General features: G+C 46.0%; 1 protein-coding gene and 1 pseudogene across 5 annotated transcripts; both read left to right on the top strand.

The window, feature by feature from the left end:
* The first annotated feature begins 13,713 nt into the window (after positions 1 to 13,713).
* Positions 13,714 to 63,935, top strand: Cnot10 (CCR4-NOT transcription complex subunit 10). Of its 5 annotated transcripts, none has more exons than XM_013117069.3 (19): positions 13,714 to 14,021; positions 22,423 to 22,517; positions 23,276 to 23,437; positions 25,511 to 25,661; positions 28,127 to 28,269; positions 29,150 to 29,236; positions 29,758 to 29,841; positions 34,185 to 34,302; positions 36,930 to 37,079; positions 38,623 to 38,825; positions 41,792 to 41,913; positions 42,921 to 43,097; positions 45,224 to 45,301; positions 54,373 to 54,486; positions 56,179 to 56,309; positions 57,080 to 57,115; positions 57,335 to 57,462; positions 61,765 to 61,840; positions 63,505 to 63,935. In XM_013117069.3, exons 1-19 carry the CDS (start codon positions 14,000 to 14,002, stop codon positions 63,657 to 63,659), a joined length of 2,232 nt encoding a protein of 743 aa, XP_012972523.1. In that variant the 5' UTR covers positions 13,714 to 13,999; the 3' UTR covers positions 63,660 to 63,935. The 5 variants fall into 5 exon arrangements, with proteins under 5 accessions (XP_012972523.1, XP_005075084.1, XP_040595568.1 ...); XM_005075027.4 differs by having other exon boundaries at positions 13,715 to 14,021; positions 45,221 to 45,301; XM_040739634.1 differs by lacking the exon at positions 13,714 to 14,021 and adding an exon at positions 19,470 to 19,683.
* On the top strand, positions 53,566 to 53,661 carry LOC121137734 (annotated as a pseudogene).
* Positions 63,936 to 70,955: the final 7,020 nt, after the last annotated feature.

The following is a 70,955-nucleotide window of genomic DNA, read 5'->3' as shown; positions in this document are numbered from 1 at the left end:
TCCCACAAACACTAGTAAATAAATGTAATTTAAAATGTTTCCTTATAGCCAGGCATTGGTGGTATAAGCCTTGAATCCCAGCACTCGGGAGGCAGAGGCAGGTGGATCTCTGTGAGTTTGAGTCCAGCCTGGTCTACAGGGCGAGTTCCAGGACAGCCTCCAAAACAATACAGAGAAACCTTCCCTCCATATGGTTTGCCTTTGTTGTTGTTTTGGTTTGTTGGTTGATTTATTTTTTCTTGAACCAGGACCTCACTATGTGACTCAGGAAGGCCTTAAATTCCTGGGCTCACGTGACCCCCTGCCTTAGCTTCCTGAATAACTGGGGCTACAGGCACAACCATCATGGCTGACCTGCTGCTTTTTTTTTTGTTTTTTTTTTTTTTTTTGGTTTTTATGAGACAGGGTTTCTCTGTATTGTTTTGGAGGCTGTCGGTCCAGCCCGGCCTCGAACTTACAGAGCTCTGCCTGCCTCTGCCTCCCGAGTGCTGGAATTAAAGGCGTGCGCCACCACCGCCCAGCTGACCTGCTGCTTTTTAAACGGGGATTTCCAGAGGCTGGAGAATTGACTGAAGGGTTAGGATCATGTACCACTTTCTCTTCCAGAGAGGACCAGGGTTCAATTCCCAGTACCCATATCAAATGATTCACAACCGTCCTGTAACTCCAGTTCTTTTTTCTTTTTTTTTTTTTTGGTTTTTCGAGACAGGGTTTCTCTGTATTGTTTTGGAGGCTGTCCTGGAACTCGCTCTGTAGACCAGGCTGGACTCAAACTCACAGAGATCCACCTGCCTCTGCCTCCCGAGTGCTGGGATTAAAGGCGTGCACCACCATCAGCAGGCTACTGGGCCTTTTTTGTCCTCTATAACTCTGTTAGCTTTGTGTCACAGTAAGAAAATGCCTGAAGAAATCATCTTAAAGGAGGAAAAGGTTTATTTTGGCTCCTGCCTTCAGAGGTCTCAGCCCGTGGTCACTTGCTGCCAGGCCTCCCACCAGGTATCACTATGTAGCCCTGGCTGTCCTGGAGCTTACTATAGACATGAGGCTGAACTCAAATGCACAGAGGTCTCCTTGCCTCTGCCTCTGGAGTGCTGGGATTAATGGCTTGGTTATAGAGGTTACCACACACTCCCATGAACCTGGTGACAAGGATCATAAATTCAAGGTCATTCTCATCTGCATAACAAATTCAAGGCCACCTGGGCTCCTTGACCTTGCAGACAGAGTGGGCTTAGGAGTGTGTGAATGGCTGAGATGAGACCCTGTGCCTGAGCCTGCTAACTCACAGAAATAGAGATCCGGCTCCCACTGACCGAGAGCAACTCTCCAGAGAAGGGTGTGATTGTGGGCCATTAGCAGGCAGCACTTATAATTCCCCGGGGTGGCCGGGCGTTGGTGGTGCACACCTTTAATCCCAGCACTCGGGAGGCAGAGGCAGGCAGATCTCTGTGAGTTCGAGGCCAGCCTGGTCTACAGAGCGAATTCCAGGACAGCCTCCAAAACAACACAGAGAAACCCTGTCTCGAAAACCCCCCCAAAAAAAAATTCCCCGGGGTGGGAGTACCATCCGGGGCCGGAGAACTGACAAGGAGGGTCAGGGTGGGATGCTGACAGTTTCTCCTCACTAAAATGATAAAGGAAAGGTACTCGGGTTTGATTTACTAAGTCCAGGAGACCATGAGTACTTAAGGACTACCACCAACCCTGGGACACGTTAATGAAAGAGAGATCATTTATTTCATGAGTATCTCATCAGGAAAAAAATCATGTCATTTGTCGCGCCCACCTCGACCAGCAAGGAAGATGCAACGCCCACTCTTCTTTAAGCAGTTTATTCAGGAACCTTTGAACAATCTTCTTTTCCTGGGGAGCACCAGGGAGCCCCAACCCACAGTTTAAAAGCCCTTGGGCGGCCAACCCCAATATGCCACGTGGAACATGCAGATAGGTCCACGTATGCAGAAGCAAGCCTGATACCCAGCCTTAACCAAATACAGGTGGTGTTTATCATAGAGAGCACCTGCTGTCGGGCTAGCAGAAGGCAGAAGCCAGCACCATCTTAAGGGTGCGGCACTTTGCAGCTGTCTACAGTCGTTAATAGAAAGACACTGAGAGAATGAAGTTTCTTTCTTTGTTTTCACTATGCTCGGAATCAAACCCAAGACTACTCGTATGCTAGGGAGGTACTCTGCCCCTGAGCTACATCTCCAGCCCTAAACTTTCCCTAAAGGAAAACTGCATGGGAAATTGTGCGTATTTTCAAATTGCAGAGGCTGAAGGGGAAAGCAGTCCAGGAAAGACGTCAGAGGAAAGAACAAACAACTACAGACTTTCTAATGCGTTTGAGGAAACTTGTCCTAAGAAATCACACTGAAGAAGTTCCACAGACCCGGTGGACAGTGCAGAAGTAATTAGTGATAGGTACACACACACAAAAAGAAGTAAACGAAGCTGTTTTGCTTTAATTTTGTGTATGTGCGTGTGTCCGTGTGGGGCATGTGCGTGTGTGAGGGCAAGTGTCCAAAGCATCCAGAAGGGGGCGGCAGATCCCCCTGGAGCTGCAGTTACAGGCAATTGTAACCTGCCCAGCCCGGGTTCTGGGAACTGAACTCAGGTCCTCTGCAAGAGCAGCAGGCAGCACTCAAGTGCTGAGCCACCTCTCCAGACCCCAAAGGAAGCCACTGTTAACTCCGTGCATATGCTCACAGTGGCCTGGCCTGAGGCAACGTCTGCTCAGGACGCTCTGAGAGTTTTCACTGTTTCCCCACGAATGAGGTTTTCGGGTTTTGTACTGACTGGTGCATCCGTTTCTCAGACCTATAGTGGTCTTTTGGATGCTGTGTCACTTGGACTCTGGAGTCCTGTTGGTTTCGCACATCTTTCTGCCTCACTGGTGAAGAAAAATGCTACTTCCGCCGGCAGACAGGAGCGTGCTTGTGGCAGCCTCCATCTTGGTCATGTGGCCTAGTTTGGGAACATGTTGATGGAAGGAGCCATCTTGACCACACGACCTAGCTGTAGGCCCGCCCACTCTGTGGGTTACTTCTTTCCCTCAGTCTGGTCAGCTTCTGCCGACAAACCAACTGACAGACACAACTTATTTATTTATTTGTTTGTTTGTTTATTTTGGTTTTTCCGAGCCAGGGTTTCTCTGTATTGTTCTGGAGACTGTCCTGGAACTTGTTCTGTAGACCAGGCTGACCTCGAACTCACAGAGATCCGCCTGCCTCTGCGTCCCGAGTGCTGGGATTAAAGGCGTGCGCCACCGACGCCCGGCCACAACTTACTTATTTTTGCCTCTTATTTTTGCCTCTAATTTCTTCTTTCACTGGCCCTGTTGCTCATGGCTTGTTTATGGAATGCTGTCCCTTTCCAGGGCCCCCTGTTCTGTCTGCAGTGGATCTGCTTTCTTGTCGCTGAGAGTTGTAAAGCTACTCTGTCTCTTTAAATCTTCTGGCTGTTTGCTACAACATGCAACACAGAGATTACACTCTGGTTCTCCCTTTATACCTAAACTTAACTGTGCTGTCTCAATTATTTCTAAATTGTTATGTATCTTTAAATGATGGTAAACATTTTAAGTTATAAAGGTCTATTTCAAAATAACAAAATATTTATACCACCCGGTCCTTCCTGTAAGCTGCTTACAAAGGTTAAGCTTCTATTACACAAGGGATTCTTCTTTACTTCTTTGTCCTTCACAGGTGAAAATCTAACCTACAAAGTTAAAGCCAGTCACACTCAGGCTAGAGGGCTCTAATTACAACATCCCTCCCCAGCCTCTCAGCTTCAATCCAGCTCTCCAGACAGATCCTACACTAACCTGCAGCCACCTATGCGCTTAAGGCAAGTAACTAAAGATAAATTTTGTCTACTGAGATATACTAAACAGACAGACAGCCCTCAAATGCTCATAGATCTAGAGAATATGGCATTTAAAATGCTTTATTAAAAAGCTTTTTATACAGAGAGATGCCCACCCCATTTCCTCCACGAAGACTGGTGGGCACTGAAGAAACTCCACCCACAAAAGTGGCAACACTAGCCACTGAGCAACCCTGCCTTTCACCTCAACTGCTGCAAAGGACTCTTCGGACCATGGACAAGAGGACAGTGGCATTGACTTTTTCCACATTGCTTGGGACAACGGTAGGCAAGTCTTCCTACTACTCCTAATTCACAGGTCCCATGCTATCAGCAGAAGGTGGGTGCCCTTAAAGCCACCGTCCTCAACAACTATGGAGGACTCTGGGGGTGGCTGTGCATGCAGCCAGCTGGTGAGTCTCTGTTATTCTTCAATCATTAACTCAGGTAAAAGTTTATCCTTCTCAAGAACTCTGATGCTTTTGATTCCTGGTAGCTTAAAGCAAAAGTCAAAGCTCCAACTGTCACAAAACAGATTTCAGGAACAGGGTTTATGAATTAAAGTTATGAAGGTCTGAGGATAAAAAAGGTTTAAGTGATGACATAGAGTTCTCTCTTCTCTTCTCTTTCTTTCTTTTTTTTTTTGTTTTTGTTTTTGTTGTTGTTGTTTTTCGAGACAGGGTTTCTCTGTATTGTTATGGAGGCTGTCCTGGAACTCACTCTGTAGACCAGGCTGGCCTCGAACTCACAGAGATCCACCTGCCTCTGCCTCCCGAGTGCTGGGACTAAAGGCGTGCGCCACCAACGCCTGGCTGCAGGCAATCTTTGTGTGTTCCAGTTCAGCCTGGTCTGCAAAGAGAGTTCCAGGACAGGCTCCAAATCTACACCCTCTCTCAAACAACAACAAAAGATCTCTAGACAAATCTAAACTTTATAGGTTAAAGGCTCACATAACCATGCATTAGTTACTTCTCCATCCCTCTGACAAAATGCTTGACAGAAACTACAAAAGAGAGGAAAAACTCACTTACCTCACAGCTTCTACAGACAGGGAAGCCCAAGGTTGGGGCACGAGGCAGCTGTCTACACCAGCTCAGCAGTCAGGAAGCAGGTGGGTGGAGCCAGGGCTAACAATACGGAGCATGCTTTCTTCCTTCCTTCCTTCTTTAAGATTTGCTTTTTACCGGGCGGTGGTGGCGCACACCTTTAATCCCAGCACTCGGGAGGCAGAGACAGGCGGATCTCTGTGAGTTCGAGGCTGGGCTGGACCGACAGCCTCCAAAACAATACAGAGAAACCCTGTCTCCTGAAAACCAAAAAAAAAAAAAAGATTTGCTTTTTATATGTCTCTGTGTGTATCTGTGTGTGCGTTCACGTGTCTGCAGGTGCCCAAGGTGACTACAAGAAGGCATCAGTACCTTAGAGCTGGAGTTACAGGAGCTGCCACGTGGGTGCTGGGGACTGAATTGGGCTCCTCTGGAAGAGCAGCGAGGGCTGGAGAATTTGCTGGTCCTCCACCCTAAAGCATGCCAGGAAACACAAAATCTTCTCTCTTCCTTCTGCCCTGCAGGATGCTCACATGGCAGGTACACTTCTCCTGTCCCGGGAGAGAAAGAACATCTCCAGATGCCAGCAAGAACCAGAACAGACAGTCTTGGTAAGCTCCCCCAGGTTCGCACAAAGAAATCAAAACCTTTTATCTTCCCAACACCTTCTGTGTATCTATCTGCCCACAAAGATACAGTTCCCTGGAGAGACCACTCAGTGGTTCAGGGGACTTGCTTTGCTACTAAGCCCATCTAGGAGGTTCCATTTAAAAATTCCTCCTCCTTGTCCCCTAGTGTTAGTAATTGCTTACTAAAACAAGTCTCTTTGCATAAAATTTCAATATTTCAGTGTTTGATTATTCCTGATAATTGGGACTCTCCATGGAAACTGCAGAGTGAGATGGTATACCTCCCAAAAGGCATAAAAATAATGCTCTCCATGGAAACTGCGGAGTGAGATGGTATACCTCCCAAAAGGCATAAAAACAATGCTCTCCATGGAAACTGCGGAGTGAGATGGTATACCTCCCAAAAGGCATAAAAATAATGCTCTTCTTTTATTTGTTGCCTGGCAACAATACTTTTTATTTTTATTTGCATGAAAATTTCCAAGATATTTACAGATCAGTGTAGCTTTGGCAAAGAAGGAAAAGGGGCGGGAGGGATAGTCCTTTTAAAAATTTAAAAGGACTAAAATTGAATATTAAAATTGAAAGGACTGTTTAATCTCTTTCGTCTTAAAAAGCAATGTTAAGTCTTTATAACCCTAAATCACATAGCGCATATATGATGTAATGGCAGTGAGAAACTCCACACAGCAGTGGTTCTCAGCCTTCCTAAAGATGCAGCCCTTTAATGCAGTTCCTCATGTTGTGGTGACCCTCAACCATAAGATTATTTTGTTGCTAATCCATAACTGATATATTATATGCAGAAGGTCTTAGGCAACTCCAGGGAAAGGATGGCTCAATCCTAGGCGTTACGACCCACAGTTTGAGAACCACTGCCATAAGAGGAAGCAATAGGGAGGGTCTTTATGGACACCACAGATGCCACTTAAAAAAAAAAAAGATGTATTTGGGGCCTGGAGAGGTGATTTGGTGATTAAGAAGATCAGAATTCACTTCCCTGTTATTCACTGAGGAGGTTCACAACTGCCTGTAACTCTAGTTCCTGAGGCTCTGCTGCCCTCATCTGACCATGGTAGGAACTGCACTCGTGTGGACAACCTCCACTACCCGCCACACCCCCCCCCCCACACACACACAATCACAGCATCAGCTCCTGCCTCCAGGTTCCTGTCCTGTGTGAGTGCCTATCCTGACTTCCCTGATGTGCAGTGGTGCAGACGGGAAAAGTCAAATAAACTCTTTTGTTCCCAACTTTGCTTTCTGGTCATGGTGTCTGATTGCAGCAATAGAAGCCGTAACAAGGACAGGACTGCATGGCCAAAAGCTGAGCTGCTGTGACCGCTGGGAAAGCGACTTGGGGAGGAAATTTATCGTTATAGGTTACAGTCCATCGGGAAGCAAAGTCAAGGCAGGAACCTGGAGGCAGGAGCTGAAGCAGAGGCCATGGAGGAGCTGATTGGCTTCCTTTCAATTGCTTCTTCAGCCTGCTTTTTTTCTGTGGCTTTTTTTTTTTTTTCCGAGGCAGGGTTTCTCTGCACTGTTTTGGAGCTTGTCCTGGAACTTGCTCTGTAGACCAGGCTGGCCTCTAACTCACAGAGATCCGCCTGCCTCTGCCTCCCGAGTGCTGGGATTAAAGGCGTGCGCCACCAACAGCTTCTGTTTTTTTTTTTTACTTGTTTTTTAATTTTCACTTTTTACTTTTTTCCTCTTTTTGTTTCTTCTTCTTCTTCTTCTTTTTTTTTTTTAGCCTGCTTTTTTATACACCCCAGTGTTGGGCTTTTATAAAAGCCTGGATGCAAGGCTTTGTGGAACTTCATAAGCCTGGCTAGCGTTTGGCGACCTGTCTTTGGCCTATCACTTCCGCATAGGAGTGACTCAGAAAAACTGCCTCTGCCCAGCAACTGCTAACGTGGTGAAATATTATTGGCCCTTACACCTCACCCATCCTGAGGTCCCCACCCACTTCCTCAACCCTATATAAGTGCTTGCTGATACACTAAAGAGAGATCCTGCTTCGACAACTCTCCCAATTCAGTGTGGGTCTCTCTGGGAACTAGGATGGGAGGTCTGGGTCACCAACACTGTCCATCCCGCTCAGCTCCAGGAAGAGACAGGCTGGACCGGTCTTTCCCCAGCCCTACCTGCCAGAGGACCCAGCAACCCAGGGATGGCAACACTCTCAATGGGCTGGGCCTCCAGCAACAATCATGAATCAAGAAATACCTCACAGGGGCTGCAGAGATGGCTCAGAGGTTAAGAGCACTGGCTGCTCTTCCAGAGGTCCTGAGTTCAATTCCCAGTACCAACATGGCAGCTCACAGCTGTCTATAATTCCTGTTCCAGGGGAGCCTATGCCTCAAACAGATATATGTGCTGGCAAAACACCAAGATACATAAAATAAAAAGAAAATATTAAAAAAAAAGAAAACCTCACGGACTTGCCTACAAGACAATCTGATGGAGGTGGTTCCCCAACTGGAGTCCCCCTTCCCAGATGACTCTAGCTTATGCCAACTTGACAACAAACCCCACCCAGCACACCCCGCCCCACTGGGTCTAGAGTAAAGGGAAATCAATGAATGTGCTTAAGGAAGGCATCCAAAACATTTATTTTACCTTTGCAAAGCTGTGTTTGCCCCAGTGCAAGCTATTTGTTCCAATCTGCATTTGAGTGGGAAGAAGAAAATATGGTTACCCTCTTCATTAGTTGGCCCTCCCCCTGCTGACTCAGCCCCATAAACAATAGAAATAATTACACTGAACAATTGTGTTTATTTCCCTGTCGAGACGCAGCCTGCATTTACAGACAGAGGGAAGCAGACAGGAAAAGGCACACTGCTGTTTTTGCAATTCTTCCTGGAAAACCTTTTCTTAGTCTGCATGATTCTCTTCTGAGTGTGTGTGTGTGTGTGTGTGTGTGTGTGCACATATATATGACTTAAGGGATTTTACCTTATTATTATTATTATCATCATCATCATTTAGACAAGGTCTCCCTCCTGGCTGTCCTGGAGCTCACAATTCAGGCTAGGCTGGCCCCAATCTCTCATGGTTCCACTTCCTTCTGCCTCTCCAGTGCTGGGATTGCAGGCCACATGACAGTTTCAGACAAGTTCTTTACATTCATGCTGGGACAGAGTCCACAAAGTTTAAACTCGACACTCTAGAGGAAGTTGCCAGACACTCTCAAAGCTGTCTCAAAATGCTTGCTCTAAATGTAGCATAGTCTGTGAGATGGTGCCATCTAGTGGCCAATGGTAAATTTGGTGTTTTCTGTTAGGAGTAAATAAGCAAAGTCACATAGGTTTAAAAGTGGCGCCATTCGGTGCACGTGCTGCAGCCACACATGAGATAGGTGCAGAGAGAACTTAGGACCAGGAAGGCCATTTCTGAGGTCAGAATGTGAGGTCCTGAAACAGATACGTTTCATCTGTGGACATAGGTAACAGATGGTGAGGTGTAGCCTGACCCCTAGGAGTTTGTGGCTAGGACCTTGAGATAGTCTAAAGACCTTTCTTTTCAAATTATTTTATGCATATGGGTGGTTTGCCTGTATATGTGTCTGTGTACATGTGCATGTCTGATGCCTGCTTGAAGCCAGAGAGTTTGTCTGATTCCCTGGAAATGGAGTTAGACAGTTGTGAACCACCATGTAGTTGTTGGGAACAAAACCCAGTTCCTCTGCAAGATCAACAAGTGCTCTTAACCACTGAGCTGCATCTCTCTAGCTCCCTAGTCTAATGAGTTTTTCACTGGTGCCCAGAGCCCTAGAGATTTGCCCAGGTTCGCTGGTGTGAGTACAGGAGCGTTTGGGGCCAGGCTGTATTTGTCTGGTCAGAAAAGGGAATGACAAAGCCTTTTCAGCTGAGGGTGGGGGAGTGGAGCCCTGAAACCCTATTGTATGTCCTGTAACTCAGAGTTATGATAAAGATCACCTGGCTTACCACGCGCCCAGGCTGCTACATACAGAGAAGACTGGCCGTGGAGTTTCCTGAAGGCCTAATGTAACCTCATTCTGTCCAGTTAGTTTTCACTACTAGCTTGATGATGATTTGGGAGTCACCTAGGAGATACATCTCTGGTTATGTCTGTGAGGGAGTTTCCAGAGATGAACTGAGGAGACAAGATCCAGGCTGAATGTGGGTGGTACCATCTGTCTTAGGGTGTCAATTGCGGCAACAAAACGCCATGACCGAAAAAGCAAGTTGGAGGTGAAAGGGTTTATTTAGCGTGCACTTCCATATTGCTGTTCATCTCCAAAGGAAAGCAGGACAGGAATCTGGAGGCAGGAACTGATGCAGAGGCCACAGAAAAGTGCTATCTACTGGCTCACTTCCCATGGCTTCGCTCATCCTGTTTTCTTATAGAACCCAGGACCACCAGCCTAGGGATGGCACTGCCCACAATGGGCTGGGTCCTCCCCCTTGACCACTAAATGGGAAAATATCTTACAGCTGAATCTCATGGAGGCATTTGCTCAACTGAGGCCCTCTGATGACTCTAGCTTGTGTCAAGTTGACATAAAACCAGCCAGAACACTCATCCCATGAACTGGCCTCTCGGGCTGAATAACTAGGGGGAAGGAAAGAGTTTACAGACATAGATCCTATGCGGTGGCACTTACATACCTTTAATCCCAGCACACAGGAGGCAGGTGGATTTCTGTGAGTTCAAGCTAGCCTGGTTTACAAATCAAATTCCAAGGGCACCCAGGGATATATGGTGAGACTCTACCTCAAAACACGGTTTTAAAGCGTATACTGCCACATTTGTATGAAAATAGCAGAGGTCAGTGAGATGACCCAGTGGGTATAGGCACTTGCCACCAAGTCCAACAACCTGGTTTCACCCCCTGGGACCCACGTGATAGCCGCAGAGAACTGACTCTCAAAAATAGTCTTCACACACACACACACACACACACACACACACACACACACACACGCACACTTTTTTATGTGTATGAACATTTTGCCTGCATGTCTGTGCACCATGTACATGTCTGTTGCCTGTGTCGGCCAAAAGAGGCATCAGATCCCCTGGAACTGGAGTTCCGGATTGTTGGGAGAGCTGCCACTCCAGTGAGGGAATAGAAAGAACCCAGTCCTCAGGAAGACCTCTGGGCTGTCTCTCCAGACACACATCTTGTCTTTAAAAGTAGAGAGGCAGCTGAGGGCTAGGATTTCCTTCTCTCTGCCTCCTGATCCACAGAGATGTGAGCGAGCAGATTCCCACTAAAGCCATGGAGCCACCTGGAGCCAAGATTTTTCCCACTGCCACAAACGATACTCCGTCAGACTGTAAGCCAGAATGAGCCCCTCCTCCATCAGTCATTTCTTATCATCTGCTTGACCCAGAAGGAGAAAAGTAGCTACTTCATTAGTCTATTGCAGTCACCCCAAACCCCGTTACAAAGCTCAGATGTCCACAATGAGGTTTGTATCCGTCCTGAAGCCCTTGCACCCCAGTGTAAAGAATACTGGCGATCCACTTTGTCTGTTTTGTTGTTGTTTCTGACTCTGTACATTTCTGTCTCCTTTTGGGTGGGAAAAAATTGTGTGATCAACCCAACAGTGCAATTTACCCAATGTGGCTTTCTTCACTTGGAGCCAACTGTTGGCATTTGTCAATAGTTGTCAATGAAAGGTCTCTTCTTGGCATAGAAAGTTCAGGAAAAGTTGCTGCTCACAGCAACAATTCAGGGACATTTAAAATGCTTGTGTAACCTCGCCCTTTAACTTGCAATCCCAAGAAGTCCTGGAGACATAAGATGACTTGGAGAAGGTCACAATGGATATTGGAAAGGTATTTAATAAATTGGGAGTTCCCAAAGGAAACTGGGGAAGAGTTGAACCTGTTTAATTCATCAAAGAGGCATCTGCACCTTTTTTTTTCCACCAGAACCCTCCACTGACATGTCTGTGCTTTGTGCAAAAAGAGACGAGTTACAAGTGTAAAGATATTGTTTGTATCTGGTAATACAGCTGTGTTGGTAGAATGCTTGCCTAGCACACATTAAGGCCTGGATTTGATCCCCAGCCCCACATAAACCTGTAATGCCAGAACTTAGAAAGTGGAGGCAGTGTGCTTGGTTGGATCCCCCCCCTTTCCTCTATGTGCGTATGATAATGAGAGTGTGTAGGTGCCTGGGGGGCCAGAAAAGGAAAATGGATCTGCTGGAGTTAAAGTTACAGGTAGTTTGTGTACCAACTGACATGGGTGATGGGAACTGAACTCATGTCCTCTGAAACAGTGGCAGGTACCCTTGACCACTGAGCTGTTGCAGAATATTTTAACTGGGCAAAGATGTGTTACATTTGTTTATGCTGCAGACTATTACTTTAACTGTGTAAAGGTGTGTTACTTTTGTTTGTGCTGCATTTGTTTAATGATATAAGGATGTGTGTTTATTTTCTTATTTACTTATTTATTATGTATGCAGTTTTCCATCTGTGTGTATGTTTGCAGGTCAGAAGAGGATATCGGATCTCACTGTAGATGGTTGTGAGTCCACATGTGGCTACTGGTAATTGACCTCTGGGAATTGACCTCAGGACCTCTGGGAGAGCAGTCAGTGTTCTAAACCCCTGAGCCATCTCCCCAGCGCCAAGAATGTGTGTTTAATTATGTAAAAATATGTTGCATCTGTTTCCCCGTGCCTGCCGAAGGCATCTGATTGATTTAATGACTAGATGAATGACCAATAGCTAGGCAGAGAAAGGCTAGGCGGGGTTAGCAGGCGGGGACTAAATAGGAGGAGAAAGCTAGGCTCCAATAGAAGAGGAAAAGAAGGAGGAGGAGGAGAGAACGAGGGACACACCCTGGACAAGAAGCCAAGCAGACTCCAGTCAGCCAGATATAGATGAAGCAGTGACAGTAAGATATACAGTAAGGAAGGTAGTAAATCCTGAGGCAAAATGTCGATAAAGAGAATTGGGCTAATCTAAGTTAAAAGAGCTAGCCAGACATGTGCCTAAGATAGGCCGAGGGTTCAAAACTAATAATGGATCTCTGTGTCTTGACTTGGGAGCTGGTTGGTGGCCCAAAAGAAAAAGCCTGATACACTGAGCCATCTCTCTGGTCCCTGTTTTGTTTTGGTTGGTTGGTTTTGGGTTTTGTTAGTGTTTGTTTTCCCTTGTTTAGTCTTTTGTTTTTATTGTTGTTGTTTGTGACAGGGTCCCATGCATCTTACCATGCTGACCTCCAGCTGGCACTGTGGCCATGGGTGACTTTATTTATTTTGGTTTTACGAGACAGGGTTTCTCTGTATTGTTTTGGAGGCTGTCGGTCCAGCCCGGCCTTGAACTCACAGAGATCCGCCTGCCTCTGCCTCCCGAGTGCTGGGATTAAAGGCACCCGCCACCAATGCCCGGCCATAATAAAATTTTAATGGTGACATACAGCTAAACCCCTCTTGTTTGTTAATCCCAGCACTCGGGAGACAGAGGCAGGCAGATCTCTGTGAGTTCAAGACCAGCCTGGTCTACAGAGTGAGTTCCAGGACAGCCTCCAAAGCCACAGAGAAACCATGCCTCAAAAAAACAAAAATAATAAATAAAACAGTTGTCACAAAGATTGTCAGCCAGGGATACATAGTGAGGCCCTGCCCTCAAAATTAAACAAAAACTGTCAAGTTATTAGTTGGAGATGGCCGGGTGGCTAAGAATGGGTATTGTTCTTCCAGAGGATCTGAACGTGAGATGTTATGCTTAGGAACAGCGATGCACCTAGCTGGTGTCTTGGATGTGACCGACATACCATAGTAAATTAATGATGCAGGGCTCACAATGAGGGAAACAGGATGCATAACGCAGGAACTCTTGCCATTTTTGCAACTTGGCTACAAATCACAAAGCGGCTCTAAAAACGTCTTTTATCTGGGGAGGGATTGCAGCAACGCCTCCCTCGTAGGGTTCTCGTGGGAAACCTGTGAGACAGTTTCAAGCCACGTGAGGCTAAGCGCTGGGGACATAAACGTCAGGTGTGGTGCCTGACATTTTTGTGAAAGGCGGAACAAAAGCCCTACCCTTCTCTGTGTTTCACTCGGGACCTGCACTAGCACACTTCCGGCTTCGCACGCACAGGCATGAGCTTCCGGGGAGGAGGGAAGGGGGGACCGGGAGGCCAGCTTCTGTTCCCACGCCCAGCTGTCCGCGCCGCCGGCCCCGCCCCGGAAGCAGTGTGTCCGTCGGCCGCTCCAGGGCGGAAGCTGTGGATGGCGGGGAAAACAGCCCTGCACTGGCGGATTTGTTGGGGCTGTTGCTAGACGACGGGCAGTCGCTTCGTCACTTCCTCAGCCCCGCGGTCCGTTCGGGCCCGAACCGGAGGCGGCCCGGAGCCGGAACGAGTTTAGCGCCGTCCTCGGCCTTGCAGAACCTGCGGCCAGCCGGGGCGGCGGCGGCGGCGGGAGTCGGGGCCACGCCGCCCGCAGGGAAGGACGCGAGCCGAGGCGGGAAGATGGCTGCAGACAAGCCCGCAGGTGAGGCGCCCGCGCCGCCCGCCCCCCACCCGGGGCTCACACATCGCGGCGCGCTCGGGGACGGCGGGGCCCGCGTGGGGGGCCGGGGGCCGCTCGGCTTGGCTGCCGCCCCCCGCTCTCCTCGGATGTCCCGGGCCCTATGCCCGGTGTCTCTCTGCCGGGGCTCCTCTCGCCTCCGCCGCGGACCCTCCTCCTCCTCGCCCGGTCCTCCAGACAGGGTCCCTCCGCGTCCCCGACGCCTCGAGGGGAGGTGTCCCCGAGCGTACACGGTGTCTGCAGCCCCCCCCCTCCCCGGCTCAGCCTCCGAGAGTTGCCTCCGGGTCAGCGTGCCCTGTGGACTCAGTCTGAAAGCTGTCTAAAGAGACGTGAGGGTCCCGGGTGCCCTCTGCCTGGCCCCAGTTACCCGGTTTCCCTGCTTGGTTTTCTCTAGCTCCTCAAGATTAACTTTTTCCTTTTTTAAACAAAAAAAAACTTAGTTGTGTGCGTGAGTGCAGGTGCCTGCGGAGGCCGGAAGAGGACGTCGGAACCGCCGGAGCTGGAGACCAGTTGTGAGCCGCCTTTTGTGGCTGCTGGAAACCCACCCAGCCTCGGTCCTCTCTCTGCAAGAGAAGCAAGTGCTGCTAACCGCTGAGCCGTCCTCCCAGCCCTGATAAGATCTTTAAAATCTACGGTTTTCTGTAGTGCCCTTCCAGGGTTCCCCCCCCCCCGATACGGAATATGAGAGTTTCCAGCACATTCTTTGGAAAGGCTGCTTTGTTTCTTTCAAGAAAGTATTAGTCTTTGTGGTGTTCCGGTTTAAGTGAAAGAAGCCTTAATGACAATAATCTGAAGTGGTCGGCACACTTTTTTTTTTACAGTGAAGTTTTAATTAGAAAAAAAATTCAGTGAGCTTAGATTTTTTTTTTTTTGATTTTACGAGACAGGGTTTCTCGAGCGTAGATTTTAGGTGGTCCTCATCTCAACCACTGACAAGTGATCGAGAAGTGAGCCTATCCCAGGTCAGGTACAGATAAACAATTGCTTATTGGAGAATCCCTCTGTGACCCCTTAAGACAATAAAGATTTAGGTGCTGTGGGATGAATTGATTGGTTGGCTGATTAGTGATTGATTAGTGGTTGAGGCAGAGTCATACTGTACAGCCCTGACTGGTCTCAGATACACAGAGCTTTCCTGAGGGCTGGATTAAAGATGCTATCGGATTTTAGGTAGGGTGATCAGAGAAGGCCTCTTGTAAGTTTTGTTTCGTTTTTTAAATTGTGGGTGTGTGCACTTGCAGAGGCTGTCAGAGGAGTCGGGTCCCCTGAAGCCGGAGTTACAGGTGGTTGTGGGTGCTGGGAATCAAACTCAGGTCCTCTGAAGAGCAGTATGCGCTCTTAGTCGCTGAGCCCCAAGATGATTGTGTGTACATGCATGCTTCGGCTCCTAAGGATCGAACGTAAATTACCGGGCTTGTATCATCTGAGCCACCTGCTGAACCAACCAAAGCTGGGGTAATATTTGAGCAGAGATCTGAATAAAATGAAGGAATGATCCCAACGATGTAGCATGGGTGAAGGCTATGCACTGTCTGTTCAAGTCTAGACGAGGAACCAACATGGCCCTTGTTAATCAAGACACTGCTTGTGGGCCCCAGTTAACATCTGCTTATAGAAGCCATGGCATTCATTCATTTCCCCGGAAGCGTCTTACTATACAGGACTACCCAGTTTGAATGCTGTCTCAGTCGTATAGCGTCGGCTCACTGGTTCATTCACTCAGAGATTCTCAGTAGGCACTGCTGCAGGTGTTGAAGTGACTATAACACCTGCCTTTGAGGGCTGGCGCTCCAGTTTGCCAAGAGCTGTGTAATGTGTCTAAAGGAAGAAGAGAGATCAAGAGCAGCCTTGATGGATGTTCCTGAGCTGGGACCTGATCCTGCTGGGGTGCTGAATTTGTGTAGAGTAGATGAGTTTGGCAGTTCTCGTGAATCTCTGCTGTTTTAAGTGGCATGGTTCTGGCCCTCATATTTTCTCTTTCATACTAGTCTTTTTGTTTGTTTTGTTTTTCAAGACAGGGTTTCTCTGTGTAGCCCTGGCTGTCCTGGAACTCACTCTGTAGACCAGGCTGGTCTCAAACTCACAGAGCTCTGCCTGCTTCTACCTCCCAAGTTATGGGATTAAAGGTGTATGCAACCACTGCCCGGCCTAAAGACTTATTTTTTAAATTATGTATATTTATGTATGTCTTTGTTTGAGTATATACATATGTGGAGAGATGTTGGAGAATGCTGGAAGGTGTTTTGATCCCCTGGAATTTGAGTTAACTTGCAGTTAGGAGCTGCCTCATGTGGGTGTTAGGATCTGAACTGGTTTCCTGATGAATTGTACACACTCTGTAAATTGTTATCTATTCACATTAGTTTTCAGAAAGTGTTGTTAGTCTCTTTCTGTCCAGTCTGTTTGCTTCACCCATCTGTTCTATTTTTCATTTTGTGATTTTGTGTATGGTGTGTGTGTGTGGGGGGGCACACATGCCATGGTGTGTGTGGAGGTCATGGAAAAGCCTTCCTCTTCCACTTTTTTGTTTTTTAAGAGTTACTTGATTCTGAAGTGCATAACATTTGTGTGTCTGTGAGCCTCCTGACGTGGGTGCTGGGAACCAAACTCTGGAAGGACAATGTACGGCTCTGAGCCCTCTCCCACCTGCCCACTTTGTGTCTCTCTGGTTGTTTGCTACTGTGCTGCACTCTGCAAGCCAGTTGCCCTCCACATTTCCAGGAGGTTCGATTGTCTTCCCTGTGGAAGTGCTGGGATTCCAGAAACATGCTATCCTGTCTGACTTTAAGTGGGTCTGAGGCTCTAAATTCAGGTTGTCGCACGCCTTTAATCCCAGCTCTCGGGAGGCAGAGGCAGGCAGATTTCTGTGAGTTCGAGGCCAGGCTGGACCGACAGCCTCAAACAATACAGAGAAACCCTGTCTCGTAAAACCAATAAATAAGTAAATAAATTCAGGTTGTAAGGCTTATGTGCCAAGATTGTCTCATTGTTTAGCCACCAAGTCGTTACTCTTTAATATGATTTGTGAGCATTTCACAGTTGACTTTCAAACTCAGGACCTCTGCAGGAGCAGTAACTGCTCTTAACCCTGAGACACCTCTCTCTAGTTGCTGCATTTTAATTTTTTTATTCCACATCTACCTACCTATCATGTGTGTCAGAAGGCATGCTCAGTACATGTTTAGGGGGCAGAGGACTCACTTCTCTCCTTGGAAGAATTGAACTGGGTCATCAGGCTTGGTTGTTGAGCCATCTTGGTGGCCTGAGAAGCCTTTTTAAGCCTCAGTGTTCCTGTGTGTACAGTAAAAATGGTGACAGTGTCTTTGTCCTAGAGCTAGGAAAGGCTTAAATGACATCAGTTCTGGCCTATGGCAGTCACTTCCTGTGGGATTGAGGGGCAGGAGGGTTCAAGTCAGGATTGCTCTGGGTAGCCCTGGCTGTCCTGGATCTCAATTTGTAGACAAAGCTGACCTTGAACTCACAGAGATCTGTGTGCCTCCTGAGTGCTGAGATCAAAGGCGTGTGACACCATCACCAGGTCCCTAGGGGATGTTTTTTAAGGGAGCCTCACCTGGAACGGCCTCTGGAAGCAGTTTTTGAAAGAAACACATTGGAGAGACAGAAGGGAAGAGTTGTGAAGTTTCCTCCTGCTTTCTCTTCCCATGTGGTTAAAGATTGTTCAACAGGGAAGAGTAGATTTTCTCTTGCATATGGGTTGTATGGCTGCTTGGCATTTGATGAGCCGGTAAATTGTACACTGCCTCAGGTAAATCTTCCTGCCTCAGCCTCCTGAGGTGCTGGGATTACAGATGTGTGTCATCGTGCCCAGTTTACCTCATTGTTGGATACTAAATGTTCCAAGTCAGATGGCAGTATTTCAACCTCTGGTGAGACCCCTGTGGCTGTGGGATGGATGGCAGGGTGCCTATGTGTGTGAGGTCTTGTGATGACATAGTCAACCAGGTGTGGTGACGTGGGCCTGTAATCCTAGCACTTGGAATTTGAGGCAGAAGAATTGCCCACAAGTTTGAGGTCAGCCTGGGAAATGTAGTAAATTCTAGGCCTTTCTGGGTTTCAGATTAGGACCCCATCTCAACGAAACAAAACACAAGGCAAAGAGCAGATGGAAGTCATGCTTGCCATCCTCCAGATTTGCTTAGTATTCTAAGCTGGCCGTGAACTCAGGGTGTCACTGTCTCTCTGCACCACCACACTCAGCCACCCCGAGAACAAACCTGATCAGGACGTTTGAAACCATAGTACTGCAACTTACAAGTGTCTTACTCTGCTCTCTGGGATTGTGTCCTCCCATTTTCTTCTAACTTTGCTTGTCTTAAAGTAGATGGGGCTAAAACTGTAGAATGTAACTGTGTGTGTGTGTGTGTCTGTGTCTGTGTCTGTGTGTCTGTGTTACATGCACATGAGTGTGAGCTAGCATGTGGAGGCCAGAGGACATGTCTTCTACTGCCTTTATTTATCTATTTATTTTTATTTTTTGAGACAGGGTTTCTCTGTAGCTTTGGAGACTGCCTGGAACTCACTCTGTCAACCAGGCTGGCTTCAAACTCACAGAAATCCTCCTGCCTCTGCCTCCTGAGTACTGGGATTAAAGGCGTGTGCCACCACTGCCCAGCTGTCTTTACTGTCATATTCTCTGAGGCAGGGTCCTTCAGTGAACCAGAAGCTACCTATTTTGACTAAGCTAGCCACTGAGGCCTGGGAGCCTCCTGTCTGTCTGTGCAGAAGGATGCACAGCCGTTCCCAGCTGTGTATATGGTGCCTGGGATTCACACTCACACCGCCATGCTTTCAGAGCAGGCGTTCTTAAATTAGCCGCAGAGCTGTCATCTAGCTACTCAGCCCATGTTACTCCTTTGGCCATGTAACTAACTTGCTTGCATTATACTGAAGCTGTTAAGAGAGTTTGGGTGAGTTCATTTTTCCTTTAGAGTGGTAGACACATCTGAGCTGTCCTAATTGCTCTCTGGTGACCTCAGTTGGGGGCTGGAGGCACTCGGGTGGAGGCAAGAGGACCTTCAGATGGATCCTTGGCTGCATAGTGAGAGCCTGGGCAACATGAGAGCCTGTCTCAAAAACAACAGAATGAAAAGACATTGTTTGAAACGTTGTATTGCCAAGGCATTGCTGATATTTTGTGACCATGCTGTCTGTCTTACCCTTCAGCATTGTGTTTCCTTGACCCCTGGGGCTGTGTTTGGACAGTACAGTTTGTAGTTCTCCTCCAATCAGCTTTGAAGCGTTAACATTCTGTGTTGGAATATGTCTATGTTTTCAGTTAACTGACTTTCAGTTTGGAAGAGGTGTTGCGTTTCTTTTCTGTGTAGTTGAAACCTAAAAGGGGTGTGTGTGTGTGTGTGTGTGTGTGTGTGTGTGTGTGTGTGTGTGTGTGTGTGTGTGGTGTTAGGAATGAAGTCTTTGAGCGTAAAGAGCATCAAGGTCTGTGCATCCAAGAGCTCTGTACGCCTGCGTCAGCCATGTTCATTAGGCCAGGGCAGAAGGAAGGTGAAGCTTCTGGAGGAACGGTCTTATCCTCTTTCCATTAGCAATGGCGACTACTTTTGGACAAGTAAAGATACACTGTGGGATTATGTGCAGACACTGTCTGGTAAGAACTCAGCAGCTACAAAGAATAGTGTGGGCCTCTTAAAGTTTTGGAAAATCTGATTTCAACCCTGCAGATGCACACGAAGTAAAAAAAGTCATTTCGACGGGTGTTGGTGGTGCACGACTTTAATCCTAGCACTCGGGAGGCAGAGGCAGGTGGATCTCTGTGAGTTCGAGGCCAGCCTGGTCTACAGAGCCGATTCCAGGACAGCCTCCAAAACAATACAGAGAAACCCTGTCTCGAAAAACCAGAAAAAAAAAGTCATCTCTTTGAAGGATTTTTTAAAATTGTTATCCTGAAGTAAATGTAGGTGAATTATGGTTGACTAATATTTAAAAGAGTATGCAAATCAGTTCTCTATAGACATAGAAAGGAGTTTCAGAGTCTATCAGCCCCCATCTGGTCATTTACCTTGAAATCGGCCAATTTCCTGGGGAATTTTGAGACTTTTTCTGTTTTCTAGGGATGATTACAGCTGTGGCTTTGTGAATTGATTTTAGTGGAAGAAGAGACTTAAAATCTTCAGTGTCCTAAGTGGACCTCATGGCTTATCCTGTAAGCCCAGCACTTGGGAGGCTGAGGCAGGAGGATTGCCATGATTTTGAGGCTAGCCCCAGCCTGAGCTAGTGTTAAAACCTTGTCTCAGAAAAAAAGAAAATCTTCAATGCTGTACTGAATAGTTAGTAGGATCGATCTCAATCTCTCCCCCTCTCTCTCCCTCTCTCTCCCTCCCTCTCTCTCCCTCTCTCTCTCTCCCTCTCTCTCCCTCTCTCTCCCTCTCTCTCCCTCTCCCTCTCTCTCTCTCTCTCTCTCTCTCTCTCTCTCTCTCTCTCACACACACACACACACACACACACACACACACACACACACACACACACGGTGTTGGGGCTCAAGCCCAAGGCTTTAACTGCTAGGCAAGCATCTCTACCACTAAAAGCCAGCATCCCTAATGCCTGACTCAGGTTTGGTTTTGGTATTAAGTATGGGACACTTCACAAATATTCAAGTCATCCCTGCAACTGGGCCTTGGTGATCTGCTATTATTCCAGATAATAATGTTTTAGTAAGTGTGCTGCCAAAATGAACACTTTATTGTATTTTAGTTTTGAAACAAGGTCTCGCCTTTGGGCTGGTCTTGAACGCCTGGATTTTTTTTTTTCTCGAGACAGGGTTTCTATGTATTGTTTTGGAGGCTGTCCTGGCACTTGCTTTGTAGACCAGGCTGTCCTCCAATTTACAGAGATTGACCTGCCTCTGCCTCCCGAGTGCTGGGATTAAAGACATGTGCCACCAATGCTGGGCAAACACCTGGATTTCTTTTTGGTTTTTACGAGACAGGGTTTCTCTGTATTGTTTCGGAGGCTATCGGTTCAGCCCGGCCTCGAACTCAGAGATCCGCCTGCCTCTGCCTCCCGAGTGCTGGGATTAAAGACGTGCGCCACCACCACCCCGCAAACACCTGGATTTCTAACCATCTTCCTGCCTCAGTTTTTTAAACCAATAATGATTTTTGGGTTTGTTTGTTTTTTGTTGTTGTTTTTTGAGACAGGGTTTCTCTGTGGCTTTGGAGGCTGTCCTGGAACAAGCTCTTGTAGACCACGATGGTCTTGAGATCTCAGAGATCCACCTGCCTCTGCCACCACCGCCCAGCTGTTTTGTTTTGTTTTTAAGATTTATTTATTATATGTACAGTGTTTTGTTGCAAATTTACCTGAATGCCAGAAGATCTCATTAATGATAGTGGTGAACTACCATGTGGTTTTTGGGAATTGAACTCGGGTTCCCCTGGAAGAACAGCCACTCATAACCTCTGAGCCATCTCTCCAACCCTTGCAACAATGTTTTTTTTTGAGTTAGAGTCCCCTGTCTTAATCTGACCTTGAGTTTGCTAACTGAAGTCTCCTGACTTTACTTTTGGAGTGCCAGGCACCACCATAGTTGGTTTTTGCAGTGCTCAGGACTGAACCAAGGACCTCATAGGTGCTAGGCAAGCATTTGCCAGCTGATTTACATCCTGTTCCTTTGTTCGTTTTTGCTGTTACTAGGAACCAAACCCAAGACCTTGTATACTCTAGATAAGAACTTTCTCACGGGATCATTACAATCCCAACTCAATATTGTCTTAATTCACAGGAAGCAACACTTGTGTTTGAACCATCTTGGCTAGGATCTGCTTAGATATGTATATAATTTTGGCTTTCTGCTTAAACCTCAGCCTAACTTCAGATTCCTGGAGGTAAACTGAGGAAATTATTAGGACTCTTTGTCCTATTTCCCAATGAGGCTACATGAATAAACCCCTATTTTAATTACCTTATCAAGGATGAGTGACCAAATTTTGTTGGGGCCCAGTGCTGAAGATCCTAAATCCTCAATAGCACTCACACATACACAGTGACAAGTGTAGGGGCACATGCCTGTCATCCCAGTACTTGGGAGGTAGAGGAAAATGAGTGAAATACTGAGTTTGAGACTGCTGGCTACATGAAACTATCTCTAAACCTACTCTCAACCCCCCCCCCAAAATGGAGAACAAATTTATTGTACAGCTTCATTTCTTGTGTGTGCACGGACACGTGATGAGCTGTGGATCCCATGTGGAGGTCAGGATAACTTGTTCTCTGCCTCCTTTAAGATTTGGGGATCAAACTCAGGTTGTCACTCTTGCGTGCAAACATGCTAAGCCGTCTTGCCAGCCCTAACCTCCATTTCTAAAGGAACCTTGTGTGTTTGCAGATCAGGGAGCAGAGAAACATGAAGGGGCAGCCCAGGCGTCTGGGGTCACCGACCAGGAGAAGGAGCTGTCCACCAGTGCTTTCCAGGCCTTTACAGTAAGAGACGGCTTCTCCCTGCACCTGCTCAGATTGGGACTGTCGAATAGCACTCTCTTCAAAACAAATTTGAATCTGATAAGTTTGTTCTGTCATAATTCGGAAATTAACTCTGGGGAGAAGTAGGTTTCACTGTACGTAAATGTGCTGGGAAGATGGGAAGGCCTTGGAGCCGCTCCCACGTTTTTGTTCACCACACCTTTTAACTTCAGTGTGTCTGAGTGTTTAAACTTAGATCAGTAACTGTGTGGTCATCTCTGCATCTCCCTACTCTGTGCATTTCTTGCCTTGAATGTACCTTAAAGTGGAACACCAAATACAACTTCTCTGCTATGAAACAGTATGAAAAAAACCTTATGATATACATGTGCATCCATTGGGAATATACACTAGACAGAAGAATTTGATTTGCATTCACAGTACATTTACTGGGATCGGACCTTTGTAGTAATTGTGTCCCCTTTTTTGGCTAGCCTCTCCTATCCATACCCTGCCAGTGATATGTGCACTATCTGCCAAGTCTACTATGTGAGTTACAGCTCTCCCTGCTGACGAGAGAGCTTGAGTCTTAGAAAAACATGGCTCAGTGTTCACTGTCATCCCAACTGCTCTACCTAGGGCTTTCACTTAGATACTGAGGGGCTCCCCTTTAGAACATAAGTAGTAAGGGAAATGTATTTGGAAAAGCTGCATTGTTCTTAAAACTGACATGGAATTCTGTGTATATATGTATGGTTTTGTTTGTCTTTTCTTTTTAGTCTGGAAATTATGATGCCTGTCTGCAACACCTTGCCTGTCTCCAAGATATAAACAAAGATGATTACAAAATAATTTTGAACACAGCAGTAGCTGAATTTTTTAAAAATAATCAAACAACAACAGATAATTTGAGACAAACACTTAACCAGCTGAAGAATCAGGTGATAAATGAATTTAACTGTAAAAATTTGTTGTGTTAATTTGTCAAATATAGTTAAGGAAAATAAATGTGATTTCTTGCCTGATATTAAAGACAGAACTTCTACTTCTCTGAATCCTTTGTTGGTATTAGTTTTGTTTGGATTTAGTTATTATTCCAGTCCCAACATGGGGGAGGCATTGACCAGCCAGCCAAGCCTATTTATTAAGCCCAAGGCCAGTGAGAAGCCCTGTCTTGGGAAAAAGATGGAGAGCGGTGGAGGAAGATATGTGATGTTGACCTCTAGCTTTCATAGGAGCTTCACACTTGAACACACAACAGAAATTATAAATAAACTAATACTACAAGGAGAGCTGGCTTTCTTTGGAAGCGGAGTTTTCTCTATTTAAAATACCTTTTAATTTGAACATAGTGGCTGGCTAAGTAATGAAGATCTTTTCCACCCTGCCATGTCAGACTCAACCATGTTGGTGACTGAAGTCTGATTGTGAACCACTGTGTTCTGTGAAGCTTAGGTCCCACCCCATCAGCCACACCACGGTTGTCAAATCCGTGTATACTAAACCACTACATGATTTGGGGAAATGTCAGAGTTAATCTTACAACATTACTTGATAATTTGTTTTAATTTTTATGATGGCAAAGAAATGTTGGTTTTAATGCGGCTAGAAGAAGTTTAGTTATGTGTGTTATATGTAATATATGTTATATGTAACTAGAGACTTGTTGTGAAATGTAAAGAGATGAGAGGCAGCCTGGTTTACAAAGTGAGTTCTAGGCCAAGCCAGGGCTACAGGAGACTCTACCTCAAAAAAACAAGTAAGCCAGGCATGTTCATGCCTTTAACACTAGCTCTCAGGAGGCAGTACTCTGAGTTCAAGGACGCCAACACTATTTCAAACAAACAAAAAAGCAATGATATAAAATACAAACTTAGTCTATAATCCCTACACTTGTTAGATGAGGCAGGAGGATTGCTGTGTGTTTGAGATCATCCAGGGCTATTTATTTTTAAAAATGGAAAGATGAACTGGAGAGATGGCTTAGCACTCAGAGCGTTTCCTGCTCGTGAGAAGACCCAGCACACATGATGACTCACAGCATCTGTTATTTGTTTCTGTGGGACTAAGCCCTTAGATATGCTCCCTTGGTCTTGGACAACATAATTACGATTCTGGTCTCCTTTATTTGTAAGATAAATATCTGCATTCTCACTATGTAGCTTTGACTGTCCTGGAACTTGCTATGTAAGTCAGATTCAAAATGTTTAATAGGATTTTAATGTGAATGAAACAGATAAAATAATTTCTAGTATTTGGGACTAATTAAAACCTAAAGTTACCTTGGCTGGAGAGATAACTCAGTGGTTGAGAGCCTTCCAGAGATCCTGAGTTCAATTCCCAGCAACCACATGGTAGTTCACAACCATCTGTAATGAGTTCTGGTGTCCTCTTTTTTTTTTTTTTTTTTTTTTTTTTTTTTGGTTTTTACAAGACAGGGTTTCTCTGTATTGTTTTCGAGGCTGTCGGTCCAGCCCAGCCTCTAACTTACAGAGATCCTGGTGTCCTCTTCTGGCATGCAATTATACATGCAGAACACTCATAAATAAAATACAAATAAATACATTATTTAAATTAAAAAGAAAACCAGAAGGTACTGTTTTTTGTTGTTTTATATTTTGTTTTAGAGACAGGGTTTCTTTGTGTAACCCTGGCAGTCCTAGAACTTGCTCTGTAGACCAGGCTGACCTTGAAATCTGCCTGTCGCTGCATCCCAGTGTTGGGATTAAGGCTGTGTGCCACCAGACTGGTGAAGGTACTATTAAAATGTAGGAACATAAGAATAAGAAGTGTTAGAGCTGCATGGTAGCGCACGTCTGCAGAGCTATTCAAAAGATTGGCCTGGAACTCGCTGTACTGCCTTGGCTGACCCTGAGTTTATAATAGTTCCCTTGCCTCAGTTTTGTAGGTGCTGAGATTACAGGGGTGTGCCATGCATCCAGCTGAATTCTTTAACTTTTGCAGTTATTTTCTTACCTGTTGTTAGAGCACATTCTGCCTGGATTGTTTTGTAGGTTCACTCAGCTGTTGAAGAAATGGATGGATTAGATGATGTTGAAAACAGCATGTTGTATTATAATCAAGCCGTCATTCTTTATCATCTGCGGCAGTATACAGAGGCCATATCTGTTGGTGAAAAACTTTACCAGTTCATAGAACCTTTTGGTATGTTATCTGTCGGGCCAGAAATCTCATCCTCTCTTAATTATAAAATTTTCACTGGGTGGTGGTGGCAAACACCTTTAATCCCCACACTCAGGAGGCAGAGGCAGGTGGATCTCTGTGACTTCAAGACCAGCCTGGTCTAAAAGAGCGAGTTCCAGGACAGCCTCCAAAGCCACAGAAAAATATAGTGCTGGGGGGCAGATACAGGTGGATCCCTTGAATTTGCTGACTAAATGGCCTGGCCTGCTTAGCAGGCTCTAGGCTATTGAGATACTTGTCTCAGAAAACTAGTCAGGGACTGGAGAGATGGCTCAACAGTTCACTGCTCTCCCTAGGACATGAGTTCAGTTTCCTAGCACCCACATAGCTGCTCACAGTCATGTGTCACTCTTAGAAGATCTGATGCCCTCTTGTGGCCCCAGGCACCAGACATGCACACAGCGCACAGACGTTGATGCAGATGAAACAGCTGAAGTGAGCACTCACTAAGCAACAACCACTGAGCTGCTGCTTGTCTCCCACACACACTTCCACACTCAACTGCACACCTGAGCACACACAGAAGGAACGAAAACGAAGCTCTTTCAACCTTTCTGAATCTGGTTTCAGACTAGATAACCTTCTGGGACATTTAGAGAAGTCCTGCTTTCTTTAGCACTGCTCACCTGAGTTTTAGAGGTGTCCAGAATGGTGCCGCACGCCTGTAATCCTAGCGTCCAGTAGACCTCTGTTCAGGGTCATCCTCTGACACACACTAGGTGTGAGGACAGCCTGGATTCCATGAGATTCTATCAAAAAGGAAGGAGGGGAGGGGAAGGAATGAACTTTCGGATAGTAGAAAGATGTTTTGTCTTTTCTTGGCTATTAAATACTCCTTTAACGACCTGAAGCCTTTTTTGCCATGGCATGCATGAGAAAGATGGGGAGGGTTGGAGAGATGGCTCGGTGTTTTGGAAGACTTGCTGTTCTTGCAGAGAATCCGGGTTTGGTGCCCAGCTCTACATTGTGTCTCAGCATGCACCAGGCTTACACATACATACACAAAGGCAAAACACTCGTGCATAAAGTAAACATTTTTAAAAGACCACTTTGGAATGTTAGAGAACAGTATAATATTCATTTCTCTGTTGCCTTGCTGAAATTTCTGCATTCAGAGAGTTAATACAGGTTTGCATTTTATTTCTGATACTGGCCTTGAGAATTGGGGAGGGCGGAGTCTGAGGAGCAGGGAGGAGCCAGCAGATGAGCAGCAGGCTGGTGTGTGGTTAGGTAGCGCCAGTGCTCGTTGTGTTAGGTCAGACCATGCAGGAGACATTGGAAGCTATGAATGCCTGTCTGTTGGTGGTTCCTATACAGCAGGCGGTGGAGTGTGGTCCCTGTGCACTGGCACTTGGGAAGGGGATATGTAGGGCCTCTGACAGCTCATTGAGCAGCTGGTAACTGACTCTAGGGAACTGTTTTAAGTTGCATGTCTCTTTCAGTCCTGATGGCTTGGTGACTGGGAGACTGGCCAGGAAAGAGGCAGTGGTAGGGACTGTGTGACAAGAACTAAGTCCCTCCATGAAGCTGTGCCAGAATTGGTCCCCACTGAAAGCATTGATAGTGCTTTTCTGAATTCTGCCAACAGTTCACAAAATGATGTTGATCTGTACTGTGGTTAAGAGACTATAAATTTCAGTGTAAGTCATTTGGATGCATTTATTTTTGTGAAAATTACTTGATTACTTTGATTTTTCTATTTAAAAGGTTTTATTTGTTTTTATTTTAGGTATTTTTTACATTGTATGTGTTGGGGTATGTCTGTGTGTGGGTGTGTACACATGGACACAGAGGCCTGGAAGTCAGAGGCATTGGGTCCCCTAGAGTTGTAGTTACAGGCTGTTGTAAGTTGCCTGATGTGGTTACTAGGAACTTGGGTCCTCTGGAAGGGCAGCAAGATTTCTTAACCTTTGAGTCACCTCTCTAGCCCCTTATTTTATTTTTAAGACAGGATCTTACCTTGTAGCCCTAGCTGTCCTGGGACTCAGTATGTGGACCACCCTGGTCTGGAACTCTCAGAGATCTGCCTGCCTCTCTTGAGTGCTGGGATGAAAGGCGTGTAGCATTACTTTTTACTGGTTGGGTTTTTTGTTTGTTTGGTTTTGTTCTAAGCAGTTTTGGGTTCATAGCAAAATTGAGCTATTTCCCATTGCCCTCTTCATCAACATTCGCAACTCCCCATTACAGCCGCCCTCATCGGTGAGTATCAATGGGTATGTCACAGTGGATGAGCCACTGTGACGTATTACAGTCCCACTGAATCCATAGCTCACCTTAGGATGTACCCCTGGTGGACATTGTGTTTTGTGCATCTGGACAAAGTACCTACCCACTGGGGTGTTATACAGAGGACAGTGCCTGTCCTAAAATACTGCTCGACCTTGAAGTGTAACTTTTCCTATTTGTTTGTGTGTTTGTTTTGCCAGAAGAAAAATTTGCCCAAGCAGTATGCTTTCTGCTTGTGGACTTGTATATATTAACCCACCAAGCTGAGAAAGCTCTGCATCTTCTTGCTGTCCTAGAAAAAATGATTTCACAGGGCAGCAGCAACAAAAATGGAAAGAATGAGGTGAGTTCCCAGCCGTCAGACTGAGACTTAGAAAGTGTGACCCATGTCTGTCACGTGAGATGTATCCTAGCAGCTTTCTGGAAGTGTGATTCACAGGAACTGTGCTATCTGTCCAAGCCTTGTAAGCTGCCTCTTAAAACTTTTCATTTTAACACCTGTGTGAATTGCATTTTTTTCAGCCCCAACAAGTGTATTAAGAGATTCCAACTGAATGCTCCTAGTGTTTTTCCTAAACTTTGTGTTGTATAATATTCTTTTCCATATTTGGTGTATGTATGTATGTATTTGTGTATGTGTGGAAGGTTCTAATCTGATGGTAGGAACGCTGTCAGGGAAGGGATGGATGGAGTACAGTGAGTTCATGGGTAGAAAGAAAGAAAATTAGAGAAGTCTCTGGGACGCGTGTGTTTGATTTGAGTATTCAGTCTGACAAGTCAGAAAAGGAGGGGGGATGGAGTAGAGTAACTGTCGGAGACAGCACAGAGGGCTTTAACGGTGGTCCTGATGCCTCTGAGACGTAGGGAGCAGCCAGGTAGGCACGCTAGAGGGAAGGTGGAGGACTGAGGCTTCCTCAGGAAGGTAGGGCTCGGTGGTGCTGTCAGGGTAATCGCACAGGAAGGGGGAAAAGGACAGAGCCTGTCTTGGGTTTTGGAGACATTATCTCAGTGGCACTTGTAATTTTAAAATGGGTCCATAGTTATGCTCCTCTGTGAGTTTCCTGTTAGGAATGGCACACTGACCCTCAGTCCCTGGGGGTGGGCTCTGCAACAGGTTCAATTTGAAAATGGACTCTGGGTACTTGACTTGGGCACTTTGTGCTTAGCTCACTTGGAAATCAGTTATGGTCACAACTATTTGATTTTGTTTCACTATTGTACAGACTGGCAATAATAGCAACAAGGATGGATCTAATCCTAAGGCTGAGAGTGGAGCTCTAATAGAGGCTGCAAAGTCCAAGATACACCAGGTAGTGTATGCTTAAAGGGTGAACATGTACGGAGGCCATGGGAGAGGCACATAAACATTAATTCCAGGCAGTGTGTTTACTTAGGTTGGAGGATGTTGTTTAGAAGTATAGTTTGTCCTCTAAATACATTTTGCTTTACATAATATATACATATATATGCAATGTAACTTCTTTAAGGACTGTATAGAATTTTGAAATAACCTAGAATATATGATAAGTCAATATGGAATTTTGAAATTATACAGATAAGATAATTTGTCTTATGCAGATTTGGATTTGTAGGTTTTTGGCTCAGGAGTAGAATGATTGCCCATGATGCATGCATGATACCTTAGATTCTATCCCCAGCACCACAAAAAAAAGGAAGCACATTTTAAAGATAATTTTTAAGTTGTATTTGCATGAAACTGGCATTGGACTACGTTATAGGCAGATGAGATTTACTGTCCTGCTTTGGGAAGCAGAACTTGAACATGTATAAGTGGCCCAGCCGTTTACATGCCTCCATTCCTCATTGACAGTACAAAGTCAGAGCATACATCCAAATGAAGTCCCTGAAGGCGTGCAAACGGGAAATCAAGTCTGTCATGAACACAGCTGGAAATGTAAGTTCCTCCTGGACTTTCCTCAGGGCTGTCTGCTTGTGGCTTTCGTATTTAGACTGAGGTTTGCCAGTTTTTAGTGGGGGTTGGGGGTGGTTTGGTGGTAGAGCACATACCTCTAACCCAGGTTCTGAGGATAACAGGAAGATTCTGGGCTAGCTGGCTTCTAGCCTACCATTGAAAACACAGGCTTCAGCTGAAGTTCAACGAGAGCCTGTCTCAACAGAACAGGGACAGGTTTGGACACTTGCCTGCTTGTAGCCTCTATTTGCAAGCATGTGCACCTGTACACATACACATAGATAAATAAATCTTGTTTTTAAAAATTGGTGGTGGCCAGCACACACCCTTAATATCAGCACAAAAAAACAAACAAAAAACCCTAAATAAACTGGTAAGTGGTTTTTTGTTTCTTTGTTTTTTTGTTTTTTGTTTTTTTCGAGACAGGGTTTTTCTGTGGCTTTGGAGGCTGTCCTGGAACTAGCTCTTGTAAACCAGGCTGGCCTCGAACTCACAGAGATCCGCCTGGCATTAAAGGCATGCGCTACCACCGACCGGCTAAACTGGTAAGTGTTATGCAGTGTACTGCTTATACCTGAGGCCATTAATCTTGACTTGGAAGTTCCTCCACCTAGAATAATTCCCTGAGATTCTAATTCTTAGTGAGACCTCTGGGCCAACATAAGGCTGAGCAGAGAGAGAAAGAACTAGGTTGTAGAAGGCGAGCGTGTTTATGAGCTAGCAAATAATTGCTGGGTGGACGATTTTCACAGTACAGTGTCCAGACCTCTGTGTGCATTTGCACTCTTGAAGGTTTCATGAAAGTGATCTGAAATCCAAAACAAGAAGTTTGGAAGATAGTACTTCCTACAAGCAAAACTTGCTGTCTGAAAAATCTTTCTTTCTCCAAAGCCACAGAGAAACCCTGTCTCGAAAAACCCAAAAAAAAAAAATCTTCCTTTCATACAGTAACAGCTTCCTTTCATACTTGGGAGAATAACTGGTTACTGGATATTAGTGAAAGGTGAGCTTGAATCTTAAGAAATGCGAACGCATGCCCTAGCATCAGTCTTTGTAGTTAGTTTTTCTACTCTTTGATCTTTGGAGGCTGCCCCCCAGCTCCCAAATAAATACATGGGAATTTGCTCTTATTTATGGACGCCCAGTATCAGCTTGCCTTGTTTCTGGCTAGCTTTTCTTTCTTTACCCAGTTTCTCTTTAGTTATGTTTTGCCTCTAGGCTTTTTGTTTGTTTGTTTGTTTCGTTTCTCTGTGTAGCTTTGGAGGCTGTCCTAGAAGTCTGTAGACCAGGCTGGTCTCAAACTCACAGAGATCTGTCTGCCTCTGCCTCCTGAGTGCTGGGATTAAAGGCGAGCGCCACCAACGCCCAGCTGCCTCTAGACTTTTTACCTTTTTTTTTTTTTTTTTTTTTTTGGTTTTTCAAGACAGGGTTTCTCTGTGGCTTTGGAGGCTGTCCTGGAACTAACTCTTGTAGACCAGGCTGGCCTCGAACTCACAGAGATCTGCCTGCCTCTGCCTCCTGAGTGCTGGGATTAAAGGCGTGTGCCACCAACGCCCGGCCTACCTTTCTTTATTCTATCTTTCTTTCTTTCTTTCTTTCTTTCTTTCTTTCTTTCTTTCTTTCTTTCTTTCTTTCTTTCTTTCTTTCTCAGCTGACTGGGTGACTGGGCCCTGGCATCCTCCTCACCTTCTCCTTTTCTTGCTCCTCTTCCTTCTTCCACGACTAGATTTCTCCCCCTGTTTATTCTCTCTGCCTGGCAGCCCCACCTATTCCTCTCCTGCATAGCTATTGACCATTCAGCTCCTTTTGGAGGTGGGGGTTTGAGACAGGGTTTCTCTGTGTAACAGCTCTGGCTGTCCTGGAACTAGTTCTTGTAGACCAGGATGGCCTCAGACTCACAGGGATCCGCCTGCCTCTGCCTCCTGAGTGCTGGGATTAAAGGTGTACATCACCAATGCCAATCAGGTGAAGTAAACAGCTTTATAGAGTTAAACAAATGCAACATAAAAGAATGCAATACATGTTTGCATCATTAAACAAATATTCCACAATTTCTCAGCATAAATGGATGTAACACATCTTAAACTAATATTTCACAACAGTCCTGCCTGTGTTTAGTCTAAAGGTCAGACAGACACACACACACACACACACACACACACACACACACACACACACACACACACACACACGATATTGTTCTGTTACTTTAGAAGTGAAGACAGGAGGATCAGGAATTCAAGGCTAGCCTAAACCATCATAAAAACAAGGGCTAAAGACATGATTCAGCAGTTAGGATCACTCAACTGCTCTTATAACATGAGTTTGGTTCCCAGCACCCACAACAGGCAGATCACAGTTGCCTGTAACTCCAGTTCCAGGGTATCTAAAGCCCTTTTCTGACCTCAAAAAGCACTGTACTCTAGTACACAGGCTATCACTCACATACACACATAATAATTAAAAAAACAAAATCTTGGGCTGGAGAGATGGCTCAGAGGTTAAGAGCACTGGCTGGATGCTCTTCTAGAATTCCTGAGTTCAATTCCCAGCAACCACATAGTGACTCAATCTATAGTGAGTTCTAGTGCCCTCTTCTGGCATGCAGGCAGAACACTGTATACATAATAATAAATCTTTAAAAAAAAATCTTGAAATGACAAAAACAAAAAAGACATCCCTCCTAGTACGTACATAAATCAAAAGCCTGGGTGTGGTGGCTCAGTCTTACAGTACCAATACTTGAGTGGTAGAGGCAGAAGGATCAGAAGTTCAAGGTCATCCTTGGTTAGGCAAGCTCAATATCAGCTATAAATCCCAGCCCCAGGGGATCTGACATGCTGTTCTGGTTTCTGTAGGCACCCATACTCAATATTTCTGTGTCCCCCTCCTCCCATACTCTCCATACACACATACATAATTAAATAACTTAGGTCTTTGTCTTAGTGACTGTTGTATTGCTGTGAAGAGATACCATGACTAAGAAAATTTTTATAAAAATGGGCAGACTTACAGTGTCAGAGGTTTAGTCTATTGTCAGCATGGTGAGGAGGTTGGTGACACATAGGCAGACTGGCACTAGGGAAGTAGCTTCAAATTCTACGTTAGGATTTCCAGGCAGCAGAAAGAGAAAAACACTAGGCCAGGCTTGGGCTTTTGGAACTTCAAAGCCCTTTTCTGATGACACACTTCCCCAACAAGGCCACACCTCCTAATCCCTCCCAGGTAATTGAGACTCCCCTGATGAGCAAGCATTCAAATATATGAGCCTATGGGGACTAATCCCCATCCAAAGTTTCTTTTTGTTGCCCTGGCTTTCCTAGTACTCAAAGAGATGTGCCTGCCCTTTCCTTGTGAATGCTGGGATTAAAGCCGTGCACCACCATGTCTGGTTTATGGTGGCCATTCTCTTTTAAACGACCACAACCTTTTTTAAAATCAAAAAGAAATAATGAATGCCACTCTGTAAGTTACCATTCTACTAGTGTGAGGAGATACCGTGAGAGGCAACTTATGTGGTGAACTGTTTTAATTTGGAGGCTCGCAGTTCCAGAGGATTAGAGTCTGACCATCATGGCAGACATGGCGCTAGAGCAGTAGCTGAGAGCTTCCATCTGGTCCCCATGCACAAGGCAATCATAGAGAGCTATCTGTGAATGATGTGGGCTTTTGAAACCTCAAAGCCTGGCTGCAGTGACACACCTTCTTCAACAAGGCCACACCTTCTGCTCTTTCCCAAACGGCTCCACCAGCTGAGGACCAAGCATTCCAGTATATGAGTCTGTGGGGCCATGCTCATTCAAACCCCATAATCATCAGTTTTCAGATAACCATGAGAAGAAAAATCCAGTTTACGCTAAAACTGAGGACCAAGCATTCCAGTATATGAGTCTGTGGGGCCATGCTCATTCAAACACCATAATCATCAGTTTTCAGATAACCATGAGAAGAAAAATCCAGTTTATGCTAAAACTGGCTTGCAGTTAAGCCAGGCTTGGGGTTCTGTGCTTGTATTCCCAACTGCCTAAGAGCCTGAGACAGATCACTTGAACATAGGCCATGATGGGCAAAGAGAGACTGCGGTGAAATGCTCTGTGAACTCTGTTCTTATGCACACATTTATAGTAATTTTAGGTGGACACTTGTCTGCAAGATTTCAGTATTTTTAAATATCCAGATTCATGCAGCATTTAGAGATTGTTTACTGTGGCATGATTCTGCTGATTGAATTATGTCCTAACATGTCCATACACAGCAGTGTTGTTCCCATCATGCAAGAAAGAACTGAAGACAACTTTTAAATCACTTTTATGTTTCTTTTACAGTCTGCACCCTCCCTGTTTCTCAAAAGCAATTTTGAGTACTTAAGAGGCAATTATCGAAAAGCGGTGAAGCTCTTAAATAGTTCAAACATTGCTGAGCATCCAGGCTTCATGAAGACAGGTAAAAGAAAATTGTAACGTTTTAGTTGGTCTGCTACTTATTGCTTGAGGGTCCCCCCAGCCCCACACATACCACTCTGTTTCAGGGTTATTTTGTTCATTTTTAAGTGGAAATGTTCTAACTCTGGTATGGTGACACACTCTGATCCCATCACTGGGCAGACAATAGCAGGGGAGTCTCAAATTTGAGGCCGACCAGCTGCCTTTCAAAGCTCTATCTTAAAACAGGGTTTTCATGTTTCTTTCTGAAAAAATTTTTTTTGAGATTTTATCATATAATCTGTTTCCACATTGAAAGAGGATTCATCACATCTGTGACTTTACCTGTTCCTGGTCCATGTCTGTCTGTCTATCTGTCTCTGTGTGTGTTGTGTGTTGTGTGGTGTGTGTTGTGTGTGTGTTTTGGATTCTGTTCAGATGCATACATAGCCTCTATCTCTACCTGTGGGAGCTTCTCCCAGTTTGTGGTATGAGCTCACTGGAGAGTGGAGAAAGGCAGTTCTACTCTAGTTTCCTCTTGGACAATTTATTTACTTATTTTATGTATATGAGTACTCTATCTGCATGCACAGCTTTATACCAGAAGAGGGCACCAGATCTCATTACAGCTGGTTGTGAGCTATCATGTGGTTGCTGGGAATTGAACTCAGGACCTCTGGAAAAGCAGTCGGTGCTCTTAACCACTCGAGCCATCTCTCCAGCCCCATTTCAGCCCCATACAAAAATATATATAGATTCCAAGAATCAGAGTCATGTTATTGGGCTTGCTAGGTGGGCACTTTTCTCCGCTGAGCTCTCTTATCAGCCTCTAGCCTTGAGCTTTGCCTGTCCTTGAACTCATTGGACATTCTTTGAAATACTCAGCCCTAATCCTCCTGGGTGTATTTAGCTCTGTGTCTTGTATCTCCTGTACACAGGCTGGCCTTGTTTACTTAACTCAGTGTATCAAGGATGGCCTTGGTTTTCTGGTCCTCTTACCTCCCTCTGCAGTGGGAGAGGTACAGGCGTGCACCATTGCACCTGTATCCTGCTGCTAGGGATTGATGATGTGGTGCAAGGGCTTATGAATTCCAGGAAGCACCCAACCTATTCAACCACATCCTGGCCTGTTTCTGATGTTTTCATGGTCATAGTATAAGATGGTCTCTCAAATTACAAGTACACTCTGAGAAAACTTAAGGAGCCAGACGTGAAGTGGGTGTTGAATCAAAGTTAGGGCTCTCTGATGGGGGACTGTTCGAGATAGGGTTTCTGTGTGTAGCCCTGGCCATGCTGGAAATCACTTTTTAGACCAGGTGGGCTTTGAACTCAGAGATTCACCTAAGGTGTGCACTACCACCACAATCCAACTTCTAGTGTTGAAATCTTTGTCTCCCCTATGTAAACCTTAGTTTTTGCTACTCATAAATATGCCTATTGAAGAATGCTTGGAAGATAGAATTTATCTTTAATTGCCCACAATGTCATACCGAGTCAGCCTGTTTAAGCATTTTAGCATGCTTGCTCTTCTCTTGTTTGTTTTCTCTCTGCTGTGCAGCCCAGGCCAGCCCGGAGTCTGAGTCACAAAGCAGCTTTTCTGCTGATGACCTAAATTCCCAGTCGCCTTCTTTTCCTTTTAGTATTGCTGCCTTGTTTAAAACTCAAAGCATAGCCAGGTGGTGGCACACCAGGAGGCAGAGGCAGAGGCAGATGGATCTGTGAGTTTGAAGTCAGCCTGGCCTATAGAACGAGTTCCATAACAGCCAGGGCTGTTACCCAGAGAAAGCCTGTCTTGAAAAATCAAAATAGATGAATGAATGAATGAATGAATGACTGAATGAATGAATGCTCAAAGCATATACAGCCTTGGTATTCAGCGATGCATATCCTGTCACCAACTTGTCATAATCTGGCGTTTTGTGCTGGTACATGTCTGTGATCCCTACACTTTAGGAAAAATTGGGTCATTCTCAACCTCAGAGAGAATTCTAGTGTTGCCAGCCTTTTTACACAGGATCCTGTCTCAGGTGGTATGATGGATGGATAGGTGAAGAGGCAGAGAAAATAAAGAGTGGAAACTTAGCTTCAAATGAAACAGGGTTTGTATTCTCTGTGCACTCTCTTTTGTTTTGTTATTATTTGCTTTGGTTTCTCTGTGTAGCCCTGGCTGTCCTGGAAGTCGCTCTGTATACCAGGTGGCCTCAAACTCACTGAGATCCACCTGCCTCTGCCTCCTGAGTGCTGTATACTCTGTTCTGTTGCATACATTCTCCCTGTTATTCTTCACCTAATGCATTTTAGCTGTTTCTATGTCAGGACCTTATGTGTGCTAAGCTAGTTCTACCATTGAGCCTCCATGTTTAGATTGCTTCATTGTTTGCAGTTTAGATTACCATCACTGTGGATGTCTGGCATATATATTATTGTTCTTAGTTTTTGTCACTTGCTGAAAATAAGGTCAGAAAAAAGTGTGCAGGGTTGTATTAAAATAATATCATCTGCCAGAAAGAACATGTCACCCTATACAGTCCTCACACTTACTCCATATCTCATGAACTGTCTTTTAGCGACTAAGTGACATTCCATGTAGACTAGCTAACAGACAGCAGCTAGAGAGCTGTGTGGATAAAGTGGTTTGTGTTGTTTCAGGTGAGTGCTTGAGGTGCATGTTCTGGAATAATCTTGGTTGCATCCATTTTGCCATGAGCAAGCACAATTTGGGGATTTTCTACTTTAAGAAGGCTCTGCAAGAAAATGACAATGTCTGTGCCCAGCTCAGTGCAGGTGGCACTGATCCAGGTAGGCAGCACTGGGAACTGCAGTGTCCTGTTTAGAGACTTGTGACTGAGCTAGCCAGTGTGGGGGAGGGGATGTGGGCGTGGGAGATCCCGTCAGGGCTGGGGGAAGTGATGAGTTTTGTTTTTAGATTCATAGTAAAAGGAGTCACAGTCATCCCATCAAGGGTGCAGGCCATGTGGACAGACTTGGCTCTGGAGACTTTTAGTAGTTATTGCACCTCGATGTTAGAAAGCTAAGAGGAACTTTGAATAACCAAAAAGGGGTTGGGGAAGTGGCTCATCATTAAACAAGAGGAGCAGACCCCAGAATGTGCATAAGTGCTGTGTGCCCGTGCAGCCCACCTGCAACTCCAGCCTTAGAAAGCAAAGGTGAGATCCGGGAGCAAGCTGGCTGCTGAGGCCAGCTCTGGCAGGGAACCTCAGTGACACTGCCAGCAACAAAAAGCTGGGAGCGACTGAGGGAGCTTTCCCATACGTACACACATGAAAACAGATATGGGGAAAAGGAAAGGACAAAAGAAACTCAGTTACCTCAGCTTGTTTAGGTTTGAATCCGTAGCCCTACGTGGTTGTCTGTCAGTTTTAATTAGTCATTAGGATGTCTCCACTGTTAGGCCAGCATTATTATAAATTGTTGGCAGAACTTCCCAAGTGATGGATTGGTGACGTCTGACAGCCTTAAAGCATGACTGAAGTTTGTCATTTAACATTCAGATTGCTGGAGAGATGGCTGAGAGGTTAAGAGCACTGGCTGCTCTTCCAGAGGTCCTGAGTTCAATTCCCAGCAACCACATGGTGGCTCACAGCCATCTCTAATGAGATCTGGTGCCCTCTTCTGTCATGAAGGCATACATTCAGACAGAACACTGTATATATAATAAATCTTTTTAAAAATTCAGATTATTTGGATCCTTGATCAGAAATGCTTAAAATCAAGCAGTTTTCTAATTTTTAAATCAGAAGCATCTACTTGATGAAAAGTACTCTAGGCTGGGTGTGGTGATACATTACCTTTAATTCTAGCACTTGGGAGGCAGAGGCAGGTGGATCTCTGAATTCGAGGCCAGCCTGGTCTATAAATCTAGTGCCAGGATAGCCAGAACTACCCAGAGAAACACTGCCTCAAAAAAAAAAAAAAAAAAGAAGAAGAAGAAGAAAGAAAATACATTGTAAATGGCAAGTGGTCATATTGTGACCGAATGACTGAGAACGTGTAGCCTAAGGTAACAGAATGGCCGAGCAAGCTGAAATAGGGCAGGGTGCTGTAAGGTTTGGGAGCCAGTGACTCTCACTTCAGCTCTTTGCCTCCCTGAAGCAACATTGCCAGAGCTGACCCAAGCGAGGGCATCTTTGTTCATACCAGCCCAGACATCTGACGTGACTGACAAATACTTGTAGAGTTAAGCATGGAGAGACTACCTTGGAGAGGGCCATTATTTAGTTAAGTTGTGGTTGTTGGTACTGAACATATAGTGTTTACTTGGGAGAGGAACAAATGCCTTCAGTGCAACTGAACGTATCTAATCTGCAATTTTTATTGCTAGGCAAAAAGTTTTCTGGGAGACCCATGTGTACGTTGCTAACCAACAAGAGGTATGAACTGCTGTACAACTGTGGGATCCAGCTGCTGCACATCGGGAGGCCACTGGCTGCCTTCGAGTGTCTGATTGAAGCCGTTCAGGTTTATCATGCCAATCCCCGGCTGTGGCTGCGGCTGGCCGAATGCTGCATTGCTGCCAATAAAGGGGTGAGTGCTGCTTGGTATCTCCTTGGACTCTGTTTCTCCTCTCCAACACTTGTTACACAAAAAGCGAAACACACATGGGATCTAAGACCTCATTTCCCTTTTCAGCCTCACTGAATCACAGGAGAGTCCTCCATTAGCAGTTGGGGGGCTGTCACTTGCTTAGCTCTGATGGTTGGCGAAGGGTTGATGCCAGTGAGAAGACGGTGTCTGTCAGAACCGTGGCTCCTGTTGGGCCTGGCCTGTGCCATCTGCAAGCCTGCAGGTAGCATGTGGATGTGGTGCTAACAGAGCGCTTGTTCTGATCGAGAATGGACAGCGTTCCCTCCAGTGAAGCCCGTGACAAGTGTCCTCTCGATACACTTGTCAACTGCTCCAACCTCCACACCCCTGGAACACAGAAAGAGGGGTGAGGGGACTTGGTAGTTATGTCCCCCACTTTTCACTGACCTCTCTCAACCAGAGATTCAGGAGGCTGCTGCTGTCTAGAGGTCAGGATTCGGGGCAGCCTAGTTATAGACACTGGACAAGTGTGTGGAAGGAAGGACCTGGCTTGGCAGCCTGCCTGCCACAGCTCATGTAGGATGCTGAGATTGTTCTCTGAGCAGCATTCTCTGAAAAGCAGGCCGGAGAGCCCAGGGCTTTAAGGAATTTCGCATGTGTGTGGGCAGGGTTTGCATTTGGTGTTGAGGTAGTTGGTGACTTGAGGATAGCAGAGAAGAGATGAGTGGCGCTCCTGAGTGGCTTGGGTGTGTACTCAGTTGTGCTTCACCTTTCGTGGTGTGGGTGTGCATCACGTTCATACACCGGCTCACACAAGGAGCTTTGTGCATAGCAGGAAAGTACTCTGCCCCTGAGCTACTTTGAGAGTGTTCGCTTTTATTTTATGTTTTAAAGATTCACTTATTTAATATGTTTACAGTGTTCTGTTGCATGTATGCCTGCAGGCCAGAAGGCACCACATGGCATTATAGGTGGTTGTGAGCCACCATGTGGTTGCTGGGAATTACTCAGGTCCTCTGGAAGAGCAGTCATATTTGAATCATTTTTAAATTAACTGATAAATTCTAGGCAGATTTATACCTGTTAAAAAAACCACTTGTTAGCCGGGCGTTGGTGGCGCACGCCTTTAATCCCAGCACTTGGGAGGCAGAGGCAGGCGGATCTCTGTGAGTTCGAGGCCAGCCTGGTCTACAAGGGCTAGTTCCAGGACAGCCTCCAAAGCCACAGAGAAACCCTGTCTTGAAAAACCAAAAAAAAAAAAAAAAAAAAAAAAAACCACTTGTTTGAGCTGGGTGGTGGTGGTGCACACCTTAAATTCCAGTGCACAGGAGGCAGAAGCAGGTGGATCTCTAAGTTCCAGGACAGACTAGTCTACAGAGTGAATTCCAGGACAACCAGGGCTACACGGAGAAACCCTGTCTCTAAAAACCAGAGGCGGGGCGGGGCTTGTTAACTGGGCCTAGAGACTGGAGAGGTGGTTCATCAATGAAGAGTACTTCCTGCTTTCCCAGAGGGCCTGAATTTGATACCCAGCATGTATCACAAACCACCTGTGATTCAGGTTCTAGACTCTAGAATCTAAACTGCATCTAATACCTTCTTCTGGCCTTCTTAACGCTGCACTCATGTGCATAAACCCCCACTGAGGCACACACATATACACGTAATTTCATACATTTAAATGTGTAAATAAATGAGTGAATCTCTAAGAGTCACCTTCTTCATCCTTTCGTGAACTTGAGTTGTGGGGACCTTTTGTAGTTCCTAGAGGGAGACAGTGGTTATGAAGGTTTCTGTTTTTACCGAAAGACTCCAGGGCACGCTTAGTTCTGTATTCCTGCTGGCTGGCTCCAGTGTGTTGCTGTAGAGGAGATTCAGGGTGTTTCATGATGGTGACTAGGTAGGATCTTACTTCACGGTAATTAGTGAGGTGGAGAGAGGTGTGTGTCACTGCTGTTATTACCAAGCTCCTGTGGTAAAGTAATTTGTATCTTTAAATTTAAATGTTTGTTGATATTATGGATTGGGGCTTTAAATTGCCTAGGAGGCAAGAATTATACCTGTGTGAACTCTATATGTAGCTTGTTAGATTGTTTCTGGTAAAGTAATTACTACTTTAGAGGGAAAAGATGCTGGGCAAGGTGGTACCTTGGGAGGCAGGAAGAAGGGGGAGGGGCATCTAAAAGCCAGCCTAGTCTACATAGCAAGTTCCAGGGTAGCTAGGGCTGCCTGTTGAGACCTTATATAACAGAAACACTTGGTGGGGGCAGAGAAGGGTAGCTGGAAAGATGACTCCAAAATGAAATGGTTGTCATACTAAACACAAAGGCTAGAATTTGGCTTCCCAACACTGTGAATAGGATAAGCATAATTCCAGAACTGGGGAGTCAGATGGAATCCCTAGCTGGTTAGGTAACACCAGCCAGCCCTAGGTTCTGTTGAGACTCTACCTCAGTAAATATACAGAAGATAAACCAAGGACAACTCCATGTTACCCTCAGACCTCCAGACTCACACACAGGCACACATGCATCACACATACAAATACACGGGGTGGAAAAACCGTAGCCTCACCAAGTTGCCATAGGAGGTTGAAGCAGTAGGGTTGTAAGTTTGAGGCCAGCTTGAGCTACGTAACAAAGCCTGTTTTCTAAACACACACAGATACCTATTTAATAATTGTAAAATTTGATGCTAGGGGTGGACATTTAATTCTCTTACAAAGAATCCAGGTTAGATTCCTAGTACTCACATGGTAGCACACAACTATCTGTAGTTCAGGGAACCCAATGCCCTCTCCCAGCTTTTGTGGACACCAGGCACACATGGAATACATACATACCAACAGGCAAGCACTTAATGTGCATATAATAAATTTATAAAACATAATAATTATAAATTGGTCATATTTTATGTTGTCTTATAGTTCTTTTAAATTTTATTTGAAATATTTTTTTGTTTTGTAGACTTCTGAGCAAGAAACTAAAGGTCTTCCTACCAAAAAGGGAATTGTACAGTCTATTGTTGGTCAAGGATATCACCGTAAAATAGTTCTGGCATCACAGTCTATTCAGAACACTGTCTACAAGTAAGTATTTTGCCATGAGCCAGTGCGTCTCTGTAATAACCCTGTTCACACTGTAGTCTTCATGGGAAGTAGCTTGGGCTTTATCGTTTTCCAGGAGGTATTGCTTTGTTAAGACATTTTATGGCTGCATCAGTAAACACACCACAAACCTAGGCCCATTCTGAGTAAATCCACAGTGAGTTAATCTGTCTAGTGTAACTGATTTAGTACATCTGTGGGTGCTTGAAACTGTCTGTGTCTTAAGGAAGCAGCCAATTCATTGCCATGAATCAGGACGTCCTGAAGAGGGCGTTTTGGTGTTTCCTTTTTAGGTCACACTGATCCGGGACAATTGCCTACGCTCCTCACCCTTGTCTGTGAGTCCCCACCCTTGGAGTCAACCCGCCTCTGATTGAAAAGACCCCACAAGCAAGAAAATTATAACCTATGGAGCATACACCTCGTTCCTTTTTTCTTCCAGACAGGGTTTCTGTGTAGGCCTGGCTGTCCTGGAACTTACTCTGCAAGAACAGCCAGTGCTCCTTTTTTTTTAAATGGGCTTTCTCTGGCTGGTCTCCAACTCACAGAGATCTGCCTGCTTCTGCCTCCTGAATGCTGGGATTAAAGACAAGCACCGCCACCACCCGGCCAGCTGGTGGTCTTAACCACTGAGCTATTTCTTCAACTTCCCACCACCCCCCTTTGCTTTCTTATGACACCTGTTCTGACCCGTATTCTCGTGGCCTCAGAATCCATAATTCCTCTCTTGCGTTAATGTTGACAGTGTAGAGTACTTGAGTTTGTTTGATGTATGTATTTATAGTCCTTTCGAGACAGGCTGCCCCAGAACTTACCCTGTAGACCAGGCTGGCCTAGAACTCAGGAAGATCCACCTGCTTTTGTCTCCCTGGTGCTGGGATAAAAGTTGTCACCATCGCTGACATACAACAGTTAACGATTCCTTATAGCAGCAGTGTCCAGTTTGTTTTTCTGCTGTCTGTTCAGCTTATTTGTCTTGTTCTTTGAAGTGATGGGCAGTCTTCAGCCATTCCTGTAGCCAGTGTGGAGTTTGCAGCCATCTGTCTCAGAAACGCCTTGTTGCTGTTACCTGAGGAACAACAAGACCCGAAGCAGGAGAACGGCTCCAAGAGCAGCAGCCAGCTGGGAGGGAATACGGAGAGCAGCGAGAGCAGTGAGACATGCAGGTACCCATCCCACTCACCTGTCCTGTGGCTTCTGCTGCTGTGATAAGCGCTGTGAGCAAAAGCAGCCTGGAAAGAGTGGGCGTGCTCTGGAGAGAGTGGGCGTGCTCTGGAGGGAGTGGGCGTGCTCTGGAGAGAGTGGGCGTGCTCTGGAGAGAGTGGGCGTGCTCTGGAGGGAGTGGGCGTGCTCTGGAGGGAGTGGGCGTGCTCTGGAGAGAGTGGGCGTGCTCTGGAGAGAGTGGGCGTGCTCTGGAGGGAGTGGGCGTGCTCTGGAGGGAGTGGGCGTGCTCTGGAGAGAGTGGGCGTGCTCTGGTGCTGTGAAGAGACAGTGCCACAGCAGCTCATAAGGGTTTAACTGCGGCTGGCTGACAGTCTCCATTAGTGTCGTGGCAGCACTCAGGCAGACATGGTGCTGGAGAAGGAGCTGAGAGTTCTACATCTGGATCCGCAGGCAGCAGGAAGAGAGCACTGGGGCTGAGACCTGCCCTATGAGTCAGCAGTTGGAAAACTGCCCACAGACTTGCTACAGGCCAGTCTGATGGGGTCCTTTTCTCAGTCGAGGTTCCCTCTTCCCAAATTACTCTAGCTTGTGTCAAGTTAACAAAAACAAAAAACTAATCAACACACCTAAAGCCCTTTAGGACGTCTTTAGCAAGATCTTCCTAAACTCCATCCACAAAAGGAAACTGATGTTTCTGAAGAGAAACAAAGTGGAAGCTAAGTGAGGAGACTGCTTTGTGACAAGATGGAAACGAATTTGGGGTTTGGGCTCTTTTACTTTCTTAAAGGAGCAGCTTTGAGGCCAGAGCCAGGTATGATGCACACATCTGTATTCCAGTTCCAAAGGCAGGAGGATGACAAACTGGGTAACAGTCTGGGTTACATAACAAAATTCTGTGAAGAAATAGAAAAGGAAAGAAATCCCTGTAGCTCAACAGTGGGGATAGTCAAAAGTTTTGTGGGTATTTAATATTTATTAAATATTAGGAGCCAAGCCAGGCCAAGGTGACACACACCTTTAATCCCAGCACTTGGGAGGCAGACAGATCTCTGAGTTCCTAGCAAGTCCCAGGACAACCAGAGCTATATCTGTGAGATCCTAACCCCAACCCCCAACCCCCACCCAAAAAAAAAAAAAGATCAAACAAGATGGTTTCACTAGGCAAAGGCACTTATTGCTAAGCTGAACAACCTGAGTTCTGTCCCCAGGAGCCAATGTGGAAAGAACCAACTTCTACAAGTTGTCCTCTGACCACCATGTACACTGTGGCACATTCATGGCCAAACACATGCACAGATTTAAAAATGTGTGTATATATATTTGTAACGTGCCAGCTGGGTGTGGTGGCGCACGCCTTTAGTCCCAGCACTCAGAAGCCAGCCTGGTCTATAATCAAGTTCCAGGACAGCCAGGACTACACAAAGAAACCCTATCTCAAAAAAAGGAAAGAAAAAAACCTACTTGCTCTATTTTTTTTTTCTTGCTTTTTATGTTGATCTAGATCTATAAACCAAGCCCAAGTCAGCTTCAGATTTTCAGTGAGCCTTCTGTCTCTGCCTCCTGAGTACTAGGTGAAAGGTAAAAGCCACCATGCCCAACTTGACGGTCTGGTCTTGTCTCCATTCCAATACCTCCTTTCTTGATTATAATTTTTTAAGTATTTGTTATAAAAATTTGAGACTCACTGTGTACCTGAGGGTGACCTTGAACTACTAGCCACTAGGCTGGTACCTCCCATATACTGGGATTAAAGACACACAGCATCATGCCTGGTTTATTATGCAATGGATCACAGGGCCTCATGCATGTTAGGCCATCACTCTATCAACTGAACCACACCCCAGCCTATTTACTAAAGAAATTTTGAAGCAAAACTAAAGGGTGTGAGATACTTATGTAGGAGAGATGTTTGCCGCTAAAAGTTTTGTAGAAGTGCCATTGTATACTAGGGAAAATACAGTAGTGCACAGCACGAGTCGGTGTGAATGTAGTGCCAGGCCTCCATTCACTAGTGGCTCCGACTCACACACTAGTAAGAACTGCATTGGAGTTATGAAGTAAGGATAGGAAAACAAATTGCACACTGCTTTGTTTGTTTATATATCTGAATCATCTTTTATTTCAGCAGTAAAAGCCATGATGGAGATAAGTTCATTCCAGCTCCACCTTCTTCTCCGCTGAGGAAACAGGAACTGGAAAACCTAAAGTGAGTATCTGTTGCAGTGCGTGTTCTCTGTGGTGGCTTCCGCCTGCGTTACACTGCTGTCAGATGGTGGACTGCATGCCTGCACCGCTGTCTGGGACCTCTCCATAGCACCCTCTTCTGACTGACTGCCCTCCACGACCTAACAGTCCTGCCTTTCCCTTTCCTGTTCCCATTTCAGTGCAGAACTTACGAAGTGTGCAGCCGTGCCTGGCCTTTTCCATGCCAAGTCAGGTCCCCATGTCTGCACAGCGTGTGCTGTTACCCACTCTGCCCACTCCAAGCCCCTGGAAGTTTATCTGAACAAACTGGGGCAGGGAGGCCATGATGCTGGGGATGCCGTCAGGGACTTGTGTATGTTGGGCTGGGGCTTCATCACTACCATTGAGCAAACCCCACCTAGTTACAAGATCCTATTCCCTGAAAAAGTAAGTTTTCCAATGAGCTGCTAAAGGGTGTTGGCTCATAAAAAGGGGAGGACTGAAGAAAGCAAAAATAGAAGCTGAAGAGATGGCTCAGTGTTTAAGAGCACTAAATCTACCAAATACGGTGTTTTTGTCTGTTTGTTTCAATGTAGTCACTGGACCAGCAAGATGGCTTAGTCAGTAAAGACATTTCCTCACCAAGCCTGACGACCTCAGTTCGATCCCCACATCCATGAAATAGAAAGAAAAAGGAGTTCTGTGAGTTGTTCTCTAGCCTCTACACTTGAGTGCCTATGTGAATGCACACGCTAATTACTACAAGTGTAAAAATAGAAAAAAAGCCAAAAGCAGTTACGTTCCACCCAGAGTCAGCTACATTTGTCCATACCTTTAATCACAGCACTTGACAGGTGGAACTAGCCTCTGTGTGTGGTGACTTTGAGACATGTCTAAGCTTAAAAAAAAAAATCCACCTGTATAACTAAAATAAAGTCACTATACTACATTTTTGTCCCAAATGGAAAAGCAAAGTGAATTCTATAATAATTGCCCAGGTTTGGTGTAATAAGTACACATGCGTGGTAAGTTTCATTCAACACAGTATTTGGGAAAATACTGTAACCTTGTCCCCAAACACTTCCTTTTACTGACACTGCCCGGCTTGCCTGACATATTTTTTACACATCCCTGGAGGTCAGAAAACAACCTGTAAGAGTTTGATCCCTTAGCCGGGAGGTGGTGGTGTACACCTTTAATCCCAGCATTTGGAAGACAGGCAGGCAGATCCCTGTGAGTTGGAGGCTAGCCTGGTCTACAATGCTAGTTCCAGGAGAGTCAGGAGTGTTACACAGAAAAACCCTATCTTGAAAAACCAAAAGAAACAGAGTTGCTCCCTCTTTCCACCATGTGGATCTGGGGATTGGGTTCAGATTTTCAGGCTTGATGGCAAATGCCTTTACCCACTGAGCCATCTCAGCAGCTCTTGTCTGTTTGTTTGGGGCGTCTTATGTAGATAGGCTGGCCATGTGGCCAAGGAGGATCCTGGCACTCTTGCCTCCATCTCTCCAGCACTGCAATTGATTATAGGCATATAGCAGACAGGAGGCCTACCCTGCATTGTAGTAATTCAACCTCACCCACGAGAATGATCTGACAAAAGGCCAGATACAACTGGAGTCCTCAGTTTTACTTTTTTCTTTGGGGGGGGGGGCGAGTTTCAAGACAGGGTTTCTCTGTGTAGTCCTGGCTGTCCTGGTACTCGCTCTGTAGACCAGGCTGGCCTTGATCTCAGAGACCACCTGTCTCTGCCTCCCGAGTGCCGGAATTAAAGGCCTTTGCTGCCACCACCCATTGGGTAGAAATGAATTTTAATTTGTCTTTTTTTGGTAGGAGACCTCAAAATGGGTAAAAGGAAATGTTTAGGACAAACATAATTAGGCCCAGTGTAAGTGTTGCACAGATAGAAATCGTGTCAGGTTTTAGGTGCTTCTGTAGATCCTGACGAGGCACCCTTGAGTTCTTTCTCCATTGGTGTTAAGGAGCCCAACAGCTGGCTGATAACATGTACGTTGCAGGTGGGTCAGCTTGATTAACGGTTACGTTTGTTTGAGTCTTGTCCTGAGACAGGATTAGAGTGAATGAGACCTGCTGGGTGGTGTGCCTCCCCTGGTCTTCACTGTTTTGTACTGGCTCTGTAGGGCCCATAACCCTCCCCTTTTCAATTGGGTTTATTTTGTTTTGTTTCTATTTGAGGCACAGATACATACATGTTAACATAGTCATGCCAAATAACCCATGGTGATCCTCCTGCCCAGCATCCCCAGTGCTGGTCCTACTAAAGCTTACTTATGCAGTAAGTTATCCAGAGGCCTGCAGGTCATCTGCAGTCGTGGTGTAGCAGGCTCCCGTTCCTCCACAGAGCTCTTAGACCAGCTCCTGGCTGCTGTTCACAAGCTGCCCACAGTGATGACTCACTGCTCTGCACCTCTGCAGCAAGCACCACTAATTGTGGACGGATGGTTTAGCCCTCGGGGCCTCACTCTCTTCTGTCAAGTAGCAGGTTAGAATCAGGGTGTGCAACATCGGGGTACTGTTTATGTACAATGCTGGGTCTCCAGGACTTTGCCTCTTTTGTAAGATTGATTTTACTTTTAATTGTGCATTAAGGGTGTGGTGGGTGAGGACAAGTGAATGGAGACTTGAGGCATAAGATCCCCTGGAGCTGTGGTTGGCGCTGGGCTCAGACTTATCTTCTACAGAAGCAGTACTGCTGAGCCATCTCTCCAGCCAGACAGTATATGTGTTTTTTAGGATTTATTTATTATATATACAGTGTTCTGTCTGCATGTGTGCCTGCACACCAGTAGACGTCACCAGACCTCATTACAGATGTTGAGTCACCATGTGACTGCTGGGAATTGAACTCAGAACCTCTGGAAGAGTAGCCAGTGCTCTTAACCATTGAGCCATCTCTCCAGTCCCCAGAGAGTGTATGTTTGATTTGCTGCCTAGAGTATGACCAGCTATTGTGATACTACATTTGCTAAAGATAAAAGGGACTTTCTACATAAAGCTAAATGGGCTGGGGAGATGGCTGGGTGGTTAAGAGCACCAGCTGCTCTCCTAGAGAACCCGGGTTTGATTCCCAGCAACCACGTAGTGGCTCACTACCATCTGTAACTTGAGTTCTGGGGAATCTGTCACTTTTTTCTACCTTCCTCGGGCACACAGTGATAACTGCACAAGCAAGAAAAACACTCATACTTTTTTCTTTCTAAAGAAAAAGCAAACAAAGAAAGATCTTGAGAATGTGGTGGCACCAACCTTTAATCCCAGCACTAGTGAGGCAGAGGCAGGTGGATTCCAGACTGGCCAGAGCTATGTAGTAAGACCCTGTGGGGGTGAGGGTTATGCAGGCATAAGGCCCGCACTTGTATTCTATAATTAGGATACTGAAGGACAAGAATGGAGAGGTTGGCTGAGGCTACTTTAGCAGAGCTCTGTCTTAAAATGTGGGAGGGGGCTCTTAGAGACTGCAAATGGAGCTCATTTGTAGAGTGCCCACCCAACAAGTACAAAAAGCCCTTGAGTTTGATCCCCACCCCAGTGGTGCATGGCTACAATATTACACTCTGGGGGGAAGGGGGAGAGTCGGTCAGCTACTAGCTGACAGGGTTAATTTTTCCTGAATTACTTGTAGAGAAGTGGAATAAGCTTGGTAGTTTGGGGGTTCTTAATTGTTGTAGTTTTATTTCTTTGAAAACTTGCATTTTTCAGTTTGTTGTACATTGATTTTGTTAACCAATTTTTCAAATGATATTTGTTACGAAATTTCACTGTAAATACATTTTGTTTTGATAAATAGTGGCTGACTGATTTTGGCTGTGTCAGTTCCTTTACTGGTGATTGAAGTGTGAGGTATCTGGACTGCATTCATTAGTCCCCAGGATATCTTTGACAGTTTTTAATGCCTGGTCCTCTGCAGCTGATTGTAGCTTGCTGAGTTAAGGAGGAGTCCTCCTTAGTCTCTCCTTCCTTTCTTCTCTCTCTGGTTGTTGTCTGAGGACTTGGCTGGCTCCTCAGGCATGTGGATGAAGTGAGGGTTTAGTCAGATTCTCCACAGGGGGCAGAAGCTAGAGTGTCTCTGCCCTTGGCTCTTCCTTCTTCTAGTCCAGTGAGCTGTCAGATCCACTGAGCACGAAGTAAAACGGATGGGACAGTGACTGCAGGGTGTGTGTGGGATGGGACAGTGACTATGGGGTGTGTTAGGGATGGGACAGTGACTATGGGGTGTGTGTGGATGGGACAGTGACTGTGGGGTGTGTTAGGGATGGGACAGTGACTGTGGGGTGTGTTAGGGATGGGACAGTGACTATGGGGTGTGTGTGGATGGGACAGTGACTGTGGGGTGTGTTAGGGATGGGACAGTGACTGTGGGGTGTGGTGTGTGTGGATGGGAGTGCTTTAAGTGGTGATGATCAAAAGTAAAATGTCTTTCTGCAAGGGGTTAGTAGGTAGAGCCTTGCGTGTTTCTCTTTGGTGTTCAGAGCCTGGGGCAAATACTGTTTTCTAAGAGGAAACAGTGGGGAGGGCACTGGGCAGTGACCTGAGGTAGATTATCAGACTTCAGGAGAAGAGCGTTGTGAAGCTGGTGTCAGTTCGCAGCAGGGAAACTGCCTTCATTCCATGGCCCTTGATCAGGGTGCCAGCCAAATTTGTTGTTTTGCCTTGCTGAGGACTGAACCAAGAGGCATGTTAGCCGAGGTCTCTTACCACTGAACCATCCCTGGCCCTGGTTTTACATTGACATATTTAAATATGATAGTGGGCTGGTTTGAGTAATAGAATCTTAGGGTAAAAGTTGGGGAAACATTCACTTTGTTACACATGGATTTGATGGGGGCTTGCTGGAAAACTGTCCTGCTCCTGTGCTTACATGACTGATTTCTGGACCCAAAGTGAGCGTGACAGTGGGCTGGAGCGATAATAGCCCACCTACTGTCAGGAGAGACTAGGGCAGATGTTTCCCAGTAAGTCTGCCTGAAGTGGCCCAGGAGCTACAGCATACAAGGACAGCCTCTGGCTTCAGAAGCCAAGCAAAGGGGTGGGATCTGGGTATAGCTTTTGTGGGTTTGGTTTTATTTTGGTTTGATTTTTGTTTTTTAAAGAACTTATTTTGTGCCTTCATCCTTGGAAGAATTACAGATAAAAGTGGATTTAAAAAAAAGTTAAACTTTGTGAGCATCATTCATGCACAAGTCGTGGTAGCCTAATCCCTAAAGCTAAACAAGGGTTTGTGTTTTTCCTTTATAACAAGATATGTGTAAATTTGAGTAGGTACTGTCTTTTTAAAACTTTGTTTCCTTTTTTAAAGTTTTATTCACTTTTATTTATGTGTATATGTGTGGCTTTGCCTGCATGTGTGGCTTTGTACCTCCTGTGTGCCTGGTGTCTATAGAGGACAGAAGAGAGCGTTCTGTCTCCTGGAGCTGGAGTTACAGATGGCTGCTGTATGGTGCTGGGAATCTAACCCAGGTCCTCTGCAAGAACGCCATCTCTCCAGTATCCCCTCCTTTTTATTTTAAGTGTAGCCTAGCGTAGCCTCAGACTCACCATCCTTCTGCTTCTACCTTCTGAGGGCACTGTGTACTTCCTCAGTGTGTGAATATGCATTTCTGGTTTATTCCTTGTTTTTTGTTTTGTTTTGCTTTGATTTTCAAAGTTTTTGTTTTGTTTTTTACTTTTTTCTTAAGACAGGGTTTCTCTGTGGCTTTGGAGCTTATCCTGGAACTCACTCTGTAGGCCAGGCTGATCTCTAAGTCACAGAGATCTGCTAACCTCTGCCTTCATGCACCATCACCACCTGGCACATTTCTGTTTTTAAATAAGATAAAAGGGGTTCTTGAACCCAACCTGCAAGAATTCAGTCCTCAGAACCCACATGGGAGAAGGAAAGAACCACTCACAAATTATCCTCTGACCACCACACCTGTGCTGTGGCGGATAATGTACACACACAAACACACACACACACACAAGTAAATTAAAAAGTTTTAGCAGGGTTTCTTTGTCTGTAGTCCTGGCAATACTGGAACTCACTTTGTAGACCAGGCTAGCCTTGAACTCTAGAGATCCGCTTACCTCTGTCTCCCAAGTGCTGGGATTAAAGGCGTGCACTGCCGCTGCCATCACCCAGCTAAATAAAAAGTTTTGTGTTTGGGGGGGGCTCCATTTTTTTATTTAAATTAGAAACAAGCTTCTTTTAGAATAAAAGGTTTTTTAAGTAAAATAGGAGCAAGAAGGGTACTAGAGAGGTGGCTCAGTGGTTAAGAGCAGTTGCTATTTTTCCAGAGGACCTGGGATCAGTTTCCAGCACCCACATGGCAGCTCACAGCTGTCTGTAACTCCACTTCCAAGGTGCCCAGCGCCCTCATACAGACAGACATGCGGACAAAACACATAAAAATTTTCAAAGGAGAATGCTGGGCCTCAGTTGGCAGACTTATGCTGCCCAGAATGCCCTGGCCTAGTTCCCCAGCCACACCAAGTGAGTGGCTGTCTGCAGTCTCGGAACTCGGTTGGTGGAAGCAGGGAGGTCAGAAGTTCAAAGTCATCCTCAACTGCATAGTGAGTTGAAGGTCAATCTGGGCTGCATGAGACACTGTCCTTTAAGGGTATTTTTGTTTGTTGGTTTGTTTGATTTAAAATCAAAACAACCAAGTATGATGACACATGCCTATAATCCCAGGACCTAGGAAATGGAGGCAAGAATAATAGGAGTTCACTCAAGGTCATCCTTGGCTGCGTCATGAGTGTGCGGAGGCAACCTGGCCTATGTGAAACCTTGTCTTAAACACCACTTAATCAACCAAATAAATGAGTAAACAAGCCAAAAGTAAGAGTACGCTGTCTAGTCTTGTCGCACAGCTCTAAGTGCTGATGTGTTTCTAAAGGTGAGATGTGCCCAGCTGTCAGTGCTCTCCTCCCTTGGTCCCTTGAGTCTTCCAGCCCTGAAATAGCTGCCCCCAAGACCATGGGGCAACCTTGTCCTCAAACTAGCAGATGAAACCAGAGGATTCCAGAAACCACCAGTAAGCAAGGAAGGAAGTAGAACAGGACTATAAAGCCTCTAAGCTTGTCCCTAGTGGCCCCCCTTCCTCTAGGGTACCCCTAATAGTTCCATAACCTCCCCCAAACAGTGCCACCAGCTGGAGGCTAGATGCTCAAATACAAGAATGAGCAAGAGACATTTCTCATTCAAGCTGTCAGCCATTTTTTCTTTTTGTGATACTGGACACTGGAATTCTTGACCTTGTCTGTGCTAGGCAGTTCTATACCACTGAACTAGGTCTCCAGCTTAAGTTACTAGAACACTAGAATTATATGGGCAATATTGTGGCCCATTCCTTTAATCCCAGCACTTGGAAGGCAGAGGCAAGTGGATCTCTGAGTTTGAGGCCAGTCTGATCTATATAGTGAGTTCAAGAACAGCCATGGCTCCAACAAACAAAAAGTTTAGAGGTTTTTTTTTAGAGAAATGGTTCAGCAGTTAAGAGCACTAGAGTTAGCTGGGTTCAGTCACCAGTGCCTATTACTTAGTGACCTACAATCATCTATAACTACAGTCGGAGACTCTGATACCCTCTCTTGTCCTCTGAACACTAGGCACACATGTACAGGTGTGGTGCACATACATAGATGCAAAATACTTATACACATAAAATAAAAAGTAATTGGGGGGAAAAGGCTGGGTGACACACACCTGCAGTAACAGCACCCAGGAGCAGAGGCAAGTGGATCTCTTGAGTTCAAGGGCAGCCACGGCTACAGAGAAACCCTGTCACACAAAAAGGGGAAAAAAGAAAGAATTAATTAAACCAGTAACAGGCAGCTCTCATTCCAGTGCTCTGGAGTTGGAGGCAGGCACATTTCTTGAGTATGAAGCCAGTTTGGTCAATCTAGTAAGTACCAGAGACTACTCATGCCTGTAATCCTAACATTTGGGAAGCTGAAGCAGGAGGATCGCTGTGAGTGTTGAGGCCAACCTACACGACAGAGGAATACCCTGTCTCAGAAAAAGAAAACCAAAACAGGCTCCAAAGCTACACAGAGAAACCCTGTCTCAAAAAGAAAAGAAAAACCTAAACAGAAGCTGGTGTGAAGCTCAGGCCTATCAGTCATTGTAGCAAGTGGGAGGCCCCAGTGGGAGGCCACCTAGACTCTGTGAGTGTGAGAACAGTCTGTACTTAGGGGTGAGATCCCTGTCCCCATGCTCAGTGTGAGGCCACCTAGACTATGTAAGCTTGAGAACAGTCTGTACTTAGGAGTGAGACCCCTGTCCCCATGCTCAGTTGGCAGCATACATACAAAAATTGGATTGATACAGAGATTAACATGGCCCCTGCAAAAGAATGACATGAAATTTACTCAGAGGCGGTTGGGGAGCAGGTGGGGGGATCCTCTGGATTTGAAAGGGAGCAAAGGAAGCAGTGTACTTGAAAGGGTTTGGAGAGAGACAGGGGGAAAACAATGTAATTATAATCTCAGGCAATAATAGAAGCCAGGTGATGGTGGCACGTGCCTTTAATCCCACCGCTCTGGAGGCAGAGGCAGGCAGATCTCTGAGTTTGAGGCCAGCCTGGTCTACAGAGCAAGTGCCAGGACAGGCTCCTAAACTACAGAGAAGCCCTGTCTCAAAAAAAGAAAAAAGCAGAAAATTTATTTGGAAACCCTATCCCATCCCCTTTCTGCTCCCTAGGGAGGGTGGGGACTTCCATGGGGGGAAATCTTCAGAGTCTGTTATATCATTTGGAGCAGGGCCTAGACCCTCCGTGTGTCTAGGCTGAGAGAGTATCCCTCTATGTGGAGTGGGCTCCCAAAGTCCATTTCTGTACTAGGAATGAATACTGATCCACTACTAGAGGCCCATAGATTAACCAGACCTCCAAACTGACATCCTTGTTCAAGGGGTCTGGAAAATCACAGACGAAAACACATGAACTTTTTTCTGCTAAGTGTGTGCATGCATTCCTAAGTATATAGATACAACCTGCTCGGTCCTTGTTGCTTGTTTCAGGGTTAGTCATTTTGTGTTGAGCCAAGATGCCACCCACCCGTGACTCAGATTCTTGCCTCTCGTTTCTGTTGTAGATGCTCCATCCTTGCCTGTAGTGCTTACGTGGCTCTGGCCTTAGGGGATAACCTCGTGGCTTTGAGTCATGCAGACCAGCTCCTTCAGCAGCCCAAGCTGTCCGGCTCTCTGAAGTAAGTGTGACTTACTGCACTCACAACTGTTTCCTTTACATGGCTTGATTTGACTCCAGCGGGATGTGTGTTGCTGAGGAAAGCGCATGCGCATGATGGTGTATGACTGTTATCCCAGGACTTCGGAGCCAGTCTCTGACACAGATCGAGTTCAAGGCTAGCCTGAACTACTTAGACCCTGTCTCAAGTTAAGAAAGGGAGGGAAGAAGGAAGGACAGGCAGGCAATGGTAGCTCATAACTTTAATCCCAGAACTCAGGAGTTGAGGCAGGAGGATTAATTGCTTTAGGTTCAAAGCCAACCAGGGCCATATCTTGAAAAACAAAACAAGAAAGAAGTATAAAACGTGCCACAAAGGTGCCTAGATTGATAGTGTGCTTGCCTCAAATGCATGAAGCCCTGGGTTCAGGTGCAGCATCCGTATAGCGTGTCACTTGTGCATATTAATGCCAGCAGTGGAGTGGCAGGGTGACAAGAGGATGAGAAGTCTGTGACACAGGGAAGATCGTCTCATGTTGGGATTTTTGTTTTTTTCGAGACAGGTTTCTCTGTATAACTTAGGAGCCTATCCTGGCACTTGCTCTATAGACCAGGCTGGCCTTGAACTCATAGAGATCCGCCTGCCTCTGCCTCCTGAGTGCTGGGATTAGCGCCACCAACGCCCAGCGTGTTTTTGGTTTTGGTTTTTCTTTGTTTTTCACCATGTCATGTTTTATTTACTTTTAGGCAGGACTTCACTGTGCAGCCCTGGGTGGCCTGGCTTCTTACCCTCCCATGCTAGGATTAAAGGTGCCCTCCACCCTGCCTGGCTTATGGTGTGGGTTTTTGGGGGGGTGAATTTAATTATTAGGTTATGTGTGACTGTAGCTTTGTAGGAGCCACACACGGTACATGTGCCACACTCTGTGGAGATAGAGGACAGCTCTAAAGAGTCCGCTCACATTCCACCTTTTGGAGCCAGTATCCCCTGCTGTTTCTGCCACTTGGATGTGTACTCCAGGAAGGGACAGGAGACAGGGACCCACAGAGTGGCACCATGGAAGCCTTCCATGGTGCTCTTATGAAGCTTACAGAATAGCTTTGCTTGTTCTCTCCTTACAGCATTTTCAATGTTTTTTTAATCTGCAGTGGGTTTTTTTGGGGAGGGGGCTCTGAGACTTGCGTATTTTTACTTCGTGTGTATGGGTGTCTGCGTGTAGATCCATACACCACATGTGTGCAGTGTCTGTGGAGGCCAGAAAAGGGTGTTGAATGTCCTGGAACTGGAGCTGACAGCTGTAACATTGGAGCCATCTCTCCAGCCCCTCCTGTGTTTTTGTTCTTGGGTTTTGGGGGGGTTTTGTTTTGTTTTTGTTTTTTGCATCACCTGTTCATTTGTTTATTTTTGGTATTTGTACAAATGGAGGTTTGGCAAGGCACCTGCTGTGGTATGCATGTGGCGTTCAGAGAACACCTTGCAAGAGTCAGCTCTCTACTCCCAGCACCAGGCCCCTAGGGATTCTGTTTAGGACATAAGATGTGGTGGCAAGTGGTTTTACCCACTGATGATCTCTGGCTGGCTTAGAACGACCTAAAGTAAGCTTAGCTTTCAGGGCAAGGACTTGTAATGTGGGAATGCCAGGCCCAGTATTCTTGTACACTATGCATCTGTGATGATTTGTTCTTCAGGCTGAAATCTGCCTTTTTGTTTCAGGTTTCTGGGCCATTTATATGCTGCAGAAGCCCTCATCTCCCTTGACAGAATATCCGATGCCATTACACACTTGAACCCAGAGAATGTCACTGATGTCTCCTTAGGGATCTCTTCAAATGAGCAGGACCAAGGTTAATGAGGACACATTTGATCAGAACTAGTCATTGTTGCCACTTCCTTCCTGTTGTAATTCAAGATATGTAGGAGACCAGAGGGCATGGTTGTGAAGGGAAGGAAGTTTGAAGTCAGCTCTCCATGTCTATGGCCGTTCTTACTATGTAGTAATTGTCTGCTAATTAAGCCTGGGAACTGATTTTCACAATGGCCTAAATTCTCACTCAGAGGCTGATAATGTTAGGATTCTTCCCTTCCCTTCCATTCCCTCCTTCTTCCTTCCTTCCTTCCTTCTTCCTTCCCTCCCTCCCTCCTTCCTTCCTTCCTTCCTTTCCTCTCCCCACCCCCACCCCCACCCCACCCCTTTTTTTTAAAGAGACATCATCTCACTGTTTGCCCAGGCTGGCTTCTAACTCCTGAGCTCATGCCATCCTGCGGCCTGGCTGAACCTTTTCAGTCTAGGATGACAGACATTTGTGCCAGCTCACCTTGCTTAAGAGGATTCATTTGGTTGGGTTCTGACACTACTTTTTTTTCCTTTGAACTGATTCCTCTGTGTGAGAGGGAATGGAGGTGTGGTTTTCAGTTTTCAGTCTGAGGCCATGTAGTCCCCTCTCTTCATGGCTAGCTCACGTGGGGTGGTGGTGAGGTTGCACCCTGACACTTTTAACAAAGCCTCCACAACACCAAAGCAAGTACTACCATATGTTCCTACTTGGTAAGAAACTTAGGTGTTTAGAAGATGTGCTGTTGTCCTGCCCTCAGATTTATTTTCATGTATTTGTAGGATCAGACAAGGGTGAAAATGAAGCGATGGAATCCTGTAAGTAAGAAGTTTTGTAAATCCTTAAGTAGCCTGGCCTGCATCCCAAAGATTTAGCCCCTGCATCTCTGTGTCCTTCGTGTATCTGTCAGCCTGAGGAGTAGTGCTTTGTTCCAAGTGCTCAGCGTGGAGTGGTGCTCCACCATGTGCTCAGCGGTGGAGTGGTGCTCCCTGTCCTCTGCACCGCCCCCTTCATTACTGTCTACGCTTTCTCCTCAGCTGGCAAGCGGGCCCCTCAGTGCTACCCCAGTTCTGTCAACTCTGCCCGGACTGTGATGCTCTTCAACCTGGGCAGTGCGTACTGCCTGAGGAGTGAGTATGACAAAGCCCGGAAGTGTTTGCACCAGGTAAGAGGCCATGGAGAGGTCAGCGCTCTTGCACACTAGCCATTCAAGGACCTGAGTTTGGGGGGTTCAGGACTTTATTTGACGGTTATAGTCAATATTTTCCCAGGGCTAAAATATTCTTGGGGGTATGGTGGGACACACCTTTACTTCCAGCATTCTGGAGGTAGAGACAGGTGGATCTCTGTGAGTTCAAGGCCAGCCTGACCTACAAAGAGAGTTCCAGGCCACCCTGGGCTATGTAGGAAGACCCTGTGCTCTGACTAGTGTTATATCAGCTTTATAAAAGCTATAGAGTCATTGGGAAGAGGGACTCTTCAGTTGAGAAAATGCCTCCTTAAATTGGCCTATAGGCACGTCTATAGTGCATTCTGCTTGTTTTTTGAGACAGGGTTTCTCTGTGTAGCCTTGGCTATCCTGGAATTTGCCCTGTAGGCCAGGCTGTCCTTGAAACTCAGAGATCCACCTGTTGGGATTAAAAAAGCTTTCACCACTGCTGCCACCACCGCTGCCGGCTGGTGCATTTTTCTTAATTGGTGATGGGTGGGGGAGGGTGCTGCAAGACAGAGGCTGAGCAAACCATAGGGAGCGAGCCAGTGAGCAGCGCTCTCCATGGCCTCTGCATCAGCTCCTGCCTCCAGGTTCCTGCCTGCCTGAGTTCCTATCTTGACTTCCCTGGATGATGGATTATAAGCTGTAAGTGGAAATAAACCCTTTCCTCCCCAGACTGACTTTGCTCATGGTGTTTATCACAGCAATAGAAACCCTAAGACAGCCTGTCTTTAAAAAAAAAGAAGAAAGAAAGAGCAAAGCAAAACACAAGAAAAGAACATGACTGTGTTCGCCCATGTTGTTGGGGAGACTGACACTGAAATTGATTGGACTCTTAGAAGATACCACAGCCTCCAGACACTGCTTATGTAAATGACCTTTATATGTCTAAAAGTGATGGGGCTATATCATGGAAAATAACCATGCCTGAGCTATAGTCACCATAGTGTCAGCTCTTGTAGTGCAAAGCAGAAAATCAATGTTGAGCTCTCCAGGGAACCTCCAGAAGCTGAGCATACTCGTGAGCTGTGAGCTACGAGAGGTGAGAGTGTTGTGTTCTCAGCGATGGGCTGGGCTGTGTTCTCCAGCCCTTCTGATGCCCCGGCCCCGGTAACCAGCAGGGCCTCTGACCTATAGCTAGTGTGCACAGTCAGCTCAGGTTTTCGTACTGCAGGTGGCTGCATGCAAGAAGAGACAGATGAGGTCAGTCCTGCTTTGGTCTCTGTTCTTTGCTTAATCCAGTGGCAGGGCCTTTGTTAATTGGGAGGCCCACCCTGTCTAGGAGGGCAGAACAATGATTTGGAGAGGCAGAAAGGTCTCTGGGCTGATGCTTCCAAAGTAAACCCTACCCCCCATTCTGAGCAAGCAGCCAATACTCTTAAGTCTCAGAAAGTTGTCTTCAATTCTTAGATTAGAAAAACTATAGGTTGTGGTTAATGCCAAGAACAATAGAAAATCACGTGTGTTTATTAGCCACTGAAATCACAGAACTTTAAAAAAGGTTTTACATTGTGGGGGCAACTAGAGGGAGTTATTTCCTTTACAAACTGATCCATCACAACATCCCCCATCTCAACACAAAGTGGTGTAGTGATGCTCTTCCCCACATAAAACTAGGCCTGAGAGTATAGAACTTTCCGTTTTAGACCTACCTGATAGACATTTGTGACATGAGATCATGGGGCATGTCTGCAGAGCATGGGCTCTGCAGGACAGTGGTGGCACACGCCTTTATCCCAGCACTCAGGAGACAGAAGCAGGAGGATCTCTGTGAATTCTGAGGCCATCCTGGTCTACAGAGAGACTTCCAGAACAGCCAGGACTACACACAGAGAAATGCTATAGCCAGGGCTATAGTGTGAGACCTTGCCTCAAAAAGCTGAAGGGAAAAAACAAGTATTTACACAAGATCATTTTCCTAGTTTGGTTAAAGAAGCGAAGCAGTGAGGCAGCAGAGAGCACCTGCGGACAGACTCCCGGGAAGAGACACAGCAAACGCACCTACCGTCTTAGTCACCCAGACTCCTCCTTAGTAAAACCAGGAGACTACTGGAGAGCTGTGGGACTGAGCCACATTCAGGGGCAACTTTTTTTTTTTTTTTTTTTTGGTTTTTCGAGACAGGGTTTCTCTGTGGCTTTGGAGGTTGTCCTGGAACTCACTTTGTAGACCAGGCTGGCCTCGAACTCACAGAGATCCACCTGCCTCTGCCTCCCGAGTGCTGGGATTAAAGGCGTGTGCCACCAACGCCTGGCTCCAGGGGCAACTTTTAAGTCAGTAATTGCTTCACTTAGGAAAGCACGCAGTGCTGCACACCTTTAATCCTGGGGAAGGGAAAATCAGAGGCAGGTGATCTGTTACTTGGTGGCCAGCCTGGTCTACAGAGTGAGTTCCAGGACAGCCAGGGCTACACAGAGAAACCCTGCCTCAGAAAAAAAAGAGAAAGAAAACGCATGGTATGTTTGTTGTGGCAGTGGCTTGCTTTGTAACCAAGGCAAACATCAAACTTGTCATCTCCCTGCTGTTGCCTCCTGTATTTTGGGGGAGGCAAAACCAAAAAAAAAAAGAATAAAGGTAAGATAAAAAGTAAAATTCCGGGCCGGGCGTTGGTGGCGCACGCCTTTAATCCCAGCACTTGGGAGGCAGAGGCAGGTAGATCTCTGTGAGTTCGAGTCCAGCCTGGTCTACAAGAACTAGTTCTAGGACAGCCTCCAAAGCCACAGAGAAACCCTGTCTCGAAAAACCAAAAAAAAAAAAAAAGTAAAATTCTGCCGGGTGTTGGTGGCACACGCCTTTCTTTCTTTCTTTCTTTCTTTCTTTATTTATTTATTTATTGGGTTTTTTCGAGGCAGGGGTTCTCTGTGGCTTTGGAGGCTGTCCTGGAACTCGCTTGGTAGTCCAGGCTGGTCTCGAACTCACAGAGATCCGCCTGCCTCTGCCTCCCGAGTGCTGGGATTAAAGGCCTGCGCCACCAATCCCAGCACTCGGGAGGCAGAGGCAGGTGGATGGATCTCTGTGAGTTCGAGGCCAGCCTAATCTACGCAGTGAGTTCCAGGACAGGCTCCAAAACTATACAGAGAAACCCCGTCTTGGAAAAAAAAAAGTAAAATTCATGGAGCTGCAGAGGTAGCTCAACAGTTAACCTCTGCAACACCTAAGTTCAGTTCCCATCACCCATGTTAGGTGGCTGTCAATCACCTGTGACTCCAACTCTGGGTGCCTGAAGATATTAGATCTGGCCTCTGAGTACCCATACCTACTCTCACTTGCATAAACAGTGTGGAAAGTTAGAAGCAGGAAAACAGGACCGGTAGGATGATTCACATAATAAAGTCACTGCTGAAAAGCCTCATGGCCTGAGTTCAGTTCCCCAAGAATCACATGGTGGCCGGGCATTGGTGGCGCACGCCTTTAATCCCAGCACTCGGAAGGCAGAGGCAGGCGGATCTCTGTGAGTTCGAGACCAGCCTGGACCGACAGCCTCCAAAACAGAGAAACCCTGTCTCATAAAACCAAAAAAAAAAAAAAAAAAAAAGAACCACATGATGACAGCAGCTGGTGCAAGTTGTCCTCTGACCCCCACATGTTACATGTGGCACTCATGCATCCCCTCATATACAAGAGATTTTTAAAAATTAGGGACTGGAGAGATGGTTCAACTTTTGTTTGTTTGTTGGTCTTGTTTTTGTTACTTGGTTTTATGAAACAGGGTTTCTCTGCGTAGCCAGCCCTCACTCTGTAGACCAGGCTGGCCTCAAACTCAGATGACACCTGCGTCTGCCTCCAAAGTGCTGGGATTAAAGGGTACAGCACCATGCCCAATGATGGCTCACCTGTTAAGAGCACTTGTTAGCTGAGTGGTGGTGGTGTACACCTTTAATTCCAGCACTTGTGAGACAGAGGCAAGTGGATCTCTGTGAGTTCAAGGCCAGAACAGACTCCAAAGCTACAGAGAAACCCTGTCTTGAAAAACCAAAAATAAATGAATGAGGGTGGTGTTGGGTGAGGAGGCATATTCCTATACCCTGTACTCAGAGAATGAGGTAGAAGATCACCATGTGTGTTCAGTCCTGTCACCCTCATTTGCCATAGATAGCCAAGCCTGGACACTGAGTGTGAGGCTATTCTGGGTAATAGTATGAGACGCTGTTTCTGAGAAAAGCAAAGGCAGCTGGAAGATAGCCTTGGGGTTCTGTGAACATGAGCACTGAGTCACTGAGGACTTTGATTCATGGTGTCTTCTCTCTTGAGCAAAGGCGGCTTCGATGATCCATCCTAAAGAGGTGCCACCTGAAGCCATCCTGCTGGCGGTCTACCTTGAACTGCAGAATGGTGAGTGACTCTCATTAGGGGCTGCCATTTAAAGTGCTCCTGGCTTCTGCTATCTGCTGTTTCCCTTCAAACTCAAACTCAGGACCAGGCATGTTGAGAGGCAGAGGCAGGAGGGTCTTGTGATCCAGCCTGGTATAGCCCCAACAGTTCTGTTTAAAGCCTCACAGTCCTTGAGAGCATGACCCATCTGGTTTTCCTTCTTGCCTGCTTGCCTTCTTTCTTTTGTTGTTGTTTGGTTGGTTTCATTTGTGGTTTTTCGAGACAGGGTGTCTTGTGTAGTGGCCCTGACTGTCCTGGAACTAGCTCTGTAGACCAGGCTAGCCTCGAATTTACAGAGATCCACCTACCTCCCAAGTGGTGGGACTATAAAGGCATTTGCTCCTGGTTACCTGAGCTTGAGTTACAAAGTTGTCCTCTGACCTCCATCCCCACACACGCACATAGGCACACACACACAACAATGCTAGCATGGCTCTGATGTCATACGGATTCCTGCCCACAAATTCATGCTCCCTTTAGTCTGAAAATGCAGTTCTAGCCGGGCGTTGGTGGCGCACGCCTTTAATCCCAGCACTTGGGAGGCAGAGGCAGGCGGATCTCTGTGAGTTCGAGGCCAGCTTGGTCTACAAAGTGAGTTCCAGGACAGCCTCCAAAGCTACAGAGAAACCCTGTCTCGAAAAAACAAAAAATAAAAATAAAAATAAAGAAAATGCAGTTCTAACTTCTGACCATCAGAATTAGTCCCTGAACATTAAGTTTTTCTTGGGCAGCTGACTTGACTCTTGAGAACATGAGTCACAATGCTGACTACTTGGAGTTGCACAAAGCAGCATCTTTTTGTTTTGGTTGGTTGGTTATTTTTATTCTTTTGGTTTTTGAAGCAGGGTCTCACCATGTTGGCCTGGCTAATCTGGAACTGACTGTGTGGACCAGGCTGGCCTCAAACTTCTAAATCTGCCTGCCTCTCTGCCTCTCAGCCAATCATTTGGGAATCAAACCTGGATCCTCTGAATGAAAAACCAGTACTCTTAACCTCTAAGCCATTTTTCTGTTTTTTTGTTTTTGTTTGGGGTTTTTTTTTTTTTTTTTTTTTTTTTGGTTTTTTTGAGACAGGGTTTCTCTGTGGCTTTGGAGTTCTCTGTCCTGGAACTAACTCTTGTAGACCAGGCTGGTCTTGAACTCACAGAGATCCGCCTGCCTCTGCCTCCCGAGTGCTGGGATTAAAGGCCGCCACAACTGGCCTTCCTTCTGTTTTTATAGCTGAAAAAACATTAAGTGCCTAGCACTGAAAGCTAAGACTTTGTGGTCCTGAATCCCTTGAACCTCTCCTTTGTACAGCCTACCTGTATTATAACGAGTTGTCTGCCTGGGCTGGGCCTTAGAACCCTTGGGGAACTTTGTTGCTGGCCTAGGGATGGAGTTGAGAAGTAAACATGTGCAGGGTTTTTTTGTGTTTAAACGCTAGCACAAGAGGAAACGTCACTCCACCACACTACCATCTGTTAGTTGAGGATGTGTGGCCTCAGCAGGGGCTCTTTGTCATGGTGCACCGGCAGGGCTGCAGAGCAGAACTCCTTGGCCTCCTCCTCAGGGTTCTGGCAGGCTGGTCTGTGCACTGGTAGTGTTGTGTGCTTGGTTTTCTTTAATGGGTAGTGTTTTTCTAGGCAACACTCAGCTGGCCCTGCAGATGATCAAGCGGAACCAGCTGCTCCCCACAGTGAAGGCGCACTCGGACGTGAGGAAGAAGCCCGTGTTCCAGCCTGTGCACCCCATCCAGCCCATCCAGATGCCCTCATTCACCACGGTGCAGAGGAAGTGAGAACTTGCTTTGGGGGACTGTTGCCTGAGTCCCAGCGTGGTCAGTGGTCTTTCAACTGTGCTACAGGAACACCAGTAAAGAGAACGGGTGGTGAAGTGCCGGTTTCCAAAACACTTGAGGACTGTTGGACCCACACTGGGCTTTTTGCCTGAGGCTTACTTAAAATTAAGGACTCATAAACCTACTTTCAGTTTTTATTTGCCAGGCTCTTTCTTACCTGTGACCCCTTCTGTGGTATGTCTGTGTCTCGGCATTAAAAAAATGCTCTTATCAGAACAGTTTTGTAGTCTTTCTTATACTGTTAGATGATTTAGTAAGATTTAATGTCAGAGCTGTAAAAAACCTGACAGAAAAGAACATCACTCTAGCCCAGCACTCGGGAGGCAGAGACAGGCGGATCTCTGAGAGTTGGAGGCCGGGCTGGACCGACAGCCTCCAAAACAATACAGAGAAACCCTGTCTTGTAAAACCAAAAAAAAAAAAAAAAAAAAAATCACTCTAGCCAGGCCAGAAGCTGTCCATGGGGTGAAGGAGATGGGGTAGATTGATGCTCACCTACAGGATCTGTCTTAGTCACTGTTCCTTTGCTGTGAAGAGAGCCATGACCAAGGCAACATATGGAACGAAGCATTTACTTCGGAGTTTGCATGTGGTTTCCGACGTTAGCCCATTCTCGTCATGTCAGGGAGTATGGGCACATGGCACTTGAGAGCCATACCCTGGTCAACAGGCCAAGAGAGAAACTCTGGTCTTGGCATGAGCTTTTGAAACCTCAGCGCCCACCCCTGGTGACACACTTCCTCCACCAAGGCCACGCTTCCTGATCCTTTCAGATAGTGCCACTCCCTGGTGACTAAGTATTCACATCTGTGAGCCTTTGGGTTATTCTCATTGAAACAACCATGGGATATAATTGGGTTTAAATGAGATGACCTAATGTACTAGGATTGTTTAGTGAAAAATTACTGACAGGGGCTGGAGAGATGTCTCACTGCCTAAGAGCACTTGCTAGCCTTAGGAAGAAGCAGAGTTCTGTTCCTCACACCCATGTGCTCACAGCTGCCTGTAGATCTCCAGTCCCGGGAGTGTCTGACACCGTCCTCTGGCCTCTGCAGAAGCGGTGCCTTCCCTCTCTTCACCGTGGCATGAGCAGTAGATATGCCAGCTGTCTTGGTTATTTTGGCAGCTTATTTGAAGCTTCATTTCAGAGGGTTAGAGTTCATGATCATCATGGCAGGGGGCTTGGTGCGAGAGCAGGAGCTGAGAGCTTATGTCTTAAGCTACAAGCCCTCAGTGACACAAGTCCTCCAACAAAGCCACACCCGACCTTCCCTAGCAATTCTACTTACTACAAGCCTGGCAGGCTGTTATCATGCAGATCACCACAGCCAAGCTTGCTGGCTTCTCGGGTCTAGTCAGAGGCTCCTAGGTGAAAATTTCAGTCCCACCAGCAGATCCAAAAAAAAAAAGAACCACTAGGCTTCTGTTAATTGTAAATAGCTAAGGCTTGTTGCTAGCTGATTCTTACATTGAAATTAACCTGTATTTCTTATCTGTGCTTTGTCATGTGGCTTGGTACCTTTTCTCGGCTTCTCTCTGCATCTCCTGGCCACTCCGCTGACTCCACCCTTCTCCTCCCTCGGTCTCAGTTTGGCTCTTCCACCTAACTTTATTCAGCTATGGTCACTCAACTTCTTTATTAAACCAATCACAATAATATATATTCATACAGTGTAAAGGAATATTCCACATTTCTCCCTTTTTGTCTAATTAAAAAGGGAGGTTTTTAACTTTAGCATAGTATTATATACAACAAAACAAGTATCAAGTAAGAATTATAATTACAATGTCTAGTTCATTTGTATTTGAGAAAATATTCTATTATCTGTTTTATCTTTGTAACTCTAAAGTGTTTTTTTTGTTTGTTTGTTTTGTTTTTTGTTTGTTTGTTTGTTTTTCAAGACAGGGTTTCCCTGTGGCTTTGGAGGCTGTCCTGGAACTCGCTCGGTAGACCAGGCTGGTCTTGAACTCACAGAGATCCGCCTGCCTCTGCCTCCCGAGTGCTGTGATTAAAGGTGTGCGCCACCAACGCCCGGCAAAGTTTTATACCTAATTTACCTTTTATGATAACTAAGGAAAACTTTAACTATTACTATGACTATCCAGTCTTCCATTTTGTCAAAGACCCCAGAAAGGTAAAATGTTGCCTAACAACAGGAATATCTGGCTTCCTGGACAGTCACCTTTGGCCTACAGGCCTCATATATCTGACAAGACTTTTCTGAGAAGCAGGGAATTTTGAAGGACTGTCTCACCTTGTCTTAGCAAAGTTGGGGAGTCACTGTCTTTCGTGTCCTGCTGGTCTAATTTGGGCAGTATGCTGTCAGCAGTTGAGGCAGGGGCAGTTCCTTTGCCCATATGGCTGTCATTTGCCATAAAGAGCAGTTCCACATGGTGTTTCTCTGATGCCCATTCATCTCTCTGAAGTAGATTGGCCCCACTAGGAGCAGACAGGTCTCACTGTCACCTTACAGAGGCTAATAGGCAGCATGGGATGTCTGCAGTTTTCTCTGAGTAGGTCACCTGACAACACACAGTTCAGGTAGGGCTAGACTGCTTTAAGGATTGTGGGATGGGATTTCTTTTTGTATACGTGTTGTTTATTATGTGACTGGGGGGGGGGCACAGGCACAATGACTACAGAGGCCAGAAGAGGGCGCCCTCTGGAGTTCCAGTTTCATATTGTGAACTGAGAATTGAGAACTATGGTCATGTGTGTATTGTATAATGTTTGCTGGAGTTACGGGTGGTTGTGAGCAACCATGTAGCTACTGGGAACCGAACCCAGGTCCTCTACAATAGCAGTGTTCTTTTTCATTTGTTTGTTTGTGACAGGACCTTACTGTGTAGACAGAGATCTGCCTGCTCCTGCCTCCTGAGTGCTGGGATTAAAGGAGTATGCCTGAATCTTTCTCTCAGTGAGTGTTCTACACTCACCTCGGTGCAAAGGGCTTTAGAACCAGCCCTTGGCTTGGATCCTCTGTGCCCTGGGCTGAGCTGTGACAGTTGTCCTGACAGATGTGAAGGCAGAAACAAGGGGAAAAGCAACAGGGCAGTCTAAAAGCAAGTGCTGTGTGGAGCACCTGGGATAAGGAGGTTGCCGTGTGCTAGCCTGACGATCTGGGCTTGATACCCAGGACCCGTGGGGATTTCTCAGCGTTGTCCTCTGCTCTCCACATGGGCTCTGCGGCATGGGTACACTCAGGTCCCCGGGGAAGAGTGTGTTTCACCTCTACAGTTGGGGGTGACACACATATACAGCACTGGTCTAGCAGGGACGAGGCCCTGGGGTTAATCCACTACATTGAAGGCAGGGGGGAGAGAAACCTGATTTATCCATTTGTTTTGAGACAAAGTCTCACTGTGTAGCTTGGCTGTCCTGGAACTCGATCTGTAGACCAGGCTGGCCTCAAATTCACAGAGATCCACCTGCCTCTGCCTCCCGAGTGCTGGGATTAAAGGCATGTACCACCATTTCCCACCCAAGAAACCTGATTTATCAGTTTGTGCTAGGATTAAAGATCTGTGCGCCATACCCTATTCCAACAATGTTCCTAACGTCTGAGGCAGATCTGCAACAGCATGTTTTTTCTTTCTTTCTTTTTTTTTTTTACTTTTTCTTAAGATGATCTTACTATGAACTTGGCTGACCTTAACCTCTAGGCGCTCCTCAGCCTCCAAGATTATAGGTGTCTATCACTATTGCTAAAGTGCAAGGACCTTCTCTTAGCACCCAATGTAAGGGTTAAAGGTTGATTCCTGGGCAGTGTTGTGGCTCAGATGGTAGAGAGTGCTTACTCAGCATACAGGAAATAATGTCCCTGGCTCCTCGGAAAGCCTGGTATAATATTATATGCCTGCAGGAGATAGAAGCAAGAAGGTAAGGGATTCAAGGCTAGCCTGGGCTACATAAGACCTCATGTATAAAGATGAAATGGTTGAGTGGGAAAAGGCTTGATAGATTAGCCCTGAGGGCTCATGGTGGGAGGAGAGAACCAATTACTGCAGATTATTCTATGACCTCCATACCTGTCCTGTGGCATAGACATAACACAAATGTAAAACTTAATACATAATTAAAATACAATAGGCTCACAATGCAGGAGAAGCCTGGCCCACAGACTAGATGAGGCCATTCACCCTCTACTGCCTCTGGACCCTTGTTCTTGGAAGCCACCAGAAGGAAACAACTGATGATGTCATGGACCTGAGTCAGTCTTTGACTTGAGGTCTCGATCTTTTTTTTTTTTTTTTTTTTTTTTTTTTTTGGTTTTTTGAGACAGGGTTTCTCTGTGGCTTTGGAGGCTGTCCTGGAACTCACTTGGTAGTCCAGGCTGGTCTCGAACTCACAGAGATCCGCCTGCCTCTGCCTCCCGAGTGCTGTGATTAAAGGTGTGCGCCACCAACGCCCGGCGAGGTCTGGATCTTGATAGTGAGATTTGACCTGGAGCCAGGTTCTCCCACCATCCCCACCCCCAGACAGGGTTTCTCTCTGTGGCCTAGCTGTCCTCCCTCCCTCCCTCCCTCCCTCCCTCCCTCCCTTTCTCTCTCCTCTCTCTCTCTCCTCTCTCTCTCTCTCCTCTCTCTCTCCTCTCTCTCTCTCTCTCTCTCTCTCTCTCTCTCTCTCTCTCTCTCTCTCTCTCTCTCTCTCTCTCTCTCTCTCTCTCTCTCTTTTTCCCCTCATAGGGTTTCTCTCTGTAGCCTTGGCTGCTGACCTCAAACTCAGAGATCTACCTTCCTCTGCCTCACAAGTGCTAGGATTAAAGGTGTTCGTCACCGCCACCACCACCCTGACTGTCTTGAAACTCATTCTGTTGACCAGGCTGGTCTTGAACTCAGGGATGCTTCCGCCTCTGCCTCCCTACTGCTAGGGTTAAAGGCGCATGCCACCACCACCCAGGGACTTCTTGGCTTGGTGCCTGAATTTTGGTGACTGGCATGGATGCCTCCGTCCTTCCACAGCATGGAAGAAAGAGACCTGTGCGGATTACTGTTTGTCAGCTCCCCACACAAACCAGTCACCCGGGAAAAGGGAACCTCGTTTGAGGAAATGTCCATATCTTTTGATTTTTCTTGATGTGGGGGGTCCCGCCCATCATGGGTGCTACCACTGCTGAGCAAGAAGAATAAAAAAGGTATTCCAACTTGAGCCTGGGAGCAAGCCCAACCAACAATGTTTCTCCATGGCTCTTGCCTCTGTTCCTGCCCTGACACCAAAGAAAAAATAAACCCTTTCCTCCCCAAGTTGTTTTGGTTTTGGTGTTTGTCATGTGTTTATCACCAAGAGAAGACAAACTAACTAGTCCTGAGGTTGGAAAAAGGCTGAGGGCCCAGTTGTTACTGTTCCTAACTTCTGAGTCCCAGGTCCCACAAGGTCTGTAGTTATTTGTGTGTGTGTGTGTGTGTGCACATGCATACAGGTGGTCAAGGAGGCCAGAAGACAGCATTGAATCCCTTGGAGCTAGAGTTACAGACATGTAACAATAACTCCTCCCTCCATTCTGGTCTCAGGGCTGCATCAACCCCAGAGAACACACAGAGACTCTGTTAGTTACAATGCTGCTGGCCAACATCTAGGCCTTCTTATTGGCTAGTTCTGTCTTTGGTATTAACCCATAACTACATATATATGTATTTATACAAGGTCTTACTAAGAACGCCAGACTCATGCATCCTCTCCTCCCAGGATCACATGGCAACTCACCCAGAATCCTCCTAATCTCCTAGTCCCACCCATCTTGTTTCCCTATTGGCCAAAACTGTTTTATTCATCAACTAACAAGAGAAACATGTACAGAAGACTTCTCCCATCATCTCTTTTCTGTCTAAATAAAAAGGTTTTAACTTTAACATAGTCAAAGTATATATAACAAAACAATTATCAAGTAAAAACTATAGTTACAATATTTAGTCCATTAACATTTATCAAGATTTTTTTTTTTTTTTTTTTTTTTTGTTTTTCGAGACAGGGTTTCTCTGTGGCTTTGGAGGCTGTCCTGGAACTAGCTCTTGTAGACCAGGCTGGCCTCGAACTCACAGAGATCCACATGCCTCTGCCTCCCAAGTGCTGGGATTAAAGGCGTGCGCCACCAACGCCCGGCTAACATTTATCAAGATGTAAAGAAAGTATTCTATCATCTATCCTATGTTTTTGAGTCTAACTCATAACTAAGGAAAACTATAGCCATCACTATCTGTCTTCAACTCCATCAAAAACCACAGAAGGATAATGTATAAACTCTAGAATTGACAGAGACAACTCACTGCTTGGTCAGTCACCTGAAGTTCTCCTGTAATATTCCATCTTCAGCCCACAGACCATAGTGTGTCTGGCAGACTCCTCAGCAAAGTGGGAAAACTTAAACTGTCTGCCTGTATTGACAGTTTGTCAGTCACTTTTCTGTGTCCTGCAGGATGTCTGGCAGATTCTTCCATGAAGCAGGAGCCCTGTAGCAATGTCCATCTTGTTTCAACAGTGGCTTTCCTGTGGGTCCTGCATGTCCAGTTTATACAGCAACAGTCAAATAGTCCAGGCAAGAGCAGTTTCTTGCTCAAATGGCTAGTCTTGCCATGTTGAAAGCAAACTCTATTAACAAGTTTCTTCTTTCCTTGTCAGGAGCAGTTGTCTTATTGTCAAGAAAAACCTTAAAACATTTTAAATGTCATATTCTGTAGTTCTTTGAAAGGTTGGAAGACTATTTATCCATCTCAAATATATCTCTGTATATCTAGAAAACATAACTAACCTAACTTTAAGTTTTGACTATTATAGGTAATTATCTATAAGCTGTACTTAATTATACATTTTTATTTTTTATTTTTTGGTTTTTTCGAGACAGGGTTTCTCTGACTTTGGAGGCTGTCCTGGAACTAGCTCTTGTAGATCAGGCTGGCCTCGAACTCAGAGAGGTCTCCATACAACTCATGGGAAATACCTTGATGGATGACCTATCATTTCTCCTCATCAGGAGGTTTCTCCTGTTCAAATCAGATCTTGATCAGCTTTGATGGTATCCAAAGCTTTTCCTCTCCTGTAGAAACAAAGGCAAAAAACCCCTACCCCAACTTATCCTGGTTTCCAAACTAAGATCAATACATCCTTGAAAGTACACCGGCTGATTCAGTGGGTCACCACTTCATCACTTGACCCAACTTGATGCGTTTGAACTGACAGATACCGGTTTGTGACTCTACTGCTCTAGACAACTCCAGACTAACCAGCTGACACGGTGCACC

The sequence above is a fragment of the Mesocricetus auratus genome, unplaced genomic scaffold (genome assembly GCF_017639785.1).
Source record: "Mesocricetus auratus isolate SY011 unplaced genomic scaffold, BCM_Maur_2.0 Super-Scaffold_100691, whole genome shotgun sequence".
NCBI classification, from domain to species: Eukaryota; Metazoa; Chordata; class Mammalia; order Rodentia; family Cricetidae; genus Mesocricetus; species Mesocricetus auratus.
The sequence above is the reverse complement of the archived record's forward strand: the minus strand, read 5'-3'. Positions and strand labels throughout refer to the sequence as shown.

Coding starts and splice junctions, on each gene's coding strand:
- Cnot10 (XM_040739633.1), top strand. CDS start 19,485: ATGAAGTCTTTGAGCGTAAAGAGCATCAAGGTCTGTGCATCCAAGAGC. Junction 22,518..23,275: donor GTGCTTTCCAGGCCTTTACA/GTAAGAGACGGC, acceptor TTTTCTTTTTAG/TCTGGAAATTATGATGCCTG. Junction 29,237..29,757: donor CAAAGTCCAAGATACACCAG/GTAGTGTATGCT, acceptor CCTCATTGACAG/TACAAAGTCAGAGCATACAT.